Below are 61,097 nucleotides of genomic sequence, written 5' to 3'. Positions count from 1 at the left end.
GCTTAATCCTTGGCTCAATTCAAGCCTATCACTGTTTCAATGCGTAGATAAAGCATATTATTGCTAGGTCTCGATCCAAAACATGTGGTTGCATGAACATGATTTACGGTACACCATTCCCATATGTACTTGTTCTGACATTCACTGATCAGAGATAGCTGTCAAAAAGTGTGTATACAACCCATACAAAGAAAAGCACACGCATTCACACGCACGCACACACACACACACGCGCGCGCACACACACACACACACACACGCACACACACATGTACACACATGTATACACACGTACACACACACACACACACACACACACATCTTATCATGTAACACTACTCCCCAGGTCTGGCTAATAGCATTAGATGGTGATGGATGTCTGATTAAATCAGGCAAATTGAATAATTCTGTGTTGCTTTCATGTCAGATATGAAATCAGCTCAAATGAGAAGACGAGGATGGTTTAAAATAGGAGCAGAGAGGGGTACTGACTATGCCCCCACCCCCAGCCACACAGACAACAGGCAAGGCAATGTAGGTCTCAACTCAGTGCCACTGAACCATTCCTGGTTAGAGTCAGTAGTGCCAGGTAACATACTCCCTGCCAGTATAACACATAATTATCTCCCTCTACAACTCATTTCAAAGGAGTTCACATTCGCTGTCATGTTTTAAAAGCACACTATTTGAGAAGCTTATACTGTACTGTACAGTATTCGCAAACACTGATTCTTTCTCTCCCTCCCTTGCCTGTTTTCCCATTTGTTCTCTCCCTCTGTGGTGTACACTGAAGAGACTGAGGCAGCTCCATTATTGTGCAGCACTAATGTTTGTGTGAAAGGCTTTATCTGCAGCTCTTATCTGTGGCCCGCTCCCCAGCTGCCGTACACCTGTCAGGCTGGCCGGGAGGGGCTGGGGTGGAGGGCTTGGGGGGGGGGACTGTTGTCTGGGCTCTGAAAGTGGGGTCTGGGGTTCAAAGAAAAGTCGTACTGATGGAATGTGTTTGAGATAGTAAGGAAATGCTTTGTGGTCACTTCAGGGGGTTTGTTAAGTGCAGTTAAGGACACTTCCACTTCCACAGTGTGTTTTTGTGACAATGTGTCTTTCCACAGAATATCCTGAAAAATACTCCTCAACAGAAGTTGACATTTTCATGAAAATCAAGTCAAAGTGATGTTTTATGAAACATTTCCCACTTGGAAATGAAAGGAGTAACTGTATCAGATGTTTTGTCACTGAATTCAAAACTATACATACCCATGAAAACATAAGAGGTCAATTCAGCATGTGTCCCAGTTTGGTTTTCATGGCCCCACAAATATGGCTCAATCAAGCAATCAAATGATGTACTCTTTATATCATGCACAAGCTGATGTTGGAGACAAGAAAATGTAATTATAATCAAAAGCACTCTCCAGGTGATTGACTGATAGAGGTCCTGTACCATGGGTGGATTTCCCCTGTGTGAGGTTGTGGCTGTCTACTGCTCTATTCCTCCAGAGATTTAGTTGCCATTGCAAACCAGGTAAAGCTCAGATGTGAACAGTCTTGTGAGCTGTACAGTAGTGCTCAGGTATCGAGACCGTAAACCTAGGGATCCCTCTGTTATTATTCTTGCCAATGAAATTTGACCCAATTTCTCTTTTTGGCATGACATACAGTACATCACAGTCAATTTCAGTGTTATTATATAATCAGCTTTGTTGCAATGCTTTTGCCTGTACGCTGATTGATGCATTTCAGCAGGGGTGTCAAATTCAAACTTACTGAGGGCCAAGCTGAGGTTTGTGAATAAAATCTGGGGCCAGACATTTAGTACAATGATTTTGAAGAAATATAAGTAGGCTAGTAACTGTATTAAATTAAAAAAATATTGCATGGATGCACAGATATTATCAATTAACCATCAAATATTATGTTTTTTCCATGTTTGTGGGTAATTCTTACCTTAAGTATTATTATTTAAAATAAAATAACGTAACAATTAAACAAAACACATCTGCATCATCACTATTGTCTTTAATAAAACAACAAATACGGTCTTTGTTACCAGCCAAACGGATTAATAAAGCAAAATAGTATTTGTTCTGAACAATGATTTTCTATAAAATGATAACTGCACAGTTAAACAAAACACATTTGGATCACAGTACTTTTGCCTTTGACATACGGTAGTCACATAGTCACACGCCTCCCGCCCAACCTGGATCCATACCAGTTCGCCTACAGAGCCCACAGGTCCACAGAGGACGCCATCGCGACGACTCTCCACTCCACTGTATCCCACCTGGAGAGGGGGAACAGCTACGCGTGACTGCTCTTTGTGGACTTCAGCTCTGCCTTCACACCATCCTTCCAGACAGGCTAGTGACCAAACTACTAGACCTGGCTGGGACTATCACACTCCATCTGTGCATGGATCAAGGACTTCCTGTCTGACCGCCCCCAGAGGGTGCGGGTGGGCTCCCACACCTCCACAGCCCTCAGACTCAGCACTGTTTCCCCCCAGGGCTGCGTGCTAAGCCCCATCCTCTACAACCTCTACACCTACGACTTCACCCCCGTCCACCCCAGCATCTCCATCATAAAGTTTGCAGACGACACCACCGTGGTGGGCTGCATCTTGGGGGGGGACGAGGCGGCGTACAGGGATGAGGTGGAGCAGCTGGGCGAGCTGTGCAAGGTTAACAACCTGCTGCTGAACCAGTCAAAGGATTCAAGCACTTTCAATGACCCGTGTCTATTGTCTAAACTTTTAAGACCTTGATTTATTTTTCTAAAATTCACAAACTTTCAAGGATTTCAATTATCAACAACATGTAAGCCGTCCACAGAGGGTTCACAGACAGTTCAAATTTGCATTGAAAAGGTATGTTGTATGCCACACAAGAAGCAGGCATTTGCAAATATCAGCATGGCCTCGAAATACCGTGGCTAGCTGGGTGGATGAGCTGGCCTCCGACTTACACATCCAGCTAAAAACTAAAGCCAAGGAATTGCTGCTGATGAGAGTACTTAAACAGGACGGACACTGCCCACCTTTCTATATTCATCCGGGGGGTGGATGCTCAGTTTTCCGTCACAGAGGAACTTTTGGATATAAAAGCGATTCACAGGACAACGACTGGACAGGACATTTGCACACAATGGAGCGGTGCATCAACGAAACGGTCCATGTTCATATTTCCATAATGCTCATGCTTCGTTTCAAAATGCCTCCAAAGGTTATACTATTTGAAAATGGCCAACAATGACTCTTGACAAACGAGACACACTGGCCTCTGTCTCCCGTGTTCCTCTGTTTTATTCTGTTTCTCATCTTTCTTGAAATTGTCGATATTCATTGTCCACTTTTCTTTTTTGGCCATTGTTTATGCTAGCTAGCTACTTTTGGAAAGGTAGATTCATTTACGTTGTTTATATGGTGGCCTAGGTAGTCCATTTGGCCTTTATTAATTCTCTGATAAAAGCGTGACAGTGGGGCGTGGTAGCGCCTCCTGCGTTTCAATGTTGTATTGTCACGGATGTAAATGTAAACACCAGCGCACGGGCCACATTAAAATGTTTGTCAGAATTTATTGACGGGCCGGGTTAAAAGTCGCGGGCCTTGTAATTGACATGTGTGCATTACAGTAACAAATATTTGTGATGATATGAATGATCTATCTACAGTGGGGGAAATAAGTATTCAACATTCAACACATTCTTCTCAAGAATTTCTCAAGCTCCTGTGCATGGCCGTTTGATGGTCATGTGATGTTCCTTCCACTTGCGGATAGTGGCCCCAATGGTGCTTATAGTTGCATTTAGGACTTGAGAAATCTGTCTCTAACCAGTGCCATTACTATGCTGCTCAACAATCTTGTTGGGAAGGTCTTGGGATAGCTCTTTGCCTCCACCCATCATGAGATGTTTCTTGCAGGATAGCTTGACAAATGATTTGTTTACATGCATTCAGGTGGGAGGTGGGAAACCCTATTTCAAAGAGTGGAAGTACTTACCCACAGACATGCACTAACCCAGCTGATTCTAATTATAACAGGTAGAAGAACTCATTAGTGCCATAAGCTGGTTTAGTGCTTTTTCTTACTGTGTTCAATACTTTTTCCCTATCCCTATTTTTCCCTATGGAGCACTTTGAGCTGCAACATTTGCAGGAAAAGCGCTATACAAATAAAAAGTTATTATTATTATTATTATTTTGCCATTCCACTTTATTGGATATAGCGTTTTCATGGGTTGGAATGTTACAATTTATATAGCGTAAAGTGTAGTTGTATTGAGTTAATAGAAATGCCTGGCCTAAATTTCATGTGAATAGCTGCAATGGAAACATATTCAATAAAAAAAGATTGATGTGTGGAATACTTATTCCTCCTACTGTATGTGAAATCTATGTGACAGCTACAGTACTGAGCCAAGAGTGAGAGGAAATCACACATAAATCTCCCAATCCCAATCTGTGTGCTTGGTGATTTGCTATGTGATTGGTATGCAGTGAGGAAGAGAACATCCCTCACCCCACACCCACCGCACACCCCTTCATGTTCAATTGTACCATCTCTGCTTCCTGTTGCCCTGCTCTATGCTGGGCCATGTGATCTTGTTAATGGAGGCTGCCTCTGGTGTGAGGATGATGGCCTGAGTTAGGCAGTCAGTCGTGAGGAGAGCCTTTTAGGAGAGCAGCCAAAACAAACTCAGCCAAGTGTATGACCACCTGCTGCACACCTGCACTCCCATACTGACTGGCCGAGACCTAGTCCACCGTGACCACCTGTACAGAGGCCATGTCAAATCACTGACAATAGAGAGTCACACAATGTGTCCCTGTATAGCTGCTGGATCCTACATATAAGCTCAGGTCATTGAATAGAATTTAGTAGGCTTTTTTTTTTTTTTTTTGGGAGTGTGGAATTCCACTTCCCTTTCATATGTTTGACATTAATCTACACAGCAGACAGAAGGAGAGGGGGGTGATAAAGGTAGATTGGACATGACGCCAAGCTCCTGCTCGGAAATCCTTTTGACATAGTCAATATCACTTCATTAAGTGAAAAGACTTGGATTTTTTTTGCTTTGCTTTTATTTGGACAATATAGCAAATACTGCAGAAACATACAAAGGTAGTAAGAGCTAATAGTAACACAACAATCAGAGCAAAAAGAATGATTGCATTTAAGAGCATTTGTATTTTATAAGCTCAAGTTCATTGATTGTATGCTACTTCACATAGGCCTACACATCATCTTCAGCATCTATGTAAACTTGATATAAATAAGACAACATTTGGCTATGGCATGAAAAATACAACAATGAGTCATGTCAATCACACAAAACAATAATTTACATAAGATAATTTCAATAAATAAATAAATAAAAACAATCATGAGTGTGTATGTACTGTATATTGGTAACACAGAATGTAAAAATAACAATACAATATCTGGCCAATGATAAATATGACATACAATCAAAAGAAACAATCTTAAACAATTATTCAACATTTCTTATTCTTAATTAAGGCAGTTTTACAGCAGTATACAAGAACTCTAATCCAAGGCATTATTGGCTACACTAGGAAAACCTTTCAAATTGTATCATGTAGAGGCAAAGCTAAAATTGAATGTTCACAGATTCACAAGCTATATTAAAGCTAATAAAGTGATAGATACATTTACAGCCTGTGAATTAAAAGGCATTTTATGACAACAGTGTACAGCTAGGATATCCCGTTCTTAGGTCTAGAAGCTAATGCAATAGCAGTTGTGCAGAGATCCTAGAAAAATAAGTCAACAGTCTAATGCGTTACTTTCTTTAGATAAACTAAGATGAGTCTGCAAATATAGAATTCAAGCTCCAAACAGGTTTGAATGCAAGTGGTTGAAGGGTCACACCTCGCTGGGTGATTCCTTCACGCTCATGACGCAAAGGCACGGTTTCGTCTCCAGTTTAGCAGGCTGGGCGCACAGGCATTTGAAGGAGGATAACTTGCCTGTTTTCTGAGGGGTGACATTTGTTGATGTGCCGTGTAAGTCCCGGGGAACTGTAAAACATGGCAGGGCAATATTTGCATGGGTACACCTGTGAGGAGTGGAGGAGACGGATGTGCCGCTCTTGGCTTACCCTGTTAGGGAAGTTCTCTCCACAGACAGGGCACGGGTGGCACCCCGAGGAACTTAAATTCAGTGGCGCGTGCATGCTTTGAGTTTGGTCACACTGCTTTCCTTCGTTTTGGGACGATGGGTATGCATCGTGGTCCTCGCTGCTTGTAGTAGTAGGGGAATTATGTTGTGATAAAATGTGCTTTCGCAGGTAAGCCTGGCGTTTAAACTTTTTGCCACAGTGGTGACAATCATAGAGCCCATCCTCTGATCCCGATTCGGACAGACCGGGGCTGGGTGTGTCCCTGTCACTCGCCTCCTTCACTTCATCGGACGCAGACGCACCCTTGTCAGGTGCGGTCGTCTTCTCGTTCTCTGGCTTGGTGTTCTGCGCACCAGATATGGATGTAGAACTCTGTGGCTTCGGCTTGTGCCAACGCCTGTGGGAGGCGAGGTTTGCCGGGCAGCTGAATACCTTGTCACATTCAGGGCATCTATATTCAACTCTCACGATTCTGGAGCACTTGTGCTGAGCTAGTGCGAACGGGTCGACATATGCTTCTCTGCACAACTGACAGACAAACTCACCGAGGGATTTGTCTCCTCCGGTCGATTGAGGTCTGGGTTTTTGGTCGACTGGCGCTTCTTTAATTCTGAGCCCCAGAACGGGGGATGTGGTGAATTCGTCTTCGAAGTGCAGTTTCCTGATCGCTTTGGGTTTTTTGGGTGCAGGCTTGCTTTTACGCTCGGTGTCGCTTGAAGGCCTTTTGGTGCCGTTCCCGCCGGTGACAGCGGATGGAATTGTATTGGTGGTCCCGGTCCGGTTGCTGTTACTGGTGCCGATTTTTAGGTCCACTGGGGCAAAAAGATGATCTAAAGTCGTTAGCGCTGCAGGTGTCGGGAACGATTCAGCGGAAACTGGTGAGCCGATATTAAAACGTCTCTCCAAATATGCCCTTTCATGTTCTTTGCTGACTGGTCGAGTGGGGCTGTACAGTGCTTGGTACACCGCCTCTGGATTCCCGAATTGAACAGGTTTAGCACCATCCTGTACGGGAGCTGCGGCGACTGCCTCGCAGAACGGTGAAGATGCGAGCGGCGCGCGTTCTGGGCAGGGTGCGAGAGGCGCCGATGGAGGTGCCACATCTCTTTGATTCTGTCCCAGTTCCTCTTCATCAGAGCGGACCCTGTAAGACACAGGATTTGTTTTCTTGTTCCTTTTCACCAAAAATCCCCTGGGCATCTTTGCAGCAGACTGGGAGAATTAAGGCACTTTCTGAGAACAGATGATTTCGAAAAATAAAATCCAATTTCAGATTATTACAAACACATCTTGATTTTCGACGTTCCCCAGCTATTGATCGTTCTCTTCCCGAGATGCTTTCACCACAAAATAGCTGCACTCTTTTTAAGGAGAAATGATGACATTGTTCTCGCCCCTTGTTGCCTCATCCCCAACCAATCAGATGGAACTAGATCCCTATGGATTTGCGAGTGGGTGTGGGAGGGTGGAGAGGGGCTTGGTTTCGAGTAAAAATGTAGGAGGATTTGCTGATTGCTAAGCAGATGTACCTGAGGGTTTTATTATATTATGCACTCATGCTACGCCCCCCCCCACCCCCACCACCACCACCACCCACCCACATACACACACACTTCGTTGCCCCCTCGTCCGACGACGGCACACGCCGAGACCCTCCTTTTTTATGGTCTGCTGAATTTGTAAAGAAATGCACACGTGCCTAGGCTTTGTGTGTCTCCTTTGGGGGGCTCTGATCTGCCAAAGAGGAGACGTCCATCAGTACTCACAACCATCAGAATCTAAAATTAAAATTGGGGAGCGGTGCCTGGAAAATGACAATAAAGATGCTGTGAATTGTGTCAAAATAATTACCTATCACAAAAGTTATCTGAGAGTAGACACTAGAAAGGCATCAAGGCTTTAATAATGGAGGGAAATATAGGCTAATTCAATTCCAAAAACATTGAGTAAAGAAAGTCGCAAAATTGTTTATTATATGTTGATGTAATTGAGTCGGCAAACATTATATCCTATACATAAACATTGGAGAAAAAAAAATGAACACAGAAAATGTATCTAAATAAAATGTTTCAAATTGACATATGAATCAGTCATTTTACGCATACATAATTAATCAAATAGGGTTCCCTATTTTGCATTACAATGGTCGCGCTTGTGCAAGCTGTATCCCGCTTGTGATTGAAAAGGAAATTGCACGGTAGAATGGGCCCCAAAAGCAATCTGGCCAAGAGATACTGTCGGCGCGTGCTGTGCGTAATCAGTGTGCTTTGGACAAAGCAGACCATTTCAAAATGGGCCAAACCATGATTATCTCTTCGTTAAAACAGTCAAACCCAATTCCTTCAGGTCAAATCATATCCCCTCTCTAATACACCAACCACTAAGGCTAGGAATAAAAAGACTTGTCTAGTTTTGCTAATGCCTCAAGATTTAAATCCATTGCGCTGTTATAAATCGCATGTTAAGTGATTATGTGCGTCTGAAGGCTGTGGACAATATTCAACCATACAAAACACAACCATAACATGTTTGTGTGGTTGTTCGAAATACCTAGAGACCTCTCCGGTGAATTCATGTTTTTAGATGGAGGCAGTTTGGTCAACTTTGCTCACATTTCATAGACTATACTGACAACGACTAACTTAGAACCATATTTGCTAAATGTATTATTTTCCAGTCCAGTTACGCTTACTGTTGACCTCAATAATCATGGCAGGCCTACGGACGGATAGACATGGAATTCCCAATAATCTTTTTGTCTGATTCCTGATACTAGGCTACTACTTTTTAGGCAGAACGTCAGAAACATTCTTCTACAAATTACATGTAGGCCTACATAACATTTTATTTGACAAATTATGAGTAACTAGTGTATGCTCTATGAAGTAATGAAATTAAGGCACAACCGCACACACAAAAAATAATGATTTGATTTGCTAAATAAAAAGATGAATGATGGAAAGAGTCAGGGTGGGTTTCGGAAATACATATCGTAGATATTAACCTCCTGCCAACATTTCAAATTGTTTGCATTACACTGACTAACAAGTCTGCAGTAAATGTCCCCCAAGAATGATGAAAGTACCAAAATTATAGGACTTCTGGGAAACGTAGTTTATCACGAAGAGACGCATATTACGTCCAAAATGTCATGACTGTAGCTCAAATGGGGCAGGAGAGATGCTTGCTCAACGTTTGGTGGGGGGACACCATTTCTAATTAGCAGAACATTTAATGGGCGAAGCTTATATGCCCTTATGAGAAATATGTTGCTCATTAGATGCTGCAAATATGTACCACACCGCTTGGTCAACGTTTACAATCTACTAAAAACCCCTTTGGGACAATCAGCGTAATTTTGTATGTCGGATCTCTATGGAAAGACGCGTCAATCACCCAAGTTTCAGTATTGTCCAAGTGGTGGTGGAAATATCGCGTGACCTACGAACATACGAACGGAGACGGATACACAGTCGCCTCAACAATTATCCAATACTCAGGGGACGAGACGACTCGTTGAATGTCATTGAGCCATGTCATATACGGATTCGTACATTCTTAATTATGGTTTCTCGTACGGTACCGTTTATCTCACAACGCATGAACGATCACATACGTTTAGGCGCGTGTGTGGCTATTTGTTCAATGGCGTGTGCTGAGCAAAAAGAGGTAGGCCAATATTTGCGGCTCATTAGCATACAGCTGTAGAGTCCCCCTCCTCACGCTCACAAAATCCACTTTCATCAAGGCCTATATGTCTTATCGGTCATGCTGCCAAGTCCTTTGCAATCACAGTTAGCCTACCAGTAGCCTTCATTCATTCATTCATTCATTCATTCATTCATTCATTCATTCATTCATTCATTCATTCATTCATTCATTCATTCGGGAATTTGACAAAGCAATTCAGTGTTGCTGATACGTGGGATAGCTAAAACTTTACAATAATTTCTTGTCACTTTTGTTTTGTCTATTATCTTAAGTCAGTTAACTTTACTGTTCTTGAATGCAAAAAATAAATGTCTGCACAAATATTAATCTAACACATGATAGTTGAATAAGATCAAATGGATGGAAGATATCAAACCATATGCTATTTTCAGTTCACAAAATTTAATGACAATTCAGGATGGATAAGTCATCTCTATATTTTCAACTAGATATTTTTAGCTAAAATGTTAAAACAACATTTGTTAAATGTTCAAACAAATCAGAAATTGAACATTCCTATTAGGGAAAGGTAACATGGAGACACTATCACAGTAGTCCAGGCTGGGCATACATGGTCAGGTGGTATCTGTTGTATCTCAGGTAATTGAGAGTGCTTGTCTTCAGGGAAGCCAACCCCCCACTCTCATCAAACACCCTTTTGAGGAACAGCTTTGGGTTTTCAGAAATGTCCAGCTTCTCATCCACCATCCTCTGAATGAGTTCTGGAATGGACACTGAGCCATTATTGTCCTTGAGAAAAAGAGAAAGGCTGAGTTTAAAATGTTCTTTTCAAAGGAAAACAAATTAATAAAATCATATCCATTCATTGTATCTTGTAAAAGCATACATAAATCACTTCATACCTGCACCTTTGTTGAATGCATGATCTGGTGTATTTCTTGTTCAAAGTCTGAAAACCGATCGTGATATAATGCCAGACACCACTTCTCCCTGAAGTAGCTGCAGAAGACATACATGAAATTAACAGTGGACACTGTTGAGGACTTCAAGCCACGTACACACACACACACACACACACACACACACACACACACACACACACACACAAACAGCCACGCACAACAGTCCGTTTATCTAATAACGCCCAACAACAGCATGGTCAATCAATTATTTTAACGGTTCATGATGTTCAGTCAGCTTCAATAATCACATTGAGAGTGGCCTCATTCACTGCCATGACAAGGGCCAGTGAAGAATCCAGATTTAATAAGTGTTAGAGAGCCTTATGACCTCTGCAGGGTGGCTAAGCCATTGTCTCCCCACAGACCAGAAAAGCAGATTGGGGACCTGCATAAACAGATTAGACTCAGGGACAATGGCTGCTATATCTTTGGGTCACTTGTGTTGAAACATCAGTAATGAGGTCGCCCACACATAGATATCAAACTGCTACCAGGAAATATTGACAAGAAATATGTCTCAAGAAAGACCTCTAAAAGAGCTGCTAAATTGACATGTGGAATTAACTCCTAAAATGAAAACATTATTTGCCTTGTATTACAATTGATTCTTTCTTTAAATGTTTGAAATGCTATTCTATTCTATCCTTTGTTATCTGGAAGTCCCTTTTGACTCTTTTCTCTTCCTGTATGGTGCTGAAATGTCCCTACCTGTAGAGGTCATGAACCAGGCCTTCGTCGTAGCGGGAGCACAGCCTGTTCAGCAGCCGTTCATGTTTGCCATAGAGACACAGGTAGTTGGACACTGGGAAGGGTTTCAGTGACAGACAGGTGATGGTCTCTACCATGTCATATTGGTTCAGATGCAGGTGGAAATAGTTCCCAGTCTCTTTTCGGCCAGTCAAAATCTGTCTTCCCTGGGAAATACAGATAATCATTTATCTAAGTCATAGATAAAGTCATATTCATACTACATCTTGTTTGTTTGTTGTTTTCATATCTTATTAGTAGTTTGTAACAATACTGTAATCAATAGATCTTCTTAACCTCCAAAATGTACAGTTTCAATTTAAAATTTAGTCAAAAAGAAACATTTATTATTGATACAATAAACAATGCAATGCATCAGGCATTTGTGTGTGCATTTGGAGGAAGACAATAGTAGGAACCTGTTAAACACCTACCTGTGGAAGTGCAGATGGCCCTGCTATAGCAGTATGGGTGGCTGGTTTGGTTACATGGAGATAAATGTATCCTCCTGGCAGTCTCCCACCTTTTTTTCAGGAAATGAAAATAGATAGAGGGATCAACAGAATTGTATGCATTTACTGAGGCCAATAAACAATACTATATATAGGATGTGAAATATCTACAACCCCATTCCAAAAAAGTTTAGGGACGTTGTATAAAACTTAAATAAAACAGAATGTGATAATTTGCTAATAATTTTTTGACATATTTTCAATTGAAAACAGCACAAAGACAATATATTTAATGTTTTACCATATCAACTTGATTGATTTTTGTAAATACAGTATATGCATATTCTGAATTTGATGCCAGCAACACCTTTCAAAAAAGTTGGGACAGAGGCAACAAGAGAATTGAGGAATGCTAAAAAAAAAAAACACCTGTTTGGAACATTCCACAGGTAAACAGGTTCATTGGAAACAGGTGAGTGTCATGATTGGGTATAAAAGGAGTATCCCTGAAAGGCTCAGTCGTTCACAAGCCAGGATGGGGTGAGGTTCACCACTTTGTGAACAACTGTGTGGGCAAATAGTCCAACAGTTTAAGAACAACGTTTCTCAACGTACAATTGCAAGGAATTTTGGGATTTCACCATCTACACTGTAGATTCTACAGTCCATAATATCATCAAAAGATTCTGAGAATCCGGAGAAATCTCTGCACGTAAGGGGCAAGGCCGAAAACCACCATTGAATGCCTGTGACCTTCGATCCCTCAGGTAACACTGCATTAAAAACCAACATATATTTGTAATGGATATTACCACATGGGCTCGGAAACACTTCGGAAAACCATTGTCAGTTAACACAGTTCGTCACTGCATCTGGCTGCGAAAGCCATATATCAACAACATCCAGAAATGCTGCAGGCTTCTCTGGGCCCGAGCTCATCTGAGATGGACTGACGCAAAGTGGAAAAGTGTGCTGTGGTCTGACGACTCCATATTTCAAATAGTTTTTGGAAATCATGGACATTGTGTCCTCCGGGCTAAAGTGGAAAAGGACCATCCAGATTGTTATCAGCGCAAAGTTCAAAAGCCAGCATCTGTGATGGTATGTGATGTGTTATAGTGCCCATGGCATGTGTAACTTGCACATCTGTGAAGGCACCATTAATGCTGAGCGTACAGATTTTGGAGCCACATACGCTGCCATCCAGGCGACATCTTTCTCAGGGACGTCCCTGCTTATTTCAGCAAGACAATGCCAAACCACATTCTGCACGTATTACAACAGTGTGGCTTCGTAGTAAAATACCAGACTGGCCTGCCTGCAATCCAGACATGTCTCCCATTGAAAATGTATGGCGCATTATGAAGCACAAAATACGACAACGGAGACCCCGGACTGTTGAGCAACTGAAGTTGTACATCAAGCAAGAATGGGAAAGATTTCCGCTTTCACAACTTCAACAATTAGTGTCCTCGGTTCCCAAACGCTTACTGACCGAGTGTTGTTAAAAGGAACGGTGATGTAACACAGCGGTAAACATGCCCTTGTCCCAACTTTTTTGGAACATGTTGCAGGCATCAAATTCAGAATAAGTGTATATTTACAAAAAAACAATAAAGTTGATCAATTTGAACATTAAATATCTTGTAAAAGAATTTGCAAATCATTAGGCCTATATTCTGTTTTCATTTACATTTTACACAGCGTCCCAACTTTTTTGGAATTGGGGTTCAACTAATATTGACTTGAGCACATGGGAAGTTTAGGAGTTATAGATACTGCTCTATTACAACAACAAAAAACGTTGACATGGATGCATAACTACCGTTACTGGACAGATTTTGAATGAGCAGTGAAATAAAATGCCGGGCGTTTAACAAAGCACTAGGAACATTTCAAGGATATTTATTTTGTCATAATAGGACAGATACTGTAAGTGGTTGTATTGTGTATTGGTTGTATTGCATGACACGACCTTGTTTACCCTGTGAAATAGACAGCATTGTGGCCAAGTCCATTATTGTTTGATCATCTAGTGTGAGTATCTCAGAGATTCTATAACCATGGCTACACAATGTTATGTAAAACTACTCGCTGTAGTAAAGTATCCTGAACAGACAATTACATGGGAGGGGATGGATAAGCAATGCACCAACATGTGGTTCTGAATAAATCATAACAAAATGATCAAATATTGTTGTATAATCATAGACCAGCTCATAACACACATGGTGGAACCTTGTTGCTCAGACTATTTTGGAGTTGGACACAGACCTTCAATCTTGGCCTGAGTGTACATGGGGATAAGGCGGTCCACGTCGGCTGGGGGGTTGATTGCGGGCTCCAGTGTGGGGTCGAAGAAGGGCAGCAGCACAGCGGCCAGCTCCTGGCCCACCTCCCTGGAGTTGAAGTTGGAGTGGGACCACTGGTCGGCATGGTAGCGCCGGGCAAACTTGGTGAGAGGCCCAGCGGCACGGATGGTGGAGTCGTTGGTGTGAAAGGTAGTGTCTATGACCAGCCGGCCGTCATACACCAGACAGGCATCATTGATGGACTTAAAAGCATCATAATCCACCCCTTTGGAGGACAGGTTCATAAAAACCTACAGGGAGAAATCAAGTTTTACTACAGTTTTATTTTGAGACTGTGACTAACCATTTTGCTATGGACAAAGGCAGATTTAAAAAAATAAAAAAATAAAAATGTTTCCCTCTATTAACCAAATGTATTTATTCTTATATGAGGTTATGACCACTAGGACTCCACATTTTCAGTCACTTTCAATGTGGACTTACAGAGCACTCTAGTCGGAGGGGCTGGCTATCTGTGGTGAAGGACACTGTAGTGAGAGGCTCAGGGTTTTGTCCATCATTCATCTGGGCCAGTAAGCAGTTGTTGTAGACATGGACCTCACTCTGCTCCAAGGTCTTCTTCATGGCCTTCTCCACTGTAGGATCGCTGAAACAAGAGCTGGGGCCCTCCATGGACTGCTGGACCAGGTGGATGCGAGAGCCACGGACACCCAGGCATAACAGAGTCTCCACGCAGGTGTAAACATCTATGCTGTTGCCATAGACTATGGCATTACCTATGCCACAGTAAAGAGACACAGCTAATGCTCAAAAAACAAATCAAAAAATTAATCAAAAAACGAAACATTAACAGCAAGCTTGATGCAATTCACCATTACAAGAGGAGGATTAGCAGATTAGCAGATTTATTTATTTATTTACAGCCCTGTAGAATGTCTCATATGTTATGTGGCTGGAAAGGGTCACTTGGCAACAGGGTGCAAAATAACTAAACAAAGACCGTATCTTCTCTTGTCTGTGAAGAACTGTGGGAGGGATGAGAGGCTGTTCAAGTGACCTCCAAATTCTTAGAAATCAGCCTCTCTCAGCTGGCAACAATGCTTATAACAATGATGGGAATAGAAGGATCTTAATTCAGTTAAGCCTCAATTCATCTAGGAAATACTTTTTATGCAAACAGAGATGAATAAATGAGCAAATTGCATAGTAATATATATATATATATATATATATATATATATATATATATATATATTATATTACTGTCCCCCCCACTTCAAATTTCAAGTTATGATATATTGTTCATAAGTCTCAAATATTGAGATGCAAAATGTACATCACACACATGGGATACATACTGTCACAGTTTCTAAATATACTTCAGATGATTGGATGATAGAACTGTAAGCATAACGTGTGTTCATTTGTAGATGCAGGAACAGTTCACTGAAGCAAGCCATTGACAGGGCTTTGCATTGGCTCTGTCCATGGTGCTGAAATGCTTACTGTGGACAGCTGCAGCCCTACTACTCCACATGCTGCTATTTATGCTTGTTTTACATGTCTTATGTTTTTACAGTTTATATCATTGTCATTCCTGTCTTCCATAGATTTGGTCAGAACTCATATATTGCATAAGGAGCAAGTAAAGTAAATGTTCTAATTAACTATGAATTGTCTACTTTAGATGGAGTAATTTGCATGATGATTTACTGTATTTCATAATGAACCTATCCCTTAATTAGTCAATATAATAGAGGTAATCTGAATCGGTGTACATCTTTTCTTTCAGAGAAAGAGATTACCGTACTTCTGCTAATTGACATCAGTCTTTTAATCAGCAGAAAATCATGTGTCTGAGAAAATTATATCATCCCGTTAATGGATGGCGGAGACACTCCTGGTTCAGAGAGATCAAAGATTTCCTTCAGACTAATGAGACCCTAATTATTCACACAGGCAGCTGCGTATACATCCTGCTGAATAATTACACACAGGTGGAGATTAATGTACGGGGGCCTGTACCTACCCTCCAGCTCCACAAAGTTGTTCAGCAGCCAGTGGTATGCTGCCACACAGTCGTGGTGGTCATTGAGGGTGAATAGGTTGGATGGAACAGGTCCGGTGTATCTCCGTCTGCGCTGGACTGGGAGCTCGCTGTTTGCAGTAAGACAGCTTATATCCACACCAGATGGACAAGGAACCTAGAGCATAAACAGCAGCATTGTAGCATCATACAGTACAATGCCACAAAGAAAGCCACAAACACGGACACAGCATTACAGCATAACAATACCTATGATGTTTGTTTTCCGCTAACCTGATACTGCTGGCCTGTGCAGAGGATGAGGTGGTCGTAGGGCACCTTCCTGGACCCACACACCAGCACGTGCTTGGCTGCCCTGTCGATGCCTGTCATCTTGCCTGTCACCACATTGACCCAGGAGCGCAGAGAGAGCTGGGCATTGTCCTTGTCACTGCAGCCATGGCTGGGTGGACAGTGGAGTAGAGTCAGTCAGCTAGGCACACTCGACAACAGATGTCCATTCTATAGTACTCTATGTTGAAGCTTTCATGGGCTGTCCATTGAAAAATATATTGGATGGGTTTATATAGTATGGCTGGGGATCATACAGACCAATTGCAGTGTTTGGTTGGATATCCACACAAAGGACACAATGAGTCACACATTATGACAGTCAACAGGGTATGCATGGTTTCAGTGTGAGTCTCACCTTGTGGACAGAAATCTCATGTTTGTGTTGTTGTAGTAGCCTGGGAAGCCATGTGTTGAGATCAGAGTCATGTTGTTGAACCTCAGATGAGGGCTGGAGAGGGAATGGAACAAGTTGTTTACTATGAGGATTATAGGTCCTCAAAAGAGTCAGCCATTTCCACATAATGAGTCCTCTGACAAAAATATGTCAGTAATTAGCAGAATTTAGTGCTGTTATTCTCTGAGAGCTGAGGGAGCAGATGCAACTGAATGCACTAAGATTGAATTCCCTATAGCATTTAATCTACATTGGTATATATTCAAATTGTTTCTTCTCAAAGCCTCATAGGCCTTCCTTTGTTTTGTACCATTTTCTTTTGTCTCTGATCTGTAGTGTCCCACTTTTGTGTTTAATCTGAACAGGTAAAAGGTCTCTTGTGATGTAAATATCCTCTCTGTCAGTGCCAAAAGGGCATTATCTCTGTCGGTGATACGCCAGAGAAAGCCTCAGTGAAAAAGACAAGCTGGACACAGAGCAGGGCCATGTAATGTCAAGCTTGAGATCACCTGCTATATACATAATATAATGTATTTTGTATAGTACTTTTCCCAGTACTCAACGACTCTTTACATCCAAGTGACATTTATGGGGGAAATATTTTTTGGTAATGAATGCACTGAATATAAGTTAAAAAGTAAAGTAAAATGTGCACTTGAAAAACACCTTACCAACCAATTGAAATGTAGATGTGTCAGCACACAATATTCACCAAAACCCTTAAAACTAAACTGATACACTTCTTCACTATTGTAAATGTATAGAATAAATAGCCTAGAGTATAACTACAGTTATACTCAATCAAACTTTCCTTGTTAATCTGAGCCAGAAGGTGGGTTTAAGTCACAGCAATGAGGCATTAAGGGCCATTATTGGAGTCTGACCAAATTACCAGCTCCTGGATTTCTGCTGTTATCAGGCAGTGACAGACGGCCATTGTGACCCTGCTCCCTGACCACCGAGTAGAGCCGGCGAGCCGCCCCATGTGTCTTTATCTGTCTGCCCTGCTCCACGTTATGACCCTGTCCCATTGAGTAATGGAGTGGGCGTGGCCTGGGCCTCAATGAGTAGATGGAAAGCTGGAGGCCAGCCGTTTGGGCTGGGCTGATAAGGGGGCCCAGCAGGCCCAAGCTGACCCATCACTCACCCGACCACTGCAGTGCTCGCCTTAGCATTAGTTTAGTGGACACTAACAGCCTCATTAGTCAACTCATTAGTGACAGCAAACACAGATCACTGCAGAAGATCCCTGACAGGAGAACAGTGGAGTGGCTAATTAAAGGGCCAGCGTGGCCCTCCTGAATGCCAGCCCCAGGCAGCTGTGTGCCCGCCACGCCGCCCCTGCCTGCCTGCCAACCCCCCGCCCCCCCAACCCCCCAAGTTATGCACACTCCACTCTTTCACTTCCACACACAATGACCTGGTTGCCTGGCAGTTATCGACTCGCTGCGAATCAGCAGGGCTAAATTCCTTATTGTTCGGTGGAACAGTTTATCTCAGAGCAAGGTTGAATACAATCATGTAACATCCCCACTTTGCGCCAAAAGCTCTGGTGACATTTCCCCGAGATTGGATTCCAGGAATAAAAGAAAAATCTCTATAAGTTCTTAAAATGAATGGTGGTGACATACTTACAGTACACATTAGACCAGTATTCTGTACCCAACAGTGTATGCAATAATTTTTTCCTAGAACTGTGCTTCAATACTTCATTCAACAAATCATCCATGTCATCATCAAGAAGACCTTAATGAATCATGTGGGTAACAGTAGTATTGGGCACGCACACACTGAATCCCTCCAGGACTGGGTGAGAAGAGCACTAATTAGGATTATGGAAAAAAAAACAATACCAAAAGTGGTGACAGTGGTATTTCTTTGAATGCAACCCTAAAAGTTCAGCCTCCATAACAACAATCTGATTATAGAGATGGTCTTGGCGGGAAGTTGGGATCATGGTGAAGCTAAAGAGGGGGATTGTGTTGCTTTCACACATGTTGCTTTGGGCATGCTCATCATCAGCCCCCTACTCATATTTCGGGTAATCGCTGCTGCTTGAGCTGCACAATCTGTTCCTCTAATGCCTTCAGGTCACTCCCACTAATTACAATCATCACATTTAACATGCGCTTTATTTTTATTTTTTTTATTATTCTAATAAAATCATGAACATTATGAAACTCAACACTTACCAAAAAGCAAGCACCTCCAGGAAAGCTAAGCCAGTGTCAGATGCCCCCACTACAACTACCCTGGCATTGATGGTGACTTTTGGTTCCATGGTAAGCTTTCTGTTTATGTGGTTGAGTGCAAAAGGTACCTGATGGGAAAAGAGAGAGAGATAGTGGCAGTCAGACTCAACGGATAACTTGAGAGGATTAAGGGACAGCCTTTGAAGGTTTATCTCACACAATGTACTTGTATGCCATTCTGTCATTTCAGTAATTTAACAAATAGATGGCAAATAGAATGACTGAAATAAAAAGCTGTAAATAATGTTCACATCATTTTTCCACTTCCAGTTTTGTTTGAATAACAATGGCCTAAAAGTATGGAGGGCGGATCGTGCCACATTCAAATGCAATACACACATCGGAATGCAATACACACATCGGAATGCAATACACGTGTAACACTAAATACAATGCAAAAATACGGCATATTTGTGCCAAAATGAAATCAATGTGTATTACATTTGAGCGCAGCGCATTACATTTGGTCATGAGTGTATTCCATTGCGCATGTGTATTCCATTTGAGCGCAGCGTATTACATTTGGTCATGAGTGTATTCCATTGTGCATGTGTATTCCATTTGAGCGCAGCGTATTCCATTTGGTCATGTGTATTTCATTCGAGTGTTGCCACGGTGCTAATTTGCATTGGTTTTCGACATCCGGTGCTAATTTGCATTGGATTTCGATATCCGGTGCTAATTTGCATTGTATTCCATTCCGACATGAGTTGCATTGTATTTCAACATGAGTTTTTGGCACAGGGGGGGAGGAGCTGGAAGAGACTATAAAACTGTAAGATCTGTAGTTTGCCGTTTGACATTTTTGCCTTTTGAGTGTCCACAGCCACAGCCGGTACTACCGTATTGAATCTCCAGGTAATGTATTTCTGACATCTATCACTTTTGCTGTCGTTAAGATACTTTATTTAGCTGTTTTGGTAGTCTGTCCAATGTGACTAGCTAGCTACGATTTATCATCAAAATAACGAACAGCATAGCTACTATGATAAATCGTAGCTAGCTATAACATCTTCATATATACAGAGAGAGCAGGAACTTCTGGTAGAACATACAGCATTCAAAACACTGCATTGCAGTCATATGGAAATGCTTTTATAGTTCATATCAGTTTTATGTAGCATTTGCTGTTTATTTAGCTGTTTTGGTTGTCTGTCCAATGTGACTAGCTAGCTACAATTTATCATCAAAATAACGAACAGCATAGCTACTATGATAAATCATAGCTAGCTATAACATCTTCATATATATATATAGAGCAGGAACTTCTGGTAGAACATACAGCATTCAAAACACTGCATTGCAGTCATATGGAAATGCTTATATAGTTCATATCAGTTTTATATAGCATTTGCTGTTTATTTCGTTGTTTTGGTAGTCTGTCCAATGTGACTAGCTAGCTATGATTTATCATCAAAATAATGAACAGCATAGCTACTATGATAAATCGTAGCTAGCTATAACATCTTCATATATATATATATATATATATATATATATATATATATATATATATATATATAGAGCAGGAACTTCTGGTAGAACATACAGCATTCAAAACACTGAATTGCAGTCATATGGAAATGCTTTTATAGTTCATATCAGTTTTATGTAGCATTTGCTGTTTATTTAGCTGTTTTGGTAGTCTGTCCAATGTGACGGTATTTTTGCATTGTATTTAGTGTTACACGTGTATTGCATTCCGATGTGTGTATTGCATTCTGATGTGTGTATTGCATTTGAATGTGGCACGATCTGCCCTCCATATAAAAGAAAGCACAGAAATGGGCATTTCTCTGAGCACTTAACTGTCTAAAAGAGAGCACCAGCTTTTAGCTGAAATCCTAATTGTTTTAGCAGTGTTCATAAGAAACATACAGCATTTCTAAATGTCAGATGGTTCCACCCAAGGCACTAAGTGAAGCATTAGTGTTCTAGTTCTCCTACCTGAATACTCATATTTCTGACCATTGGCCCTATTGAAGAAAACATTTCCAAATTTCGGAATATTAAACACAAGCTGCAAAATCAGAATGAATACAGAGAACATTGGGTTATTCACAAAATGTTCCAACTCCCAAAAGCTGCCACGAATCACTAATAATCTCACATTGATCTATGTGTGCTAATTGGGTCTTGAGCATTCATAATTAGGTAAATAGGTTCCACAATACAACTTGTTGGATGGAAAATGGCAGCAAGTAACAAGAACGGGAAATCTAGGGGTGGCATTAACTTTGATTCATATCTGTATCATTTCTTGTAGGTCCTGCTCTGTTCTTGAACATTAATACAGAACCACATAACATAGGTAATAACTTAGGAATTCATAACAAATAAAACTGTATTTTTTCCGCTATTACAATGAGTCAACATAATTGACCCCAGCTAATCACATCTTTACTTTGCTTTGTAAATCCCCCAAATAATCACATCTAATACATTAGATTTTTCATCTGCGGGGAGGTAAGCGTGGAGCAGGTGCAGCTGTCCCCATCCTAGTGGAGGTGCCTAACCTTTCTTCAACATAATGGCCCAGTGCTGTGACCATGGTGCTGTGTAATATGATCCCATATTGACAGAGAAGGAACAGGTGCTTTAAATCTGATTAATACATCTGTGCTGGACCCCAGGCTTACAAAGCTGTGGGCACGCTCTTATCTACATAGCAGCCTGGAAATGGTGGTTGCTGTGTTACTAAATGGAGGTCTTAAATCGCCTGGACTGAAGCAGTGTATGCAGGTGTATCTGCTAATGCACTGAGAGTGGGGATTGCCACACATGTGACACATAATATGAGAAAGCATACTGCACTGAGGGATTGAATCAACACTGAAAAGCACACCAACATGGTTGCATGACTGTGCTTGCAAACTGTGCTGACAGCTCTGTGTACCACAACTCCATTCATGTGTCATGTTAGATAATGAATACAGGATAATGAGGATAATGAATACAGACCAATGTAAGGCAGGAATGTGCAGTGGTTGGTGACAGTAAAAAGTAGAAAGTATGACCTAACTCATTGGTTGTGCTTTCGTACAACACTGAATTTGCCACATTTGCAGTATATCCTCTGAGCAAATGTAGGGTTTGATTAAACAGGTACAGGTAAAGGCCTATGTCCAGAGCTAGGTCTAACTCCAAATGGCTTTCTTTCCTATTTGCTTTATTACCTTACAAATGGATGGAATTACCAGTCCTGCCAAATCAGTGATCATCATCGTGGAAAGGAGAGAAAGCTAGTTGGGGAGATGAAGCTATTGAGACACAGGCCAGGTGTGACTGATACACTAACTTAGGATGAATGGATAAGTGGTCTATGCTGCTTTACTTGTTAAATAGCAGTGGCAAACATGCCAAACCATCTGTCAGAGGAACCATCTGCTCCCATAGTCTACATAAAATGAGCTCTTTAAAAAAAAAAAACATGAAGTGTGGACAGACTGTAAAGAATACTGAGAAAAATACCGTACAGTACCACAAAAACAACAACAACCTATTCTGTGCAATGTTCAGCGTAGTTGTTGAAGCACAGTCAAATGTCGTCCATACAGGCAGTGCATTACACCTGATTGAATAATTCGAACATAATAGTTGCTTTAAATAATAATCTTTTTAACTGCTACTATACACAATTCCGTAGCTCTGAATAAGAAACATTTCTCTGTGTATCCCTTTTTAAAACGGAGCCCATCAATTTTAAAGCAGTGCCCTCTTGTGGGCAAATTAACTACTCACATCACGGATGCTTTCCCCGCTCTCTCTCTCTCTCTCTCTCTCTCTCTCTCTCTCTCTCTCTCTCTCTCTCTCTCTCTCTCTCTCTCTCTCTCTCTCTCTCTCTCTCTCTCCATACTCTCTGCTCACTCTCATATTATCTCTCTCCCTCACATTCTTTAAACTGGAGACAGTCATATTTGCCCATCTGCATTCCCTGGCATGTTAAACCCCTCTTCCACAGCTGCTGCTGTGCCCACCTGGTCCTTGGTGATCTGCTTGGACGGGGCATTGATGCACAGCTCCTCCAGAGGGTAAACAATCTGGCGTCGCGGGCGAACAGGGACCATGCAGTTCAGGACAAAGGTCAAGTAGTGGGCGCAGGAGTTCTGAGTGGAGAGGAAGAGGGCACAGTGTCAGGTGAACCAAACGACCCCACACACCCGATTCCCTGGCTCTACTATACCACTGATATGGGGCAACAAACACCCGACAGATGCCAGGGTGATAATTAGACCTGATAAAGAGGTTGGTTTACACGATTACATCATTAATATGCATTTCCCGTTCAACAGAAACACCTCGATCATGGCTGACGAACCACACTCTTCATCAACTCCCCCAAATGTTGCTGACTCTCTCTTCTTGTTTAGTTATTCTATTGACTCCCTCATCATCACCCAATCTGTTTGCAAAAAGGTAATTAGCAGAGGAGAAGCGGAGGCCTCTACACAGTGAGGAAATGTCTTATTACAGTCCAGAGAGGTGGAGCTGCCAATCCTATCAGCACCTGCTGCCCTGACCCCAGGGAGAAATGGCGAGGGGTGAGCAGGCACTGAGGAACACCGCACTAATGAATATTGGTAACTGAGCACACAGCGGAATGGGCACAGTAAGAAATCAATGCAGCCTTGATGGTTGTCTGGCCCGATCCTCTCACCTTCTGGCTGTGGTAGGAGGGGTAGATGGGGTAGTAAAAGCAGGATTTGTGAGCCTGTCGTAGCGCCTCCTTGAGGAAGTGTTTGGCATAGTGCTGGAAGATGGGATTGAGGGCAAAGTGACACAACTGGCCGTGCTCCTCGTAGCGATGATGGCTGAAGTAGATGAAGTTCTCGATGTTGTAATTGGCTCGAATGTAATCCATATTCTGAGAGAGAGAGAGAGAGAGAGAGAGAGAGAGAGAGAGAGAGAAAGAGATTTAGTATGTAGTGATGTCAGCAACACATTTAGTCTGACGAGCGTTAAAGACAAGAACATGTAATTATTACCTCCTCGTTTCGAATGATTATGATCCCCACTACTTGGTTCTGCACCTGGGCCACAAAAGCCTGCACGGGTGTTCCATCCTGGAAGACAGTAGTGTGAGAAAGAGAAACAGGGAGAGATGAGATATGACAGCCCATAGGGTGTAGAGAGCATCCTCAAAGACCTGGCAGTCAGATCAGCCCAGCTTAGAGCACTACACACTACACACTTCCATTTTCATTTCAAAAGTAATTATAATAAACTGGCAGTAGCTCGATCTGACTCTGACTAACCACGTCTCGACGGGCCTGGTAAAACACGTCCAGGTCGTCCAGCAGAGACTCGTGGAGGCTGAGCCTCTTCACCATGGTACACACAGCAGGCCTATCTGCAGACACTGCCATCTTCACATCAAACATCCTGAGGAGACAACACCATGCTTGACATTCTACAAGCAATTTCTATTTCATACAACTTGGGAATTTCGCCTTTTTGGGGGGATTTCTCACATTTATTTCTTCAATTCTCCACTAACTTATGAGTCAGATCTTCAATATTGAGATGTACACATAATACTAAAACTACACAGGACACACTACACACTTGAGCAGGCCAGAGCGGTGGAAGATGTACAGCTCCTGGGGCAAATTACTGGTGTGGTGTGGTACCACTCTGAGGAAGCTCTGGAGGAGGGGGAACTCCGGGGCCAGCTTTGGCACAGAGATGATGCAGTAATCCTGTTCCTGTAGAGAACAAGGTGGTTGGCTTTATCGCATTATTTCAGTTTCAAAGAAACATCCACAATAAGGAGGGATGGCACCATTTCATTTGATTTCATTTGAAAAAATCACTCAAAGTCTATGGCGATACTGTACTTACAGGGAAAAGTTTGAATATATTAGGCAGAAAGTCCACCGATCTGTGGAAGGAGATGAATGAGGGAAGTTTAGTGAAAATGTGCCTTTGCCAGAAGCCAGAAGCCAGAATCAGAGCCAACATGAGAGATCACAGCAGCAGAACAACTGGCCAACCAATCTGCTCGTTTCAGTACAATGCCCATTGGTCTCAGCTCAACTTTCTCTCCTTCAAGTTGCTGTCACTTTAAGCACCACACTCATTAATTACATGCTCATTCTCTGCAGGGAGTGACTGGATTCCATATTCTGTAACAGCTGGGCAGTAAGGCGACAGAAAGAGGCACCCAGCAGGAGTCAACTAACAATCAGTCTCCTTGCTTTTCACAGCACATGACTGATATACGTTGGAAGTCTGCCATGAAAATTAAGTATTTATGAAGTACAGAATGCAATAATAAAATTGGATCATCATTGAATAATGTTATATTCAACTAATTAGTTGAAAGAATATATACTGTCCTTTTCAACCTTTTTCTAAAAAGAAACACACAAAATGATTCTAACATGAGTGTAAAGCAACAGAAAAGCCCGACCCCAGAATAATTACATGGCTGTTGAAATTATGCTTGTGACCTTCCCCTGAACTTACCTCATTTCAAATTTCTTGTCAATGACAAATAACTGAATACAAAAGGCATTTGGTGTGTCTGAGCAGACTGTTGGTTCTTGCATGTCATCTGAATCCTTGTACTCTGCAGCACAAGCCGTGGCTTCCTCTGGCTGAAATGAGAGTAACAATTATTTCACCCAGGAGAGAGACAAAGGAGAGCACATGAAAGCCAACAAATGTTTATCGTTTACCTCTGATTCTTCCTCAGGTATTTTTGTGATGTCTTCACTTTTTCCCAAGTCCTCTGTTTGTTCAACATCTTGTGATACCTTATACACACGTCATCAAAACCAATCAATTACACTGTGTATGACAATCGCATATCTGTTGTATAGTCATTTTCATTTCACACACAGCCACCCTACTTGGTCATACTGTACCAGTTCAGTGGGACTCTGTTGGCTGATGGCACCGGTTTCCCCAGGAGGCCCCTCACCCTCGGGGCCAGCAACCAGCTCAGGCAGGTCCTCTAGGCTAGGTTTATAGAGACCGCTGAATGGCCCGAGCTCAAAGCACTCGTTGAGTAGCTTCAAATTGATGTCACTACTCACACTGATAAAACCAATAGCAGTTCCCTCATTCTGCGTAGACAACACAAAAACACACGGTCAAAATAGTGTGAAGTAATTTGTGATCAAATTAGCAGTAAAGCTCTCCTGCAATACTGGCTGTATAAATACAAAACATATTTGTGCATATTTGTACCAATTAGGCCTATTTTGTGCAAAAAACAAACAAACATACAGTACAACATTGGGCAACAACTTTAATTTGAGGTAAAATACGGTTGGTTCTCAAATGTAAACCATAAGCCGTTCAAATTAAAGTGTAGAATAATTTATGATGTTCTTAAGAGAAAGAAGCCTGAATGGTATAATCCTCTAGGGCAATGTTGTGCTGTTTTGTTCTCTGAATGGTGAACACATTCAGACAAAACCCCCAAAATGCTACAGATGTCTGGACACAATATGTTCAGTGAGAGCATGTCTTGGCAGAATATCAACTCTCATCTACCATATGTTGCCATGAACACATGTCAGCTTGAGTTGCAGGGAGGGGAGGAAAGATCTGTCATCTTTTAAGTCCTGGGGGAATGCACCCCAGCAGGATTTCTGTGAACCAGGCGAAAGCATCTGCAGCACTGCTATTACATTTTAAATGGCCCTACTGCTCTGTATAAAGGATCCAAAATGACTAATCCCAAATGATAAAACGAACAGAAACAAGTTCAGAAAGAACACAATTTGTATTTTTCTAACCTTAGGAATGCACTTAAAAATAAATGTATACTCATGACAACAAATAAATTAAATAGTAAACAAACTAACCTCACAAACAGCTGCATGGTTTCCCTCATCCTGAGCCTCTATGAGCTCAGCAAGGAAGTAAGGTCCATAGGAGCCTGTTAGTACCTTGGTCTGCTCTGCAAATATGTGTGTGAGGTCATCAAGATCTTCCACCCTGTAATAACAGCCTGATGAATCATTTTCTGAATGTCATCATGATGGCAACCCACGCATCATAAGTCAACCCTTCTGCCAAAATAAGAGCCCTTATGAACAAATTCAATTAAAAGTAATACATCTGTGAGTAAATGTATTGGTAGGTGTGTGTATACAGTAGATACAGAATGTAGATGTGCTGTAGGTTAAATTATTGTGAGAACCTGGCTCTGCGGACATGCAGCCTTGGGCAATAGTTGTGTCTGTGGCACACGAATGCTGAGCACTGGCGCCCCAGGTCCTTGAGGCTCTTCATAGGCTCAAAGATCTCCACCAGTGCAGGCTCTAAAACATAGGTTCCTACTTTTAGTTGGTAATACTGTGAATGATTATTAACTGCCACTTTACTTTTTACTTACTTTTACATTTACATTTACATTTTTGGCATTTAGCAGATGCCTTATTCCAAAGCGACTTACAATCAATACATTTGACTAAGCAAGTGAATCATCAATCTACCAGTCGTATCAGGAAGAGTAATCTAGCTCAGGCCAGGGGCCATTGGCAGTCTCAGTGATAGAAGGAAAAGTATTTTGTATGTTTTATTTTAAAAAAAATATAGACACTGGAGAACAGAGAGACAGTACAAGGAGGCAGTAGAAGTCATAGGGGACACAGTAAAGGGGAAAAGTGGGTGTCTCAGGAGACGCAGTGCTGGGGGGTAGTGGATGTCTCAAGAGGAGCAGTTAAGGTGTAACCTGAAGAGATGGGTCTTCAGTCTCCGACGGAAGATGGATAGTGACTCTGCAGTTCTTACTTACTTACTTTACTTACTTCAATAATATCCTATATGCAAAGGAATTACTGTATGTACAACTTCTCACCTGGGCAACCACTGTTTGGGGTGACCAGGCAGATGTATTGCAGTTCTGTGATGGCATTGAAGACAGTTCTGAAAGGAGACATGTAGGTGTTTATCTCTTTGCACAGTCGATCACCCTGTCAAGAACTAACGACGCATACAAAATCAAATCACAAGAATCTAATTTCTGGCATTTGAAATTTTATGGAATGGCTGTGGAATTAAATTAGAAAGGGATTATACAAGATTATAACCCAGATTAATTATGCTATATTATGAGAAGAACATGTTATCTTTTTATCAGGTTATGACAGGCTTGTTATATAATTATGACTTGTAACATAACCCCAGTTGGTACTGATTACTCTGCTGCTCTGTTCTGTGCTGACTGTGTATTAGGCCACGTTATACATTGAGAACAACTTTTTACCTTACAATCTCTTTAGCACTCGCAATAGAGAAGGTCGGTTGTGCCACGAAGAGTTGCAGGAATAATGTGTTCAGAGGCTGTCGTAAAAGGAAAATACAGTTAAATCACTGATGCTGTAGAGAGGATTTAGAGTTAACATGTCATTTAGAATATCATCATTTAGCATAACAATTATTGTGATACAAACTGTGCATTTTTCAGAGCTGAAATGGTCATGCAGAAATGGTTCCCAACAAGCTTGATCCACAAGGTCTCCAATGGGGTGGTCAAAAAAGGCAGCATGAGCCAGGACCTCATTCTTTTCATTGGTCAGGGTCACTGCCAGATTGGCCTTCTCCCTGAAAACATCATCAGTACACACTGTGAGGTTAGAATTGATTGTAATATTGTTGGTTCGTGCATAATTATGCATTCTTATATGAGACATTATTCAACTAATGTACAGCCGAAATCTGTCATATCCAACCATGGGTTAAATATGCTGCATGTCTTGCAGTTGGCACAGTCACTCAAAAATAAAGCTGGATTTGAGTTAATGAACACTTACAGTAAATAAATTACATTTACTCTTCCAAATACTGCTACTGTGGCAGGAGTGATGAGGTTATTGATATCTTGAGCATCCGATGACTCTGTTCTCCTCACAGTCACAGTTTCAACTTTGCCCCCTGAAGAAGTTATAGTCCTCATATTCTTCTGATTTTGAAGGTGGGAAAATGTTCATGAAAACACAAGGTAGATCATTGGATGCTCATTTACTGGAAATCTGGGCAAAATGCAACACAATTACAGTATACGAGACATTTTCTTTTTACAGTTGTCATAACATAATAGCCACATATGTACATAATGTTACAGTATGTGCATAGCTAACCACCTGACCAATCGAATAGTTAAATAGCTAGCTAACCAGTTCAATTCACTCACCTAGTGTTGCTGGCAAGTGCTTTTCAATCTACCACATGCATGATTGCGGATTTGCTACAAACCAGGATGCCCACGACATGCATACAAATAAAGTCGTAGCTAAATGTAAAACCTTGACGAATGTTCAATGTTTAGCTAAAAGTAGGAACCCACTAGCTTCAACTGATGAGTACTATATGTAACCATAGAAACAGAACGCGATGGGGGTGAAAGGTTGCAGTTCATAGGTTGCGCGCAAAGCATACTGGGTACTGTCATGGTGGAGCACACTTTGCCGCAGAAATACACACAACTAACTAACTAACCCAGTTCGTTGTGTGTCGTTGAACAGCCGTTTACTTTGGTTTCTCAGTGGCTGTGCGTTTTAGGCCAACAACATGGCATCTACAGCGGCAGGGAAACAGAGGATACCGAAAGTGGCGAAGGTAATAATGCATTACAAAAATAGATAGCTAGCTTAGCAGCTAATAGCTCATTAGCTATGCAACGTTAGCGTGCCGTACTAGCCCACTCCAATCTCGTGACGTTAGCATTATAAGGTTCTATCTCAATTTTTGGTCAAAATGTAGTTTTTTACATAATCTGATCCATGTTTATTAATGCCTGTGTGGTGTTATTTTTTAAATGTTGACATTTTTGAGTTAGTAATTCATAAAATACAAAGGTTCCATCTCACAAAACATAATGGAATGTAAAAACTTTGACGCTCAATATCTCTGAACTACCCTAAACGGAGATAGAACCTTATAATTCTAAGCTCACGATCTGACGTTACATAGCTATCGCGTACTAACTGTCCACAATCCAATGTCGACCTTTTTTGGACAATTGAAATGAGGTAGTGTGTCGACAATGCTCTTCAAATGACTTAATGCAATTGATAATATCAGTAGCAGGATGTGTTCACAGGAAATGTACAACAAGCTAGCTAGCAGTATATATTGCAGAGGTCAGTCAATCAATTATTTGTATTAACTGTCAATTGTGTTTGATGTGTGCAGGTGAAGAACAAAGCTCCAGCAGAGGTGCAAATCACCGCGGAACAGCTGCTCAGGGAGGCGAAGGAGAGGGAACTCGAGCTGCTGCCACCTCCGCCTAAACAGAAGATCACAGATGAGGAGGAGCTGAACGATTACAAGTTGAAGAAGCGGAAGGTAAACACTTAATCTTTTATTATTTAGTGATGAATCACAAGTCATGTATTTTTGCCACCTGTACAATGATGTGCACTGGACTCCTCACAGGGATTTGAAGACAATATCAGAAAGAATCGCACAGTTATTAGCAACTGGATAAAGTACGCACAATGGGAGGAGAGCCTGAAGGAAATCCAGAGGTAATGCTAAATTTCTGTTTTGTGAAACTTTTAGTAAAGATGTGGCTGTACATTTGGAACCTGAAGTGAATTTTATTGATGACAGTTGGATGGGGAACAAATTAATGGGGAAGATAACCTAACCTTTCTTGTTGTAGGGCTCGCTCTATTTACGAGCGCGCTCTGGATGTAGACCATCGGAACATTGCTCTTTGGCTGAAGTATGCCGAGATGGAGATGAAGAACCGACAGGTGAACCATGCCCGCAACATCTGGGACAGAGCCATCACTATCCTGCCTCGTGTCAACCAGTTTTGGTACTGAACAACCGACCTCTTAAACCAATTATATTATTGTGCTGTAAATTATGCTTGGATTCAAAAAGTGAATAGGTATTCACTATCATTCTATTCAATTCAATAATGATTCAGTAAGGAGGAAGGCAGTCTTCTGTCCATAACTAATAAGTAGATTTGTTCTTATCTCTTCTTTGTTGGTGCTGTTTGTCTCTCACCATTTTAGGTACAAGTACAGTTACATGGAGGAGATGCTGGGCAACATTGCTGGATGCAGGCAGGTGTTTGAGCGCTGGACAGAGTGGGAGCCAGAGGAGCAAGCCTGGCACTCTTACATCAACTTTGAGTTGCGCTATAAGGAGGTGGACAAGGCCCGTTCCATCTATGAGCGATATATCCTTTTTGTCTGGACCCAGTTGTGTTTTTGGTGGCTGCTCAGTCAAAGATGTTCTTGTAATGCATTCATATATCTATATATATATATATCTATATGCCATTTAGCTGACGCTTTTATCCAAAGCAACTTACATTGCAGTGAGTGCATACATTTTCATTATATTTGGTCCCAACGGGAATCGAACCCACAATCCAAGCGTTGTTAGCGCCGCTCTACCAACTGAGCCACAGAGAACCATTCACTTCATGAAAGAAGAATCTGACACAATGTGATGGTATTGATGGACTGATGTTATCATGCAGCCTTCATTGGTTCTTTTAAATGCTTTAACTCCTGTGCACTTGTGATTGTCCATCCGGATGTGAAGAACTGGATCAAGTATGCCCGTTTTGAAGAGAAGCACGGCTACGTCGCACATGGCAGAAAGGTGTTCGAGAGATCAGTGGAGTTCTTTGGAGAAGTGCACATCGACGAGACCCTTTTTGTGGCCTTCGCCAGATTTGAGGAGAAACAAAAAGAGGTAGATCTCCTTTGTCAAACCTCGATATCCTTCACATGAACTTCCTCTGATCAGCTAACCTCGGTCAACAGAACATGATTTTCCTTTCATTTCTCTTAGTTCGAGCGGGTTCGAGTCATCTACAAATATGCTCTGGACAGAATCCCCAAGCAGCAAGCTCAGGACCTCTTCAAGAACTACACTGTGTTTGAGAAGAGGTATGGAGACAGGAGGGGGATTGAGGATGTCATCGTCAGCAAGAGGAGATTCCAGTACGAGGAGGAAGTCAAGGTATAACAAGTGACTCATGAAGACTATTATTATGTTTTCCAGTCTTCCATCCATCCCCAGGACTTAAAACATTGGATTTTGTCTTCTTTTTCCTGTGCAGGCAAACCCGCACAATTATGATGCGTGGTTTGATTACCTACGCCTGGTGGAGAGTGACGCTGATCCTGACACTGCTAGAGATGTGTATGAGAGAGCCATCGCCAATATCCCCCCCATTCAGGAAAAGAGGCACTGGAGGCGATATATTTACCTGTGGATAAACTACGCTTTGTATGAAGAACTGGAGGTCAAGGTAGGCCTGTTCCTGTGTGTTCATATATGTTGACTATAATCTATACATTGCGAGGTCATCTGATTATTGTGACGGGTTACATTTTCTCTTTTGCAGGATCCTGAAAGAACGAGACAGGTATACCAGGCATGTCTCGAGCTCATCCCTCACAAAAAGGTATTCGCAAGCAAAATGAAACAAACCAAAACATTATGATTAAAAACAACACTTGAAGTAATTGTTTATAAATGGTCATACTCATGATTTGGTATCCTTCCTCTTCCAGTTCACATTTGCCAAGATGTGGCTACTCTACGGACAGTTTGAAATCCGTCAGAAAAACCTCCAGGCTGCCAGACGAGGCCTGGTGAGCCGTCTCTTCTTCCTAATCACTGAAGTTGGTTCATGGTATTCTTTGCGTAGTTTATATATTTACCCTCTTTTTGTTCTTCTCCCTTTTATCAGGGCACAGGCATAGGTAAATGTCCGAAGAACAAATTGTTCAAGGGCTACATCGAGCTGGAGCTGCAGCTACGAGAGTTTGACAGATGCAGAAAGCTCTATGAGAAGTACCTGGAGTATGCCCCAGAGAACTGCACCACCTGGATCAAATTCTCAGAGCTGGAGACCATTCTGGGAGACACAGAGAGGGCCCGTGCCATCTTTGAGCTTGCCATTGGACAGCCACGGCTGGATATGCCAGAGGTCAGGCTCCTTCACGCTACCCCAGTTAAAACATTTGAATCTAACTTAATAATAATAATAGATACATTGTAAGTGCTCCAAATGGGAGACTCATTATTTGAGGTTACATTTCCAGGTGTTGTGGAAGTCCTACATTGACTTCGAAATTGAGCAGGAAGAGTATGACAACACAAGAGGCCTTTACATGAGACTGCTGGAGCGCACACAGCATGTCAAAGTGAGTACCTCAAACCCACTGTCTCAATACAATACGTACAAATGCACAACTGCCTGGGTAACAATCCCAATTGCTTACCAAGTGAGCAAATGGTATTTCATCTTACAATTTTAGCATGTCTGCTAAATGCTCATGTCTCCGTGCTCTGCAGGTATGGATCAGCCATGCCCAGTTTGAGCTGTCCATCGATAGCTCAAATAGGCTAGAGAGGTGTCGGCTGATCTTTGAGGAGGCAAACAAGGGTCTGCGCAGCTGTGAGGAGAAGGAAGAGCGGCTGATGCTGCTGGAGTCCTGGAAGGAGTTTGAGAAGGAGTTTGGCTCCGACAGTACCAAGGAGAGGGTGAGCAAACTGCTGCCCGAGAAGGTGAAGAAGAGGAGGAAGCTCACAGCCGAGGACGGGGTAAGCATTGGGCTTTGGCTGATGTCTATTTTGAGATGGGTGAGTGATTGGGTGATTTTCTTGTCACTATGAATGTACTGTGATTCTGATCGTCACCATCTCTTCATTACCCTCTATTTTTTTATGTCATGAAAATCAGTCGGATGCAGGGTGGGAGGAGTACTACGATTATATCTTCCCTGAGGATGCAGCCAACCAGCCCAACCTCAAGCTGCTTGCTATGGCCAAAATGTGGAAGAGGCAGCAACAGCAGGATGGCGATGAAGAAGAGGAGGAGGAGGAGGAAGAAGAAGAAGAAGAAAGAGAGGTGGAGAGGGGTAGAGAGTCTAGAGACACAGAAATGGCGGCAGACTCGGCATCACCAGAAGAAAGAGAGGTGGAGAGGGGTAGAGAGTCTAGAGACACAGAAATGGCGGCAGACTCAGCATCACCAGAAAAACCGAAAAGCAATGAGCCTGTTCCTGAAAAAGACCCCAAGGAGAGCAGAAAGGATGACGATGACAGCAGCAGCAGCAGTAGTGGTAGTGGCAGCAGTAGTGATAGTGAAAGTGACAGTGATAAAGATGCAGGTGAGAAACAGCCCAAGAAGAGCAAGGATGATTCAGTGAAAGATTGAATTTAGCATGCCTGGAATACATTCACTCATAATGAACAGGACCAACTTTGGGGCCTCCTCGTTGTGTATATTTCTATTAATGTTTTACCAAATAAAATAAAAATACATGTCTTTGTTCATGTGCATTCTGATATCCTGTCCTTGTTTTACTTGTTTCAATGTTCTATTGGTAGAGCTCTCAATCACTATTTCAATAGTGTTAACTGAGTAGCAAACATTATATAGGGTGAATTTGGGTAATGTGTTGACATTGGGTAATGTGGGACACATAAGCTCTAGTATGTTTATTTCTTGTTCTAACAAAATCTAGTCAACAGGATTTTTGGATGTCATGTGACTGACATTTTACAGTAGATTTTGTTAGAACAGGAAATAAACACTGGAGTTTAGGTGTCCCACATTACACAATGTCCCAGATTACCGAATTCACTCTACATCAGTACTCTCAATACTGTCATTGAGAAGATTTTTCTGTATTTTTCCTTTTCAAAAACTCAAGAATGTGTTATCACCCATTACAGAGTACAATGATATTCATAACAGTATCATACCTGCATATTCTGTTTTATCAAAGAAAATAGTGGTGGTGCCAAAACTGCTCTCGATGGCTTTCACACCACCAAGGAACCGTTCCGCTTCACGTTCCTGAACCAAGTCTGGAATCGGCCGGCGAATTCCGACCGGAAATAAATTGGTTCGGAGCCTGAAAAGTTGGTTCGCAGCGGGAACCAGAAAATAGTGGTTCTCAAGCGGGAACCAAACAGTCACATCGTCAGTGGGTGTGTCATATTTTAGGCTGCAAAGACCAGCAAGAAGGAAGGAGACGAAATGTAATCTAATCATTAGTGATCAAAAGTTTCAGCATTCTCTCTATCTTCCTCACATGCTCAGCCACAAATACACCACTTGTTTTGACTATTGCAATATACATGGCAAGACAGCAAATATTATACACCTGAATGGGTCAAGTAATTAGATAGCATTTATTGAATTGGATACAATTGTAATATAATTGGATACAAACCTAATTATCTTTGCATTTCATGTAGCATTTTTCACTTTCACACCTACAGTAATAGTGACTGACTCAATGGCATGAAAATAAAAGCATCCAGGATCTATGAGGCTTATTTAATAAGATCTGTAAATACTATGTACAATGAAATTATACACATCACACAGCAAATATAAAACAGTTCCTGGCAATCAAATATTTCACACTACATCTTCAATGCAGATTGTGGGGAAACAAATATATTTGTTTGACCATAAAGAGACATCAAGTGTCAGAGCGCCACTGTCTTTCGTTATTCTATATCTTCTGGTCGGACAGGATGTGGTAGAGGAATGATTGACTTCTTCTCTGTGTCTCTGGAACAAGCTTTCCTCATATCTGAGCAGAGAGAAAGAGCAAATTACTTTTTGCAGGTATTGATAATCTGTTTGTTCCTTTCCATAATGCATCCATTTGAAGAAGTTAAGCTTACCATAGGCATCTTCATCAGGTTCTCCATTACTAGCAGAGTAGTACTCTATCACTGTCCTGTAAACACTGTAGCCCAGCTGTTTGTACATGTTGACTGCCACTTGATTGGAGACTCGTACAAAGAGATCAACGAAGAATCCACCCTTCCTGAAGAATAACAAGACATGACATGGAATAGAAAGGTAAACAAGTAGCTAATATGGTGTTCTTAACAGAGGCCATCAGAAGCCACACATACCTTTCTGAGATCTCCTCTAGCATTTCCATGAGTTTTGCTGCCAGTCCAAGCCGCCTAAATTCTGGGGCCACAGAGAGAGCCGTCACATGTCCATGCCACTCTTCTCGTGCCACTGATCCCTCTGCCTTTCCCATGACTGCAAGGACAGAAGAAATGCCATTTAGATGGAGGCTTATAATAATAATAATGCCTTTTATTTATAGGTGCCTTTCAGAGAACTCAAGGACACCTTACAGAGCATAATTTAAAAACAAGCAACAGATTCAAACAGTGATTCAAACCAACAAAAAAAAGACAAAACAAAAGACTTAAAAACATCAATTAAAAATACACCAGTTTAAAAAGGTGGGTTTTTAGGCAGGATTTGAAGGTGGAGGGAGAGTCAATATTTTAAGGCTGAATGTCCAAATAGCAAATGTTCTCTGGGTTTATTGAATCTTTTTCTTCTGTTCATTTACTGCTGTAACAAAAGTCATCATAGTGTCACAGTGTGTGCCATGTGGGTAGGCATCATAGTGTGTGCCATGTGGGTAGGCATTGTAGATGTCATCACAGTGTGTGCCATGTGGGTAGGCATTGTAGATGTTTTGGACGAAATCTTAGCGTCTCATTCCAATATCTTCCAGCTGACATCTCTTTAAAAAAATGTGGACATTTTTCATCACAATAACCTAGGATTGTCATTTTGAAAATAACTCTTTGGAGTAATCATTTCCTATGGAAAAGGGGCGATCAAGGGGAGGGGGAAATTGAATTCTCTGCCTTGTCTTTTTCCCCATGGAAAAAGCATTTGAGATGGATGGTGGTTATATAAATTAAAATGGTCCATCATTGATATACCTGTAGAGATATGGGTTTGTTCCTTTTCTTCACTATTTCCTTTTATGGGAAAATGTTTACTCCGGTTTACTCCTCACTGGTTTCTACCCCGGAGAGCCCAACACACCTCCTCACCCAACATACATAGCGTCTGCACTCTGCACTGATGTACTGTAACAACATTGTGATCAAACACAATGGGTGCCTGGCCTGAACTCACTCTTAGTGAGTATTAGCCAAGCAGCCTAAAAAACTGTTGTGCCAAAATGTGATGCTGTGATTTGTGAACTAGGGCGGCTGGGCCTCAGGAGATAGAGCCGGCGTCTTATGATCGCAAGGTCGGCGGTTCGATCCCCAGCTGGCCACATGTCAGGGTGTCCTTGGGCAAGACACTGAACTCCCAATGAGCGGGCCGGGGCCTTGCATGGTAGCTTTCCACCATTGGTGTGTGAATGGGTGAATGACAGGCCATTGTAAAGTGCTTTGGAATAAGGTGCTATATATGTGCAGTCCATTTAGATGTACTTACTGTAACCCATCAACTCCCCGCCTGGAGCTTCTGCAACAATGAAGTACTCAGGCCAGTGGGCAAGGTACTGTAAGTAGAATGGGATTCCATACTGTAAAGGGTGGTTAAGGAAAGCTTGTCACTACATTTGGATTGTGCCACATTATCTATGAAATAAGTGCGTCATGGAATTAGATCTGGGTCAGGCTAATAATGAGCATCTTGAAGGATACCGTCTCTGTCAATGGATCCAGGTTGCTGTGAAGAGAGACACAAAGATCAATAATGTTATGCTGTAACTTGCAACACATTTAGAAGTCATTATGTAAACACAGGGAAACCAACGCTAGCACTGTTTATCTGAGAAGCTGTGGCCGATCAGCAGTGTAACGGTGGATTTTGAGAGAAGAATTAGCTGCGAATTGTTGCATATCGATCAGAAGGTTTACACCTGGTGACAAAGCCATAACTCTGGTCAATCAGAGAGTTAGGTGTAAACAGGCGAGAGACTGCTGGACACACACTGTGCTGGACACCTCAGCTAGCTATGTAGCTAGCTCACCGTTTTAGCTGAGCAAAGACTTTAAGTGAGCTAGCAGCAGACATTAAGTGTCGCCTCTATTACAACCTGACAAGCAGACGTAAATAATCCATTCAATCTGGTCGGTGAAATTTATATTAACTCACATATTGTTAAATTTAAACAAGTCATCGCACGTGAAAGCTCGTAATGTTGTCATTTTTCGCTATGGAAGGACCAGTTTTGACCTTTCAACTGTAGCGTCAAAAAAAGCATGATGGCGCCCTCTATCGTTGTGGAGGGGAATTTCATTGAACCTTCACTTTGTTACACTGATAAATCGCAGGCTCCTCTTGCAGGACAGTACATCAATGACTGCTGCACGTTGTCATGAACTTTACTAGAGTGTATTCGTATGCTGCATATCTCATAAACGCTATATATGGTATGTGGAGATAAATGCAGCTATGTACAGCAAAACAGATGGCTTATGAATGGTTTTTGGTAGTGTAGGAGGATAAATAAAAACGACCAAGACTAATATAAACAATTATTAGCAATGAAACAACAATTATTAGCAATGAAAGCACAAAATGCACGAGGACAAGGAGTGTTTTAGAGTTTCCCTTGGATGGTGAAGGATATGTGTTCTGTTCTGTTCCCTGGGGACCGTGTGCAGTAGGTGGAGTTACATTAGAGCAGGTATGAATACTGTCACTGAAAATCCTTGGTTCCACTGATCAGCTAAACACATGGGTGTGTGGTTCATACAAATGGAGTGGTCTCAAGTGTTTGGTTTTCTTGCATTATATGTTGTATTCAGTGGAGCCCAGAACACCACAAGGTAGGCCTATCGGACAAATAGTGATCCAAAACTTGTTTCAGACAAATGTTGTATTTTCTCTGCAATATTAATTTTGATAAAGGTTGCCCCTCTCAGTTGAATGTGTTAAGACAGCAAATTAAGTACAATATCTAATGCAGGCTATTTTATCTTTCTTGTCTATAATGTATCTATTTTGCATAATTGTGTTCACGAACAGTCTGACTGTCATTATAGACACACTATAATTTCATTATCTTTTTCTCTCTCTCAGCCCCATCCCCAACCCCTCTTATCTGGTTTCAGCTCCACGGGAGCTACGGCCTGGCATCCCTACGACAATATCAGTCACTATCCTCACTGAGTCACTTCTCACAGTCATTGCTGAGATTGTCCATGGCAACAGAAGCATAGTCTCAAATACAATCACAATACCAGGAGGTAATCTCTAACTTCTTGTTCTATCTCATTATAAGAAACAGTTGATACATGTTTTATGTGACTTTAAACATACTGCACCAAGTAGCAACCTTGGACTTTTGTATCATAAAGATTTTGTCTGAACATCATCACCACATGGCTCAAATAACAATAAACTGAAATGTCAAAATCCTTTTTTTTTATAGGTTCTACTGAGCTGCTGGTTCTTCCACCTGTAAGTGTTTTTTACATTGATACTATGAGAAAACAATTAAAATGTGTAATTAGATGCCGCAGGCATTGTGATTGCATTATGAACTAATTCAGTCATATCATCATCTATACATAATATGCATGGAGACACAAACCGGTCAATTACTGTCAGTATAGTATAGAGTATTTGGTGCAGAGTATAGAGTATTTGGTTCTTATCCGAGTTTTGATATTCAAGTCTGAGGTCATCTTGTTTATGGAGAGGGGATAAGATGGCAACATCTTTTCACCGGAGAAGACCTGGATCAGGTGAATGTTTTGTTGCAAATGTAGGATTGTGAAGAAAAAAAATCTCTACACAAACAGCCGCAAACATGACAAAGTAAGTCACGTTGGAGGTATCAATATAATAATACTACTAATAATAATAATCGAAAAATAAATAATAACAATAAAAATAATTTTTCAGTATGTATCACAATCCACCATTGTGTCTCCGTAACCTAGATTAGAGTGTCAGTTAGAGGACTGGAGAACTCATTTTGTTTAATGCTGCTCTTTCCCCTCTATGCAGATCCCTGACAGTGAGTTAAGCTACTGGCACCCATATATGCTGGTGGTCAATGGCTCCTCGGGGGACAATGTGGTGTTCACCAATTCAACGTATTTGCTCTTCAATCCCAAAACCTCATCCACATTAATTCAGACAGACAAGCCCAGCTATAGGCCTGGGCAGATGGTAAAGATCCGGGCAGTGTCTATTTACCCAGATGGCAAGCCATATGAGAGACAGATAGATATTATCATTAAGGTGGGTGTTTTAACATACAGTACCAAAGAGGCTATTGTTTGAACATTCATTGTGGTAGCAGAATTGTTGAATGGAACTTGAATATGAAACACATGTATAATTTATATATTATATATTTATGTATGATATATAACTGATGTATAATTTTCTTATGCTGTGAGCCAGGATCCGAAAGCAAACATGATCCGACAGTGGCTGTCTCTGGACAGTGTTCTGGGTGTCGTATCCAAAGAGTTTCAGTTGTCTGACAATCCACCTCTTGGCATATGGACCATTGAGACCTCTATCAATGTAAGTCTGTCATATGTACATCATAAATATATATATATATTCATATTCATATATGTACAATGAAATTGAAATGACTGGTGATATCATTTTCCCCAAAATTCCAAGTATGCTTTCAACATGAGGCAGGCCATATTTCATTGAGACAATGCTGTATTTCATTTTAAAAGCATTGTTCACGACTAGGCCATGGGGCTTGACATTTTTTCTGTAATGTTTCATCAATTGCAGGAATATCCACAATAAATCAGTGCTATCCAAAGTACATATCCACAATAAATCAGTGTTATCCAAAGTACATAACCACAATAAATCAGATTGATCCAAAGTACTAATTAGACCCACACTGTCCAGCAATTATTGTGAGTTCTACTGTAGGAGGGACTGAAACAAGCGAACCATAGCTCATGTTAGAGAGCTGAAATGGGCTCACCCCTCACAATATTTATTTGTCTTGCAGGAAGTAGTGACTAAAAAGAAATTCAATGTGGCTCATCATGGTAAGGATGCTTTTTCAAATCATCTAAGTGTAGTTGAGATTGGTCCCTTTGCCATCAGTTCTTGTTCCTCCATGTATGGTTGATAACAAAGGTAGATGACCCGCCAGGGAATACTCACTCTCCTGTCATGGACCAGCTTGTTTCTCATTCTCATTTGCAGCAGGACTAACCTGCGTTGTATACTCTCGCTCACAAAAGAAAGAGGATGATCAAGTTGTCTTTATCAAACATCTACCTAAATTGCTATGTATGTTGCTTGAAACGACATACAGAGTCTACACTATATATGTGCTGGATATAAGTTGTCATATACCTCCAATGTTTACCTGCACATACTATTCAAGTCAATGTCGTTTTTTGGGGGTTATAGTGCTTCCCAAGTTTGAGGTGCAGATATATGCACCCACTGTCATTCATCAAGAAGAGGGAGTCTGGGGGAAAGCCACCGCAAAGTGAGTCAATACTTTTTTTTATCTCTCTGATTTGTGCAGAGGAGTGATGATGTATAGATACAGTGTACAATGGTTTTACATTGATGTGCAGCATTTTTCTCCAGCAGAATTCTGAGTACATATGTTTGTATTATATTTTATAGATACATGTATGGGAAGCCTGTGCAAGGACATATGAATATAACCTATGTGCATCGTTTTCATGGCATTGACATGAGCTACACTGATAGCAAAGTGGTAAGGTTGTTTCTCCTAAACACCCTAGGTTAACAGTTTACATGTGTAGATCATTGCGATTGTATTTGGTTCCTATATATAATGTTCAAATATATTTGGTCAACTACCAAGTTATTATGCAAATTGTGTGATCTGCAATGTTTGTCTCATATAATATGTTTAATGCAGATTGATGGCACAGCGGATTTCATGATTAAGGTGCCTGACTACATGGAAAAACGCTCTGCAGATGACTACAGCTTTGAAAATCATGGCAATAATGAGTATTTAAACATCATAGTTTATGTCACAGACTTCCTGACAGGTAAAACTAGTTATTTGAAACCATGTGACTAAAACTGTGCACTTTGTTTATTACTGATCACAAACGATCATGTTATTTAGTATTCCATCATATCATGTTTTTAATATTCCATTATTATTATTATCTACTATAATAGATCTAATGTACAGAATGTACTGTTACTGACCTCTGAATTTATTCTTTATTGATATTCAAGGACACACTTATCACAGCACAACAAAGGTGTCTGTGGTGAAGTGCAGATACAACATTTCCTTTCATGGACATCCCATACGAATAAAGCCCTCTTTAAACTTCACAGCTCAGGTAAGGGAAATTGGACCGTGTTGTTCAGGTACGGGGAAAAGGCACTAGGAGTTCTGTTAGCCAAGCTTTGATAAAGTAGGCCATGTAGATGTTTGCAGGTGTGGTGTTACAACAGCTCTCTGCAGTGTGATCAGTGACACAATAGTAGGCCATATCACTGTTTCACACTATACTTCATATCCCTGTCATGGAATTGAGGAGTCTATTTCATAGTATACCAAGTGTTTGGAAGTGCAGATAACTGTGCCCCATTGCTCCAATTCTCAAATCAAAAGACAATAGTATAGCAGTCACTATTTCTGGAGTATCAGTTGCATTTTACATGTTTAGTTCTTACATTTCTTGTTCTTGCAGCTGAAATTATCCACGTACAACGGCCTGCCCCTGACTTTAGAGGATCAGAGAAAGACTGTGGCAATATCAGTAACGCAGTACAGGCATAATCCGTGGACCTGGAAATTTGATTTGTCAGAGCCCCGTGGGCCTGTCCTCAACTCCTCCAACGTCCCCAGAATGGAAGACGAGATACCAATCCAGGAACTTGTTTTACCTGTGTCAGCAGACGGAGTCATACATATTAACATACCCCTCTCAGACGAGGTGGGAACACTCACTATAGATGTAAGTGACAGTTGAACTGGTGTTCAACACAGGCTACTCTGCAGCTCTCTTTATTTAGACATTACAGGGCCATCCCGACCCATACTGTGCTGGCTTGGCTATTTTCCTTTCACATTATCCACTGTTTCAGCAACTAACTGGTATTTGTTGTACGCATAACCAGCCCAGCCCAGTACAGCTCAGTTTGGTTTAGTGACCTACAGTATCCGTAAGATACAGCAGAACATGGTAAAGATAACACCTGTCTGTGGTAATATCTCATATTAAATGTTTAGGCTTCGTTTGAGGACGTCTCCAACATGCTACAGCTCTATTCCAGTTACTCATCACCCAGTAAATCCTACCTCCAGATCCAGAAGCCCAGTTTGTCTCCACAGGTAAATACAGGAGTGATGGGATGGGAGCTTCAAGCATAACCAGCTATAATGGACTATTTAGCATAAAGCCACCTATGGCTTTGGTCTTGCCTGCATTGTGAGATTGAACAAATGTTTTGACAATTTATAATGCATTGGGGTAAAGGATATTTGAGTTATTAAGTTAGTCCATGTTTGTAATCATATATGACAGGGTCTGGTTAAAAGTCCCCTCAAGTAGTAGTAGTTTTAGTAGTACACATTTAAAGAAAAGAAAAGAAAAGAAAGAAAAGTGTTTTGCTCATTTGCACTACTTGCGGCCCTTATCACCAGACCGTGTCACATATGCAAGGACTGTGTGATCAAATTATTTGTAGTTATGTGTTTTTAGCATGTTGATGTTCTCTCAGCCTGTTGTGCTAAACATGCAGTTAGATGTTCATAGCGATGTTATTTGTTTGCTTCTACCTAGCGACCAATGCGATCCTAGCAAACGCGATTCAGAGCATTCTTCTCCAGTATTTGGTTTGAGGGGTACAAACATCCAAATAAGCTAATAATAAATCTACTTCAACTATTTTCAGATTTCAGTTTACAATCTACACTTTCATAATCTGGAAAAAAATGAAAAATGGCTTTGCCCTACTTGAGGACTTTTTCACCTGACCCTGTCACATATTTCATAGCAAGTACCTAACCTTGATTTTCTTCAGATTGGTTTCCCGCTACAGATGACAGTCCTGAGCAATTTTCCATTACCAGACTTTCACTACCTTGTAAGTATCATAGGATAGTAATTTGTCTGTCAGAGAATGCAACCCCCCTTAAGTTTCTAAATTGAATCTCAAAGAATAGCATTGAGTACACTGCTTTGTCCTTGTCCTGTCCAGGTGATCTCCAGGGGCCAGGTGGTGTCTGCTGGGAAGACAAGTTCTGCTTCCCTCACTCTGACCCCAGAGGAGTCCTGGGCTCCCCAGGCCTGCATCGTAGTGTACTGTGTGCTTATGGATGGAGAGATCATTAATGATGTCCTGCAGCTTCCCGTCACCCAAGCCTTAAAAAACAAGGTTGTTCTCAAGTTATATTTCAATGAACTTTCCTTCAGGAAATGACCCTGTCTCTAAGTTGAATCATTGGAAAAAATCATTAAATGTGTCTGTTCACTTCAGTGGTCAACTTAAAACTATGTATAGTCATTAACTGGCTTGATTTTTTAAATCCTGTGTTGAGGCTCGGTGGGGTGACTTGTGGACTGTGTGTGGCAGGTGTCTCTGAGCTGGAGTAAGGAAACGGTGAGGCCGGCTGATGAGGTGACCCTGAAGGTATCTGTCTCTGAGCCTGGGTCACTGGTGGGGATCCTAGTGGTAGACAAGGCCACACGCAGGCCTGCGGCTCACAACGACCTCACCAAAGACATGGTGAGGAAGACCAACAAACACTCTGGGAAAACAGTAAAAGTGACTGCCACATACAGTAAATCAGTAACATTAGGAGGGTGACCTTAAACAGAGATATACTGTACCTCTTGTTTTCAAAGAGATGTTGTTTCGTTATATCGGTCTTATCTTTTAACCACTGTGAGATTCTTTGATCCATAGACCTGATAGCAGTGGTGACCGTCTAGTCCTTCGTCAGTTTGGGATTCTCCATTGCTTTGCATTGTCTGACTATCAATATACACCGCACATTATATTTGTCATCATATAATACATCTATGAAACCCAATCTGTTGCCCCCACCCAAGTATCGGTCCAGTGTAAATGGAGGCACTAACTGTCTCCTCCGAACCTGACAAACAGGTTTTTAACAATACACACTCTTTTGTCTTGAGCAGTTTTGTTTGGCTTTGTAGGTTGTAACAGTAGTTGGCTTTGGGAATGGTGGTGTTCTGTTCTCAGGTACTAGAGGAGATGGCAGAGTACAGCATGAACAAGGCAGACATTTCCTCCAGTATCAGAATGGGAGATCCATACTCCATCTTTACGGTAGCTGTGACCCTGAGAGCCATATAAGATGTTTTGAACTATCACACTTAATGTATATCACTTTTCTATTCAGAAAGTTAAAAATATATAGTTTTAATTTTGTTTTATTTTCTTCATATACTTTTTTTTTTTACCCCCCTAATATCTAGACATGTGACCTCATGGTGTTGACCGACTCCAAGTTGGACAGGGTGGAGGACCCGATGAGACCTGTATTCCGTAAGTTTTAAGATGCAGTTCAAAAGTTGTGTCAACTGTTGTGATTCTAGCATGCATTTGGCCTGACTCTGCAGAGCTTACATCACTAACACTTGTATGCCCAACAGCAGGGGAGGGACCCTCTATATGGCTCATGAACCAGCCGCCTCTGGAGCCTCTGGAGCGCTTGGACTTCCCAGAGACCTGGCTGTGGCTGGACATCAACACAGGGTGATGGCATGTCTCATGATACATACACACACACCTGGTGGTGGGGGGGAAACAGAGACACATGAGTGTGCATATCATTTCAATGTATCCATATGTAATTAAACTAACGGGGCCTATCTTTGTTTACCTTAGTGGTTCTACCACTGCTGAGTTATCCGTGACTGTGCCAGACAGCATCACATCCTGGGTAGCCACTGCATTTGTCATGTCCGAGCAGCTGGGCCTGGGTGTCATGGAGATTCCTGCAGAGGTACTGTATTGCATCACACCAAACGGCTCCCTAGGGTTCAGTGTTCATTCTCAAATAAACTTACTCTGAGTGTGTTTTCACAGCTCACAGTGTTCAAGGAATTCTTCATGTCTCTGAATCTGCCTGCTTACATCATCCGAGGAGAGCTGCTAGTTGTGGAGGTCACTCTCTTCAACTACCTCATGTCGGACCTGGAGGTGAGCTCCTCTCTGTTCTGTGATCCATACAGCTCAGGTAGCCGGTGGTGGTCTACAACTTTCTATGTTGATAATGCAATATCCACTATAAAATTATAATGCTTTCCAGAAGTTGGAGAAGGATTTAGTTTGGCATCAGGGAGTGTATTAACTTTCATTCTGATAACCATCCAACACCTCTAGATGATAATGACAAGGCATCAAAGCATTGTGCTTCATTAATCCAACAGTGACCTACTGTATCCTAGCACTTCCACTGTGGTTTATCTTCATTCTCATATGTAATATTGTTATGAGACAATGATTAACCTGTCATGTTATTTTTTATTATCGTGTTGGTAGAGAACAGTCCCCTTTTGTCTCTTCACAAATTCCGTTGCTTCCATGTAAAGTGATCTGGGTCAATTCCCTCGACGCTTTTGTCTCATTGTCTCTGTCAGGTCCTGGTGATTGTTGCAGAGAGTGAGTGGTTTGAGTTTGTCTTCCCGGACACTGATGAGATCTATACGGCAGGTATGCGCCAAGTGTCTGTGGGGAGCCAGAACGGAACCTCTGTCCTCTTTCCCATCAGGGCCATGGCCCTGGGAGAGATCCCCATCTCTGTCAGAGCCATGTCATCTGTGGCTACTGACATTGTCCACAGGATGGTGCTGGTCAAGGTAGAGACAATACATTGTACTTTACTTTACACGTTCAGGTCAGAGGAAGCAATCGAACACCCCATCGAACACTTTCACATCCGTGTTTGTCATTTCTCCTATTACTAATTTTTTACCATTTTGACTGAAACATGGAAATCTTGATTTCGTTAAACTCTGAAAAGGAGTGTTTCCGTCCTGCCCAGGTCATATTTCCCATTAACTCTGTTTGCGTGCATTCATCTTTCATTGTTGATGTTTTTGTAGCCTGAAGGAGTTGAGCAGTCGTTTTCAAAGACCCTGTTTCTGGAGCTACCCCTGTCAGAGGATAGGCTCGTAACATTCACCTTCCCTGCAGATGTGGTGGCAGGCAGTGAGAGAGCTCAAGTGACTGCAATTGGTATGTAAACACTTTCAGTTTGACCTCCCCCACTAGAGTCACAGAGGACCAAACTACATTCCTAGAGTCTTAGAGCTCTTTCCCATCAGTGGTTTATATGTTGTGCATTTGATCCCATCATTTCACATTATCTGCATTTGATCAATAAGGTGCATTTACCTTTTCCCCCATTTGCTAGAGATGAACAATTGTGGGAAAGACTAACAAAGAATGAGAAGCAAGCTTTCAAACATGTTGCACCATCAATTTAATTGGAAAATGGAAAATAACGACATGTTTGGCAAATGTTATTTGTCTTTTTATAGTCAGCAGCTGTATGATTGTTTTATGATTGTAATAATCGGGGCATAAAGTGTACTGCGTCTTGTCACGCAAGTCAACCTAGCAGGCTACTTTGGCTGTGTTTGTTTTCCTGCATTGTAAACATGCCTGTTATTTTAAGTGGCAGCTCTTGTAAATATTAAACGAAGATGGTTTTGGAGTGTTTTGGGTTTTTGGTTTTCATGCCGGTTTTTGGTTTTCATGCAGGCACAGATATGTCATACAGTATGTCAATCTTTCTCTGGTCTTTCTCTTCTGATTGTTTTTGTTTTTCTTCAAAGGTGATATTCTTGGTCCGTCCATCACTGGCCTGGAGTCTCTCATTCAGATGCCCTATGGTTGTGGGGAGCAAAACATGATCCACTTTGCACCCAACATTTATGTCATGCAGTATCTTAAAGAGACTGGACAAACAGATCTCGACACGTTGACTAAAGCCGAGTCTTACATGACGAAAGGTGCGTTGCTTATTCCTACCACCCTCTAGTTTGCAAAGCTTGAATTCTCTGATGTCATTTAGCAAAAATCTGTAACCCTTTCGTCTTTTGCCCACGCAGGTTATGAGCGGGAACTGTCCTACCAGAGATATGATGGTTCTTTCAGTGCTTTTGGAGATGATGACCAATCTGGAAGCACTTGGTGAGTAACTGTCATTCTACTCTGGTCTGAGTGTTGCTTGTGGTACTGTGTGTGTTTTTAAAATTTTCACGTATGAGTCCATCTATTCATCATGTCTCCTCTCTGCAGGCTCTCTGCCTTCGTGCTGCGGTGCTTCCTCCAGGCCAGGTCCTTCATCTCCATAGACAAGAAGGTGCTCTCCAGTACAGCAGCCTGGTTGGGGGCCCAGCTGGGGCCGGACGGGGCCTTTTTGGAGCCTGGTCGGGTCATCCACTCTGAGGTCCAAGGAGGGCTGGACGGCCCTGTATCTCTCACAGCCTACGTCCTCATGGCTCTGCTGGAGGACGACGCCTACAAGGTGGGGAGTCGTGGAGTGGTGCGGAGTTTGGCCGTTCATCCTCGAGTCTGTTAAATCTCTTCTGATGACGTTCTTCTTTGTTTTCGGTTCAGTACAAGTACGCCAGCCAGGTGTCCAGCGGTCTGGCCTATCTGGAGACCAGAGTGGCTTCGGGAATCTCCAGTAACTACAGCCTGTGTCTGGTGACCTACGCTCTGGCTCTGGCCAACAGCAACAGTACAGACAGGGCGGTGACCGAGCTGATGGGACGAGCAGAGATGAGTGGTAATAACATAGGGAACGGGATCCTCTCCTCTATACTGTATCGACAGGCTTCATAAGAGGACTCCAACAAGTGGCAGAATGCAGAACATCTGCCGGAAGAGAATCTGTTAGTGAGATCGAGATCAACTCAATTGTTGTTTGTTTAATCGTGGATATACAGTATGTTCTTGTGCAGGACAACAATGACCATAGCTTTGTCTTCCAGTTGTCGCTCTACCTCCGACTGCGTTTTTTTGCTTAGTAACTCCCCTTTGAGTGCAGATGGCGTTCCGACCTGGAGTTCTGCAGGCACAGGGCTGTCTGATTCCTGGCAGCCACGCTCAACCGACATAGAGATGGCTGCGTACGTGCTGCTCGCACTGCACAAGCTCGGCAGAGTGGTTCAGGGCTTTGCCCTCATGAAGTGGCTCAGCCAGCAGAGGAACCACCTGGGAGGATATGGGTCCACACAGGTATGGGTCTGTCTCTGGGAACAGATCAGTTACAGTTGGCTCCAGGGCCCAGTGTTTCAAAATGTTTCATCTGGATCAGAATGATTGTTGTTGCTATCCATCGATCTGATCAACTCAGCTAATTTAGTACTCTACTCAACTGTATACTACTCAAAATAGCCAGATGATCTGATCCTGGATAGCAAAGCATCTCTCAGAATCATTCTGATCCAGTTGAAATGTTTTGAAATACTGGGCCCTGAATACATACATTAGACCTCTCCTGGATAAGGAACAATAGGACATTCACAAACGCCGAAAGAACAATCCTCACCGTCGTCTGTTCTCTGTCAGTAACGCCGTCCACAATGAAGAACATAATAACACTGTTTTGGCAGTGTTAAACATGTGATAAAGCTGTAGGCTTTCCAACACTGGACAGTCTTAGGTTAAAAAAATATATTTTGGGCCCAGATACTTAGAAGAGGGGCTCAGTGAAGATAGGGTTTGGGATCAGCAGGCTCCTGTGGGTTGGCACACAGCCCCTGGAGCTGGAGCGAGAGAGAGGGTGGTAACGATCAGGCAGAAGGGACAGCTGCTCTGTCTGCGTCATGTCGGAAGGGATCAAGACTGCGGCTGGCTGGGCATGTGCAGATGAAAGCAAAATTATTCTACACAGCCTTCTCTGAGACGGACACACACACACACACAGACACGCACACACACACACAGACACATGCACACACACACACACAGACACACACACACAGTTTTTATAGGCAAAAATAGATTTCGCTTCATTCTGTGGGAATTGCCTTCATCTGAAGTGTGTTCTCTCCTCAGGACACAGTGATAGCTTTGCAGGCCTTGTCTGAGTATGCAGTTTACGGTGGGTCTCGCAACATTGACCTTAATATTAGCGTCCACACAGCACCCTCAACAAGAGTGGCCAGCTTCCACATCCACCAGGACAACTATCTGCTATACCAGAGACAAGAGGTAAACTGAATCCACAGTCAAATACTGTCTATATCAAAGCTCTACAAATCGATAAAGAGTGGAGTGATTGTGGAGTGATTGTCTTGACACCATCTCAGAGATGTTGTAACTGACTTTGTGGTTATCGTGTTGTGGTTATCATTTCAGATTGACACCCAGAGAGAGTTAAGGCTACAGGTGTCTGCAGAGGGGCGAGGATTCGCTCTCTTTCAGGTACCATTAATCAGTAAATATGAAGTATGTCAAATTAGTTTTCCAATGTGAGTAACCCCGCAGTGCTGAGCAATGTTGCTCTCTCAACATTGAATCGCAGTGATAGACGACATGACATCACAGATTACACTGTCCCTGTTGGTGGGCTATCAAATAATTCATGAGTATCTGACATATCGGCTGGAGTTCCCTCTTAAAGGCTGCACGTTAAAAACAAAAGTTCAACAGCTGTTAGTTATCCCCCTGCGTCATACCGCTGACTGACTTTAATCAAAAGAATCAGAAACCACAACTGTAAAAATGTCTTTACTGTATGAATATGTCCCTTGGAGTTTATGGTGAAGACTCCTGCTGGTAACGGTTGAATGTCCTGTAATGTTGACATCTTAGGTTGATTTACTGCTCTTAAATGCGCTGAAACAAATCAGCCAGCAGTCATTTTGTAAAAACAACAGCTTTCTTTCAATTAAACCATGGAAATTAACTTGTATTTTCTCCTTTATTTGTCCCCCCCCCCCTCTCTCTCTCTCTCAGATGAACGTGTTTTACAATGTGGACAGTAGAGGGTTGTCAAGGAGAAGAAGAGATACTTCTGCCCAGGAGGCTTTTGATTTATACATAAGGTTTGAAGACCTAAACTATAACAGTGCCCGTCTCTTCATTTGCACCAGGTAACCACACATTTTAAATCTTTTATTTATTATTTTTTGTGTATATAGTTATTTTTAATCTTGTCGTATTATATTGTTATTTATTGTTTTTGTTTGCTATGCACCGTGGATGAGAGGGAAATGCAATTTCAGCCCTCTGTATGTCTGTTTTTATATTGGATGAACAATAAAGCTGACTTTGACTCTGTAAGAGGTCTAGTCTAATCCATGTTTAAATCCTCAAAAATCTTCATCTTTGTCCTTCAAGAACCTACTGTCAAATAAGACAGGTATAAAGTATAAGAAAGGCAATACAGTGATAGTTGATATTGTTGATTGTTAATTGATGTTGGCTATACAGTAATGCTACTATGCTGTTTTGTAGTCTGTTGGATGGCCAGGGAATTAATCAGACAGGCATGGCCATACTGGAGGTGGGAATGCTCAGTGGCTTCAGCCTGGCCCAAGATGGGATCCAGACCACTGATATGATACGGAGGGTGGAGACGCCCCCGGGGAAAGTCATTCTTTACCTGGACTCTGTAAGCTTTACTACATACAGTACACTACATACTCATCTGACCCCCCCCCCCCCCCCCCCCTGTGTAGTGTGTCTCCAGGTTCATGTAACACAAGACCCTCAACAGGAAATACCCTGTGGTCTCTTTCATTCAGACAAAGGTGGAGATGAGTCACATACTAGCACTAGATTGTCTCATAACTCAAACATTGTTATGAATGAGGACATTACTGAGTGAATGTGTTATGAGTGAACATGTTGGGTGACATCAGTGTATGACATGAATTTCACAGTTCTCCAGGCCCTACCTCTCATTGAATCATGTTAACTCCCTTCAGGTGACTACAAAAGCGATGTGTGTGACCATCCCCCTGGCCATGGAAAGCAAAGTAGCCAATGTCCAGAATACAACTGTTGTCATCTACGACTACTATGAGCCCCGTAAGCCATCATCTTAGTTTCAACACATTTATCATCATCGTCGCCATCGTTTTTCCTCTCTGAGACATGTCTTTGCCTGTAACCGTTATTATTTCCTCTTCAGGGAGAAGGACAACAGGGACATACGTATCCTATTGGAGGCAAGACATTAAGTCCCTGAAGCAATTCTGTGGGGATGACTTCACCCAATGTATGTTGCAGAATGCTTATATTATGTCTAGTAGTCTGCCACTCACCCACCATCGCCACCATGTGGCCAGTCTTGCATGTGCGCTCTTTGTCCTCCTGGCCATCAGCTTGTAAAGGAGATTTGTATAGACATGTATAGAAATATAAAAAAATAGGTGGGTGTTGTGTGGGTTACTGAACTGGAGATTTCAATCAATGATTTATTCAATCTGGCTCTGCAGTATGTTTTGTCTAAGACGTTTGACAGTCATGCACTCTGAAGAATGTTTGTACATAATGTTTTTGATTTAGGCTTGAGTGAAATGTGATAAGAGGAGAAGAAAAGAGACCTTTGCATTATTGGAATATGTGTATTGGGATATGTTTTAATGGAATGTTGCTCAACAAGAAATCCCAAGATACATAGGTAGGTATAGTAGACTACGTATATAAAACTGATTTGCTGCTTTTATTTTTACTCTCCTCATCATCAATTACTTATAATTAATTAATTAATGAAAAATATAACAATGCTTTATGTAGTGCACAATGCAATTGTGTTCAAGTGTGTTCAAGTGCACAATGCAATGTAACATGTTGACTAAAGAGAATACTGTCCACAAACGTCCCCAATGGTAATAGAATTCTTGATTTCTTTAGTCCAAATGGTTTTATGTAACCTTTTTTTCCGACTTGAGGGAAGTTAAGAGCACTAATGCTTTCGTCTGGTTGGCGGCAGCACCGTAGAAGACATAGTTCACAACCCTCTGGCCTCTCAGCCTTTTGAAGTAAATGACAGACAGAATGTGGAGAAGCCGTAAATAATCAATTGGAGATTTACTCTCCGGACTCTTGACTTGACTCCTTGAATGAATCACTTTAATGTCCAGCATGTTTTAATTCAGTGTGATAAATCTCACTGGGGCGCAGCTCATCAGTCTGTGGCCTGTGTTAAGAGAGCATCCAACAGCAAGCAGCAGCATGATCGGCACTTTTAAGAGTCCCCATAAATCTGGGCACTTTAAGTAGGTAGGTATGCTCTTTTGGTCCTATGGTGGAAGTGTACCAAATCTGTGTTACAATCAAAGTTACTGAGACATAAAAAAAAGAAGAAAAAAAAAAGGAGAGAGTCATCATAACTTCAAAGCTTTGGTGATGATAGAAGGCTTGGACTGTTCTAACAACCCTGATGTTAAGTACGTCTGAGACGAGAGCTTACAGGCAGCCAGTCTACACTGATAATGTTTGCCCCATATGTTGGGGAAAAAAGAGGAACTACCAAGGACATTCCTGAATCCTTTCACCATGATAGTGCATACAGTATTGTACATGGCATACAGAATGCATGTTTTGTGCAGTGCTGCTTACCAGACATTTTATGTGTGAATGAATTGTCAAATGACAATGTAGTGCACTGTTCCCTCCTTGCTGAGGCTCTCCAAAGCCTGTGGTAGGACACTGAGGAAAGATAGGTTAGAACTATTCTTTTCTTTCATTCACAACTGCAATGCATCCATCCCATGCCACCTTTATTTGACACAGAGACATACACCAAGAGTTATTTCAGTGATAATTCTAAACACACAAAAAACAAGATGAGATAAAAAATCTGACCTTGACACCTGGTCAAAGAACCACACAACCGATGTCCTCACGGTCTGCTGCCATATACCCTGTGTTTAAGTCATTTTGACTAATGTTTTGCATCCTGTGTAAGACCCTCAGCTCCTTTGAGGTTTTGTTTGGTCAATTCCCTCTGATCCTTGGCATACTGCTTCACACTGCTGCTTTTATCCTTTGGCCTCCCTTCTGACAGCCTGAGAGGGGAGTCTCTTCTTCTATAACAAAATAATACTACTCTGTTGGCACTCTCTTACCCGCCGAATGGTTGCAATCATTTTGTTCTTTTTCGACACTGAATTCTTCAGATACCACTGTATCACTGATTTCACACGAGCCCAATCGATTCGTCTAAACCAGTCAAGTATCTTTCTTATCTGTGGTTCTGCAGCTGATGACACTCCCTGCCGATCATCACATCCATCTTCCACAATCCAAACAGATGTTGATACAGATGTTAATGGAGCAGCAGTCCTCCCAGGCGTGCAGGGGTCCTGGCTTTGCTTACCTGAGACCTTGCGGTCCTGGAGTGGCTCTCCTCTGGGTCTGACGTGCACTTCCCTCCCCGCAGACAGTCTCGTCTCTGATCTCACATATGAGGTGCTTCAGGATATAATTTAAGTGCTAATCTGTCTGCGTGTGGTCATCTAATGTTAACATACAACCTGGACTAATAACCATGAGATGGATGCCATGGTCATAATTCATGAGCAATACCTTATGAGATTATGACCCGAGCAAAACAAACCAGGAAGCAGAGAAGTCAGGGATAGTTAACACAGCTGTGTGAAACACAGAGGTAAATTCTGCACTTGTGGCCAGATGGTTCTGACTAAAGCATGCAACACTTGGATTTCTTAGGTGTACATGTTTCATTTCACAGTAACTACATTGGGTTTTACACTACATTTACACTACCATGTGTACAAGTACAGTACGGAATTCTTCAGAGATGGTCCACATCCATGTCAGCAATAAGGATTTGTCTTCTTAGATCTGATTGTGAACTGGATGTACGACTGTCACTCTAATAGATGTACAGTATGAAGGAGCATGGGTTTCAAGGAGACAGGCCACTGGTCCAAAATCAAAGACACCACATTGAATAAACATGTAACTCACTCGGGCATAAACATATTATGTATCCAGATCTTGTGAGAATGTAAACATGACTACAGAGGCAGTATATTTCTTCAGCCGAGCGTTTGACTCCAAGCAAACACGTCCCCCTCGATACATTAGTCACTCTAAATAGGCCAGAGCGATGTGTACATCCACCCAACACAACACATGCACCGCAGACCACATCACTCGTCCCCATGAACATCAAATGGAATGTCAAAAGTATACAGCATATGTATTTCATAAAAGAAAAGAGTGTCTCTCTTAGACAACGGAGATGAGTAATTACAGTCGCTGCAACAACCTGGATCCAATTGTCTGACGTGATCCAATTCCACTAATTAACTGGTCATTATTAGATCCAAAACAATATTTCACTTGGTCCATAATGTACCGTTTTTCCTCAATCACCAGGTAGCAAGTCTAATTTATAATGTAGTTAACATTATCGAAATTGATTGAGAGAGCAGTTGGAATCAAAATCATTTATAAAAGGGGGTTCTCAAGGACCAGTGATTGGGAAATATTGGTCTAACTTGTTCACATTAAACAGTAAAGACAGATGGGGCAGCCAAGATGTAGAACACTTCCTCCCCTGGGGTCAAGGGGAAATGAGTCATACCGCAACCTCCGATTTAATTCATACATTGTGCATCTCAGCAGAGTTTGTCTGTATGGTTTAGACTGACCATTACAGCCAATCTGTTCTACCACTAGATGGCAAGCTTGCTCAAGTTTGCTCTCAAGTTTAAGAGAAAGAAAGTAATGAGGACTTTCCATGACAAAAAAGGTAACAACAGGAAACTTTTTATAGATGCTTTCACATCGCCTGTGTGAGTCAAACTGTGTGAGAAGAGAGCCTATCGGACTGCCACTGTTAATCTAAGACAGATGGACCTGGTTCGCTGCCAGAGACACATAGACCACATGCACAAAATGAAGGGGGAAAATATGGAATCAGTGTATCACACACCACACAGACACCACCACTGCCTCTTTCACCAACTCCACTGCCAAGTCATTTTAGGTTGAGTATTCCCATGTGATTTTTTTTTGTGTCATATCTAGAGTGTAGTGCAGTGTAGGACGGAGGAATCTGTGGATGAAGAGTATACTCTTGTGTTCTGCTCCAGATTTGCTGGCTACTATTTCCACACAAGAAATGAAAAAGTGAAGCCATTCGAATTAGGATGGGAGATGTTTCATGGAATGAAGACAATATATATGTCAGCTCTCTTTCCAAGGGATGCTTCTCTTTGCCCTAGTTTAAAGGAATCACTGCTCCATGAGGAGTGAAGAGCTTGACGACAATATAAGTGACTAGGGTGAAGCATGTTGCATTCATTTAGCTGACGTGGATAATGCAGGTAATTAAAGAAATGAGGGTGTTTGCGATATAAAGGATTCTAAGTGAAAATACAGCAAGGGTGTTTCTGGTATCCCTGGAGATGAGGGTAAGTGATGAGGCTAACACAGACAGTGAGAGCATTACACAAGCCCAGCAGCCCCACCACAGAGAGCCGTCCTGGAGGTGACGCATACCGTTCATTACTAGTGGGCTCTCCTCAGGGGCTCCGGACATAGAACTCAATCCATGACCTCAGGGGCCTCGGGGGGATGTTTACTCCCTGGATAATGTTACAGAACAGAGCCACTGTGGCCCCACAGCAGCACACCCCCTGCCTGTGGACTCTGATGTCATCTCAAAGGGCAGGTCAGGGAAAGGAAAAGTGAAATGGGTCATTAGGATAGTGTTATTAAACTGTCCAGTCCAGGAGCTTTTTAGTTGCAGAGGTTTGAATGCTCACTGGGCTGTTGTTGTGATGGAATGTTCCACCTCTGAGCCCCCTGCTTATCCACAACACTCTGGGCAGCTATGGAGGGACCCCGGCCTTCAGAGTATCTGATTACATCATGATTTTCTGAGGTGATGGTCTTTAATTGTGTCTCCCAATGGTTTTCCTCTGTAATGACAAAGAATGAAACTTGGGCAGCTCCTTAATTGCAACAAGCATGTGTGGCCATGGATGTAATCATTTATGCATGTGTTTGTGCTGTTTACTTTTATGAAATCACGGTGGGAAACAGCACAATGATAAATCATGAAACCTTAGCATATGTCCCTGTCTAAACATTCCAAACGGAACATGTTTCCAAGAACATTTGAAAAATGAAAAGAACACTTCAAAGATCTGATTAATACATATTGTTGCTTAAACAATTTACTACGGTTTAGTCCAAGGTACATTTGGATTCAGTGATTAGTTGTATCTGGTTTCAGCCAGACACACCAAACACACCAGTCCAGGTCAAATCAAGGTCACAATCAAATCACTTCACTAGAGGCACAAGGCATTTAATGGCATCCCACGATGAGGAAAGACTTCAGAAATACACACTTTTTAAATGGTTTCCATGAGGATGCAGATGGCGTAAACAAATAGAAATGCAGAGCTTACCAAGAATATTCTCTGAAATGGCAACGTTTAACACAGAAACCAAAATCCAGTGATATTTGTATTAGATGGAATAGAACTATAACTGATGATGGATTGTCAGTATTACCTTGGAATTATGGTGGGCAATAACATCCATTTGAGCCAAGTCCATTTTCATCACACACATCACCCTCTTATCATAAAAGACAACACAACGCTTCTGTTGCTATGGGTCTAAGTCCAAAGGTTTAAATTAAATTCGCTAACATTTCTGTTAAATTATTTGACACAAGGTCCCACTGCTGTGTATTGTCTTACAACCGTTCACAAGCAAAACACTGTTATCAACGCTCACGCACACACACACACACACACACACACAATGCCTCCCTATTGGAATATTTTGGGATTTAGGCCAGGAGTCCTAGTGATGTCATCCTCGCCATATCATATGGCCTGTGGGGAGAGAGTTCATTTGTTTCTGACGAACAACCACAACCTGACTGTCTCGCCACGATGATGCATCCGTCTGGCAGGATTTGCTTATCTCATCATGGGGAGTCATGGAAAGACTTCTGGTTCTCTTCCCACCCAGGTCTTTATTCAAACAAGCTTACTCATAATTCACTCCAGGCCAAGCACGCCAACGCAGCTACTACCTTTACTACTGGGAGTCTGACAAAGCATCAAGAGACCACCCCATGTGGTGACATGTAAGACAGACAACATGACGGTTGTTATCCATGCCTTTTCATAGAGTTCAGCATTGAGCTAAATATTTTTTGGTCAAAATGGTAGATGAATGTCAGAATTTAAAGCAGGGATTAAAGCTCATGGATAACATGAGGCTGTCAGTGTTGTAGGTCTGGAATCGACCCATGATTTATGAATGGAAGATATAGAGAGTACAGACCTTCTTTAACAGGGTCAATCTTCCAGCTCCTGTGGAAAAAATGTGTCTGTCTCCGCCAAAAGGGCAAAGGGGCAGGCCTCAGAGTGCCTGTAGTCCTCCCCCTGCACACACGCCAAAGGAATGACTGATTGGCAGTCACCACAGGCAGTTTGTCGTAAGTCATCCTCCAAACATGCTAGGAGGAGAGGCCAGTTTATGGTCCCTGGGAGTGTGAGTGTTTCTCAGTAGGTGTTTCCGGATGTGTCTTTGCTTCTAGGAAAAGTGCCGTGCCATGGAAGACTGAGGTCAGAGGAGGGATGTAGGGAGTAGGCTAGTCTTGCTGTAGGGCCTCAGAGAGGTGGTGCTGGGTTGAGGCTTGAAATGCTTGACCCATTTTTGTGTCCACACTCTCTGTTGCTACTGTAGCTTGGTCATTGTCCTGTACCTGATTAAACATTTCCATTTGGCAAAATACAACAGAAACCATAGTTTAAAGCCAGGTTAGAAGCCTTATTTAAGGAAAATATTAAATGCCTTAACTAACTGTCAAGTTGCTTGATGCTGCCAAGCATTTCCTTCAGCCAGGCTCTCTTACGTATTAGCGGAAGAGCTTTCATTTATTTTGCCCAAGCCCAGCGTGAGTTTACTAGAACAAATTTAGACAGCTGCCATACGTTCTCCTTACCACAGTCACCAATTGAGCTAAATGAGAAACAGGCAACAGCAACCCTAATCTTCAGTGGCACGTGTTTCCACCATACATACCGCGAACGGTGTGAAAACAAATGGACTAATGTGTGGAAAAGATGAAGGTTACAGTAGTGCCTGATTCACTATTCAAGTGCTGCTTCCCTCTGTGACAACCATTCCCCATATTCTCAGAATAACCAGTCTCTTTGTGGTGGAATGTGTGCACCAAATAAATACATTCTTTTCAACCATGTATGAAACAATAACAGCAACACATTGACCATTGGGCTTCTCATCGATCATTTTGAATAACGGCAGAACAGGATGTAAGTACAGTAATGTCCCTCCACAGAGTCTAATGTTAAGGCTGCAGTTATGTGCAAGACTATTACATTCACAGAAGCAGCATTTTCCACTGCTGCCTAGAAGTATCAGTGTTGCTCTGAGGGCTTAGTCCCCAAGCCTGTACAGAAGTAGCCCAGTTTCCAGATGCCCCCATTACTGGGAGTGGGAATCAGCATTACCACAGCCCAGGGGTCATATTCTCTGGCTCAACAGTGGACCGCCTCTGAGTCTACATGGTAAGGTAACTATTAAATAGGTGGACGTGATGCACTAGACTGGATAACAACCTATGAAGATCACCATACCCTTTGATGCTGCTGCTAGACAGTCACTAGGAAAGCTATTCATTGCATTTGTTTCATCGCTTGTTTTGGGCCCATACGGTCAAGAACTCTTAAATCAACTTCTTGATCACTCCCTATGTTCATGTTTTAGAGAGTTATATGACACATTATCATGATTGGACAAGTCCACAGAGTTTATTATTGTCATTGAAAAAGTCTGATCATTGATTATTAATTGGGTTATGGTTAGGGTTAGGGTTAGGTTAATTAAGCTCTTTATCATCTACTGTAATTGCATACATTTGACAGTTAGCTACTGTGTTTTTGCCCACAAGTCTGGGCAGAAGGCATTTGAACAATATAAGCTTGACTAACAGTTCTTAAGGGATCATGACTGCTTAAAAATCACAATGAACATGGGGCCTTTCATAATGTGGAACCAATCACACTGTCATACTCTTTCCCAGTGACTGGCTCAAACTGTTTGGCAGATATTCAACTTTAAAGAGGGGAAAATAGAATAAAAATGGCAGGGAGGGAGGGAGACAAGCTAATATGAGGTCCTTGATATGTGGAGCACACACAGACACCCCCTGTCTAGAATGAGGCTCTCGTCAACCACATTCAGTGGTCAAGCATGTGGTGTGTTATGTACCAACCATGTGCATTCTTCCACTGCTTGTTACATGGATTAACCCGAAATCAAGTTCATCCATAACAGGGATAGGATAAATGAAAAGCACACTCCATACAGTTGGTCTTTCAGCCAGCAGTAACTGATATATTTGTATATCTAACAGTTAACATGAATGGCTATACAGTAGAAAGTCGAACTCTAGATTCCACATCAGCAGAAAGGTTACCTTGGCATTTTCAGCATTTCTTCACAATGCTGAATGCTTTCTTACATAAATCTGCAGCGTGGAGATCAGTATTTTACTGAAGCCTTTACATAAGTCAAGCTGTCGGCTACTGTATGTGTAGCCGTACAGGTTATACTAAGACCCTTGAGTTACACGGCAAACCCTGGCGTTGCTCAAATCACACACAAGCAAATGGTAGTAAGACTTCCATTTGTTGTGATGATTTGAGGGCGTTGTATATTAGGTCTCTCGCCGATCTCCACCCTGCATGGTCGGCTGGCCCAGTCCGGTGCGCGCTGTGGTTCAGGAGGGAGAAGGATAAAATCAGTCGCCAGACACACACACAAACGGGAAAACACTGCGTTGCTCAAATCACACACAGGCAAGGGTAGTAAGACTTTCTTTTGCCGTGATGAGTTGAGGGCGTTGTATACAAATCTCTGGTATGGTGTAGAATCGTGGATCTGTCCCCGTCGTTCGAGTCCTCCGATTTCGCCGGTGCGTGGAAGGAGAGTCGGTTCTGATGTAGAACGGAAGCACTGGCATTTATACTCTCACCATCATGGGAGCGATTGCGATTAAGAACA

The 61,097-nt window shown here is 42.0% G+C and overlaps 5 protein-coding genes across 5 annotated transcripts; 2 read left to right on the top strand and 3 right to left on the bottom strand.

The window, feature by feature from the left end:
- Window positions 1-5,949: 5,949 nt before the first annotated feature.
- On the bottom strand, window positions 5,950-7,344 carry insm1a (insulinoma-associated 1a; the record flags this gene model as incomplete). Its single annotated transcript, XM_080526724.1, has 1 exon — window positions 5,950-7,344. The coding sequence occupies one exon, from the start codon at window positions 7,342-7,344 to the stop codon at window positions 5,950-5,952; it is 1,395 nt and encodes a 464-aa protein (XP_080382850.1).
- Window positions 7,345-10,401: 3,057 nt separating this feature from the next.
- On the bottom strand, window positions 10,402-29,228 carry cfap61 (cilia and flagella associated protein 61; the record flags this gene model as incomplete). Its single annotated transcript, XM_080527393.1, has 25 exons — window positions 10,402-10,605; window positions 10,719-10,815; window positions 11,487-11,692; window positions 11,960-12,048; window positions 14,252-14,579; window positions 14,773-15,065; window positions 16,319-16,493; window positions 16,610-16,778; window positions 17,025-17,117; window positions 19,256-19,383; window positions 23,293-23,421; window positions 23,973-24,179; window positions 24,301-24,378; window positions 24,571-24,697; window positions 24,881-25,020; window positions 25,157-25,196; window positions 25,784-25,914; window positions 25,996-26,073; window positions 26,170-26,385; window positions 27,133-27,265; window positions 27,471-27,591; window positions 28,131-28,198; window positions 28,539-28,615; window positions 28,726-28,876; window positions 29,086-29,228. 25 exons carry the CDS (start codon window positions 29,226-29,228, stop codon window positions 10,402-10,404), a joined length of 3,621 nt encoding a protein of 1,206 aa, XP_080383519.1.
- A 496-nt stretch (window positions 29,229-29,724) lies between these two features.
- On the top strand, window positions 29,725-34,595 carry crnkl1 (crooked neck pre-mRNA splicing factor 1). Its single transcript, XM_080526146.1, has 14 exons — window positions 29,725-29,890; window positions 30,467-30,619; window positions 30,710-30,801; window positions 30,939-31,097; window positions 31,303-31,469; window positions 31,815-31,993; window positions 32,093-32,263; window positions 32,364-32,555; window positions 32,652-32,711; window positions 32,821-32,901; window positions 33,000-33,239; window positions 33,355-33,456; window positions 33,608-33,856; window positions 33,996-34,595. Exons 1-14 carry the CDS (start codon window positions 29,843-29,845, stop codon window positions 34,470-34,472), a joined length of 2,370 nt encoding a protein of 789 aa, XP_080382272.1. The 5' UTR covers window positions 29,725-29,842; the 3' UTR covers window positions 34,473-34,595.
- Window positions 34,596-35,491: 896 nt separating this feature from the next.
- Window positions 35,492-38,288, bottom strand: naa20 (N-alpha-acetyltransferase 20, NatB catalytic subunit). Its single transcript, XM_080525697.1, has 6 exons — window positions 38,211-38,288; window positions 37,757-37,781; window positions 37,545-37,635; window positions 36,197-36,332; window positions 35,960-36,105; window positions 35,492-35,865 (listed from the first exon to the last, which is right to left on the bottom strand). Exons 1-6 carry the CDS (start codon window positions 38,261-38,263, stop codon window positions 35,780-35,782), a joined length of 537 nt encoding a protein of 178 aa, XP_080381823.1. The 5' UTR covers window positions 38,264-38,288; the 3' UTR covers window positions 35,492-35,779.
- Window positions 38,289-38,795: 507 nt separating this feature from the next.
- On the top strand, window positions 38,796-52,391 carry cd109 (CD109 molecule; the record flags this gene model as incomplete). The annotated part of the gene is made up of 33 exons (XM_080527392.1): window positions 38,796-38,887; window positions 39,141-39,307; window positions 39,493-39,521; window positions 40,074-40,310; window positions 40,476-40,601; window positions 41,059-41,098; window positions 41,469-41,550; window positions 41,694-41,787; window positions 41,956-42,091; window positions 42,288-42,397; window positions 42,752-43,018; window positions 43,294-43,395; window positions 44,088-44,150; window positions 44,265-44,441; window positions 44,640-44,792; window positions 45,273-45,359; window positions 45,509-45,578; window positions 45,686-45,788; window positions 45,921-46,038; window positions 46,122-46,235; window positions 46,676-46,894; window positions 47,141-47,273; window positions 47,876-48,052; window positions 48,152-48,233; window positions 48,342-48,570; window positions 48,663-48,834; window positions 49,096-49,286; window positions 50,109-50,264; window positions 50,412-50,477; window positions 51,012-51,148; window positions 51,513-51,669; window positions 51,986-52,088; window positions 52,192-52,391. 33 exons carry the CDS (start codon window positions 38,796-38,798, stop codon window positions 52,389-52,391), a joined length of 4,389 nt encoding a protein of 1,462 aa, XP_080383518.1.
- Window positions 52,392-61,097: the final 8,706 nt, after the last annotated feature.

The sequence above is a fragment of the Nansenia antarctica genome, assembly GCF_963989245.1.
Source record: "Nansenia antarctica genome assembly, chromosome: 3".
Lineage (NCBI taxonomy): Eukaryota > Metazoa > Chordata > Actinopteri > Argentiniformes > Microstomatidae > Nansenia > Nansenia antarctica.
The sequence above is the reverse complement of the archived record's forward strand: the minus strand, read 5'-3'. Positions and strand labels throughout refer to the sequence as shown.

Coding starts and splice junctions, on each gene's coding strand:
- crnkl1 (XM_080526146.1), top strand. CDS start 29,843: ATGGCATCTACAGCGGCAGGGAAACAGAGGATACCGAAAGTGGCGAAG. Junction 31,470..31,814: donor CCGTTCCATCTATGAGCGAT/ATATCCTTTTTG, acceptor ACTCCTGTGCAC/TTGTGATTGTCCATCCGGAT. Junction 33,240..33,354: donor CACGGCTGGATATGCCAGAG/GTCAGGCTCCTT, acceptor TTACATTTCCAG/GTGTTGTGGAAGTCCTACAT.
- naa20 (XM_080525697.1), bottom strand. CDS start 38,263: ATGACAACATTACGAGCTTTCACGTGCGATGACTTGTTTAAATTTAAC. Junction 37,782..38,210: donor TTGTTTAAATTTAACAATAT/GTGAGTTAATAT, acceptor CTCTCTTCACAG/CAACCTGGATCCATTGACAG. Junction 36,333..37,544: donor CGGGGAGTTGATGGGTTACA/GTAAGTACATCT, acceptor CTGTCCTTGCAG/TCATGGGAAAGGCAGAGGGA.